General features: G+C 43.1%; 1 protein-coding gene across 1 annotated transcript; it reads right to left on the bottom strand.

The window, feature by feature from the left end:
- Positions 1-32,738: 32,738 nt before the first annotated feature.
- grxcr2 (glutaredoxin and cysteine rich domain containing 2) lies at positions 32,739-56,496 on the bottom strand (the record flags this gene model as incomplete). Its single annotated transcript, XM_083649196.1, has 5 exons — positions 32,739-32,912; positions 38,145-38,387; positions 41,218-41,327; positions 51,238-51,415; positions 56,440-56,496. 5 exons carry the CDS (start codon positions 56,494-56,496, stop codon positions 32,739-32,741), a joined length of 762 nt encoding a protein of 253 aa, XP_083505322.1.
- Between the last annotated feature and the right edge of the window lie 15,593 nt (positions 56,497-72,089).

Here is a 72,089-nt window from a genome sequence, read left to right as displayed (position 1 = left end):
GTGGATTCTTGAATAACTGCATTGAAGTATGTTTTGGAGTGATCTCTGGTGAAGTGTTTGATTTCGGACAGTTCGTGTATATATCCTTGGACTTTCACTTTTGCTGGCGATGCCATTTACTTAAATTGAGGTAAAAGGCATCATTATTTGTTACTGGATGACTGAAAGCACTAGTTGTAGTACTTGGCCTGCATGAGCACATAAGACAGAACTTTTAATTTAAAAAAATGAGCACACACACAAACAGTGTAAATTTCAATTTCCATTACGGCATACCAGTCAGAGCATTGAGTGAAAGCCAAATACAGCCGGCATCAAGCTCTCCAGTTTCCTTCTGTGGGCAAAGAGAGCGAATTTAAAACACAGCCACACATAACAGCATTAAAACATCAGCTATCAGAGCATAGCCTACCAGTTTACAGGAATGAGCAATGCCGTCAAAAGAGTCCCTGTCGTGCCTTGTGTGGGAGAGACACGACGTGCAACCAGACAGGTGAGCGTCTCCTTCTGTCTATGAGACAAGCAAGCCAGACCTACCCTAATGCTGCCTCCACCCCTGGTGTGGTGATTATGCAGCTGTGGAGAGTTGCAGTGCTTGATTGAATGATTGGCCCTATTGGGCCTCCAGAGTGTCCCAGGACATCACAGGTATAACAAGATTAATATTCAGGTTGTGTAAATCACCCTTTAAGTCAAACTGTTAGTGGCTTAATAGGTTATCAGTTAACAAGTTACTTGTCTGTTATTCAGATGTTTTAAAAAGGTAAGCTTGGGCACAGTGGACATCTACAAGTTGGCAATAAAAGTGTAAGCTTAAGGTTGACTAAAGGAGTTAGGATATAATGCATACAAAACTGGGACAAAAGACAGCAAAAGAGGCAGATATGATTCAAACAATAAGATTTTATTGTAAATAATAAGTTAGTATGAAATGAAAAAGTAAAAAGAAAAGTATTAATCAATTTTGATCTTGTCTTTGGCTGGGTTGGAGGTGCTGGGCTGTGTGAGGGGACAAGTCTTAGAGTCAGAGTCTGAGTCATGATCTACAGAGGTCTGCAGAGTTGGGGGGTGGTGGCGTTGCCTTTTCCCGCGGTGTGCCGCTTTGATGAAAACAATTAGGCTGCAGTAATATTTATTAGACGCTAGGTGGCAGCATATCACCTGAATCTGCTGAATCACCTGAGAAACGATACACTGTGTGACCACAACACGGTTAAAATGGCAGAGTGGCGCTGTCCACTATTTCTGTTCATTGACTCAACAGGAAGTGCCTGGAGTGAACCAAAGAAGAAGAAGGCTGTCTAACGTTAATACCGGTAAATAAATAAATAAATAAATAATAGTATGTTATGCCACCCAGCGCTGTGGAAATAGGCTACAGTGTGTACTCATCCATCAAATTTGTAACACAACAGTGAAGGTAAGACATCATTTCTGCTTATGGTAGTAGCCTAACAGAAATAAGATGATGTATGGGCTTGTTATTATTATCTCCGCCAGGAGATTATGAGATTGTCGCCTACAGCAGGCCTGTGTTAGCTAACGTTAGCATCATACGCTAACATTAGGGAGTTTGCTAAGGCTTGCCATGCCACCGTTAGATAACTGCAACTGAATGTGTAACATTAACAGTGATTAACCCCATGGTACCGCTAATCGTTTCCTCAAGGAACATGGTTCTGTGCTGTTGGTAGGCTATTTGGTAGCCTATCTGATGCCTGTAGTCTGCTTATGGAGGGTAGTAGCCATAAAGTGAAGTGGCTAGCGAACATGGCTAATGGGAGCTAAATCTAAGTCCCGTGTAAACCATAATATCTGTGTCGTTTTAACTTTGATTGCATTTTTTTTCCACCAGATTAAAGAAAACATTTAGGCCTATGTGATATTGACTGATGCGCGGTCATGCATCATGGTGTAGCTACAGTAACGCTAATCAATCTACAGTAGATAGCTCTGTTTTGGACTGGAGCTGCATATGGAGCTAGCTTGTCGTCTGAGCCATGCTGTTTTTCAATCACGGAATTAGGAAAACTAACGCGCACATTACATTAAAAAAACACATCAGTCAACATCACACAGGGTCTTTTCTTTAATCTGGTGGCAGCATTTTTCAGTAAAACGTGAAACGACGACAGATAATGGTTTATAGTGGGACTTATAGGTTCCATAAAGATCAGGTTGTTTGTAAACAAACTGCTTCGGTTGCTAACAGAAAGAAGATGATGTATGGGCTTGTTATTATTTTGTAGGTAGTAATAATAATAATAATTTAATTTCTTTTTCAGTAAATCACAGCATCGTACAGCTCCATGTTCAACTGAGCAGAAGCAGCTGAGTCAGACAGCATGACATGATTGCTACAGACATCCATCAAGAACCTACTTCATGAACATGACGGAGGAAAAGTATGAAGACCTCAAATTCAAGTTGCCATTCTTGTCATCAGCTCAATCCATTCCTTAAAACCACATGGGCTCAATGGAGAGAATTTTCATGGAAGAACCTTATCAGATTTTTTTATTACTCCAATAAGAAAATATTTACAGAACGATAGACCAGAATCCGGTAATTGCTGGAGAAAATGCAATAATTCAATGGCTGACCACTATCACATATTTTGGAAATGCCCAGCAATCCAAGATTACTGGTTAAAAATAATCTCAGAGATCAAATTAATACTGGGTTTTGAATAGCTGAAAGTGAAGCCAGAAAGGCACCTTTTCAAGTATTTTCAACTTAGAAGTTTTATTTTGACACGACTTAACAATTCTGTACAACAACCTCCTATGTCCACACTAGAAATATTAAGTAGAAAGTCAGGTTGCAAGCACACTCGAAAATATTTAAAAACTCACTGGGTGCAGGGCAAGCATGAGATATGAACAAGAGAAAAGCCAGCACTCCAAATGTCTTTTTGTTGATTTATTTCCTCATGTACCTGGGCAGCAGCAACGAACGTTTCAGTCAAAGACCAACGCTGAGGAAGGCCCATGTGTATTTTCACATTGAATGTATTATATATTATACATGCATGTCTCATTCCATTTTTTCTCTCTATTTTTCACTCTATTCTTCTCTCTCTCTCTGAAGCTGATTGGAACAAGTAACCGAACAACATAACTTAACACAAAGCTAACTATTAAAAAACTAAGAATTGATCTGTAACACCCATCATGATGACCTGAATGTTTTTGTTTTTTTGTGAGTTTGCATTTGTAAAACTGTCACTCATGTGGAGAAATGTTGGAAAATGATGCACTCTGTTCTAAAACAAAAACCTTAAAAATGAAGTTACAAAAAAAACACATGGGCTACATTATTTCCAGTGTCAATATTACACCCTGTTGTGGCCAACCAGCCTCTTCTGTTCAATAAAATCATGTTTCACTGATGGAATGCCATGCAGATTAGTCACCGTTTGTTCAAATTGTCCTACTGTAGCCTATATCTTATTGTTAGGCTATTTTACTTATATGGGAAACAGGGGAAATCCAGTTTGTGTATAGAAAACGCGTCACGTTGAAAACCTGTTCTAAAACAAAAACCTTCTCAGTGTCTGCAGGGTGGCAGGGTGAATTAGCAAAACAAAGGACTGGGGGGAAGGGCATTGCTATTCACAATGTTCAAAGCAGCTATCAGCTGAAGCTCACCGGATAAAAAAGCTTTCCATAGGGCAGCAGAGAGAAGGATCTAGCACTCAAAAAATGTCCTTTGAGGGTTTTATTCCTGTTTCAAACACTGCAACAACGTACGCGTTTCAGCAAGAACCACTATAGACTGTTAATTAACAGCATACATATTAACAGAGGTTATGTGTAATGTACAGTGGCTGCAATTTAATTTAGCAGCAGTACCTGTTTTATATTTCATTCATTCACACTGTTGAGCCTTTCTTTAAGCTCAGTGATATGATATTGCAGTGTTTCAGATCAAATGATTGCCTTCTGTTCTGTCAATGAGTATTGTTTGTTTCAACTTTTATTCTTGAAAATGCTCTCGTCTGGTCCCAGCACGGCAAGTAGGCTACAGTACAGTAGCTTGGAGGGTGGAGCACTTTGTCTCACTGAAGGCTCGTCAGCAAGGGAGGGTTGTCCTGAAAAACAACAACAAAATAATATATGTGATTAGGGTTGCGAGGGTGCGATGTCAACCAAATAGCCATTGCGGTGGTATTTATGAATTCATTAATTGGTTTATGAAGTAGCTGCGATAGGCTACTGTTTGGCTGCGACGCTGCACGTTCACAACCTGACAGCTGATCTCTGCATGAGAGACACCACTGGATAGGCTACTAATAAGTACAGTCAAGCGGCTGAACTAAGCACTATATCACTACCAGTAATATTGAAAGGCCAAAACAAATAACGTTAACGATACAGATCCTGACCAACAACGTGTGTGTTGCTGGCAGAAAACAGGGAGAATTACTGGCGGATAACGTTAGTTATCGTGTGGCTTTGAACCTAACGCTATTGGAGAGAGATAAACACAGCAGCAGCATGGATGTAATGGAAGCGACTTCATGCAAATAGGCGAGTTGAATTCACAGTTGAAGACCTGTTCATTACTCACATTGGGTTTAAAACAGGAAAGAATGTGAAAAACATTTTCCACAACACAAATGACTTCTGCTGAATCTGCTAGTCCGCCTCCCCAGTCTGAACTGCACTGACACTGTAGGCTACTTAGGGCGCGCTTGTTCAACAACACTTGCACCTCCCACGAGCGTTACGTTGAGTGGAATTGGCCTTTTTTACGATTAAATCTGCAAATTTGTAATTCAAACAGGTAATTAATCACGATGGTCCGATGAGGAAGGCTCAGAGGTCCGCCTCCCCTCCGCTATACTGCTTCTCTAACATACTTGGGTGCGTTCGTTTAATGCCGCCCGCACGTCCCCCTCGCGTCACGTTGACCAGTTTGCCTTTTTTATTATTCAATCTGCAATGCAGAGCATTTTGGTAAAGAAACCGCGTGCAATGTTGTTATGGTCAAACTTCCCCCACTTCACTATATCATGCAGTATTTGCGAGGGGTTTATATACACCCCATGGCTGTATGTGTAAAAAGTTATAGCTTTCTGGGAAATATCCAAACAGCTGGTGTTTGAACATTAACCTTAACATGAATTGAAACTCACTCACCTTGAATTATTGTAACGTTACAAGTCACTCTGTCTTTGAGGTGCTTCAAAGATGGAAATGTTTGGAACGAACGCACAGGTGACTTCCGCCTGTAGAGACTGCTCACACGTGCCACCTGGCGGCTCTTTTGCGCACTGCAGCTGCTGGTGAAGAAAAATACTCCGGGAAGCCGCGGCAGGCCACGGGAGGCCACGGGAGGCCGCTGCAACGCCGCAGCGTTGGGCCCTCCCAGTTCTGCAGACCACTGTATACGGAGTCGGGGGCAGGGGGGTCAGTCTGAGTCAGGGGGGTCAGTCTGAGTCATGGCTATGATTTGATCGTCCATTATGTCCAGTTTGATGTGATTGAGCATGAGTATGGCTTCCTCTATTTCGTCTGTAGTCATTTGTCTTGGTGATTTTTTAAGTAGTGGTGTGATGATTGCAAGTGGGATCGTGTATGCTGTTTCCTGGTTATTGATGGACAGTGAAAATCGAATATGTGTTTTGCAGGTAAGTTTTTCTGTTTTGCGTCTTTGTTTGCATTTCTCACATTTGTATGTGAGTGAGTCCAGGTTTATAGTGGGGATGGGTGCCAAACAAAAACAGAAGTATTTGTTTGTGACTGTGGCAGAAGCGACTTCACCATAGATGGTTTGAGTGGTGGGTGGTGGTGGTTGTATGTATGATGTAAGTGCAGTGGTGGTTGTTGATATTGTGGTTGGGGTGGTAGTGAGATATTTTTTCTGTTTGTATGTATGTATAGATAGGTTGGTCAGGTTGTACCAGTTGTCAATGTTGGGTTTCCAGTCCCCCCACACAGCCAGATCAATGGTTCCAGTTGGGTCGGTGAGGAGGAATGTTGTTTTGTCCATGAGGGTGCCGGCTGAGGTTGTCATTTGTGTTGTGGGGGTTTTTTGATGGAGAATTTTGCCTGTGATGTTGATCTGTGGAAGAGCATGGCATAAACAGACAAATTAGTCATAGGAAGTAGTATGTTTAGCTTTTATAACAAGTAGTTCACATTGACATGACCCCATTTGCATACAAGTTGACTTTAGAAAATTTGGAGTTATGCAATTCAAATGTAAAGATTCAAAGAGATTATGGCCAATGTTCAGTAGGTGCAATTAGTGTTTTTGCATGATATTGTATGTTTTATCTAATGTCAATGCTGTGGCATAGGTTGCAAGAAAGGACAGTAGACTTACTTTTTGGAAGTGGCGTCCATCATCCAAAATGGTGGCGATGTCTGTAGTGGTGGCTTGTGAAGAGAATGATGAGTCGTACATGAAGGTGAGAGTTTTTAGGTGTGAGATTTGTGAGTAATATGTGAGTTTTATGTCCGGTGGTTTGTTGTTCCATGGTGCTGCGTATAGAATGTTGTCCAGTTGGATTGGGTTTCTAGAGACAAAAGTACAGGCATGATGAGAATAAGCAGTTGTGATGAGTCACTGTCTGGATGGGTAAATGCATTGAGTGGCAGACAGTAGTCTGGTTGTAGGAAAGCAGTAACACAAGTTAATGGTTACAAAAAATGGCTGGTTGTTTAAAGGGTAGATAGATGATGTAAAATGTAGACGGGGTAAAGCAATACAGAGAAGAAGGAAATTAAAATTGTTGCAGGTGTATAAGCTAGGAATGTAAAATATTTACTTCTTATCTTGTGCGGTTTTGAAGGCGGTGTGCAGGTGGGTGTTGAAGGAGACTAGTTTAGTGAATTGTGTGGATTCTTGAATAACGGCATTGAAGTATGTTTTGGAGTGATCTCTGGTGAAGTGTTTGATTTCTGTCAGTTCGTGTACATATCCTTGGACTTGGAATTTCGCTTGTTTTGCTGGCGATGCCATTTTCTGAAATGGAGGTAAAAGGCAACATCATTATTTGTTACTGGATGACTGAAAGCACTAGTTGTAGTACTTGGCCTGCATAAGCATATAAGACAGAACTTTTTTTTTTTACTTTTAATTAGTTGGAATTAAACACACAGGGATAAGAATACACACAGTGTAGGTGTGAACATATTCACACTGTCTCTTTAAAGTAAACAGAATTGGCATAATGAAACATTTTAAGGTAGTGTAAACTTTTCTTCAATTCAATGGAAACCAAACATCTAGTGGCCTATTGGTTACTGGCTAATAAGCATGTGAACACTGTCTTAATTGGTTTGACATTTACAAGTCAGCAATAATAGCACAAACTATTACACCTCATGTGTAAAGATTGTAAGCTTAAATTGGATATTAAAAAAAGCATTTCTTCTACCAACCTGTAGCAACTTTGTCTTTTTCCTGACTAGAATGATTGATTTTATCTGGTGTAGATATATACTGAGCCTGGCCACAGACTCCACTCTGATTGGTTGACAGTAGTGTTAATTGTGATTTACAACATCTGGTGCAGGTATAGACTAGACCACAGGTCTAGTTTTGATTGGTTGACAGTTCTGTTAATTGTGATTGTGATTGTGTCACAGCATCTGGTGTACACATGGAGCCTGACCACAGTCCAAACTTTGATTGGTTAATAGTGCCGTTTATTGCACTGCAGGATTACAAGTAGTAACTAGGTTACAATTAGCAAATCTTATAGTTTTGTTTTTACAATGGTCTATAAAATATACATATATCTGAATGTAGTACAAATCTATGAGTTTGGCTGCTGTGGGGCTTATGAGTATGTTCTCTGTCTGTCCGTCTGCCTGGTTCCCTGTCTCCATTGTCCTGTCTATTCATTTATTTTAATTTCTTATTTCCCCCAGGCTGTGCCTTGGACCAATGTAAAAGTTGGTTGAGGGGCGCAATATAAATGAAAATATCATATATCATACAGATGTAGATACAGCACAGTTTTTCTTAATATACACATATATAGGCAAATGCACATTAAGTTAAGTATATAAACAAAAATTGCAGATGTTATACTGCTCATCCTTAACTTTTTGTTGCCTGTGTCATCACATTGATCTTCAACTGTGTCCACACATGCATTTTTCTTTTGCAGGACATGGAGTGGGAGGCTCATATGCACTGTGTGATTCACAGTTGAAAAAACATTGAATAACATTTGTAGATCCCGCCTTAATTAAGCCTCAGGTTGGTCAGATGATAGACATTTTGTTTGGCAGAAACTTCTTAATTATACAGACCAAACTAACCACATTACCACACATTAGTCAACACTGACTAATGAGAATAGATTACATATAACAGGATTATCATGACTATGGTTCATAGACATAAATGTGTGTTCCACAAGGCCCCATACTGGCCTACAGATGCAAATAATTTGGTCCAACAGCAGCATGGGACAACTGACAACTAGACAGAATATTACTTTGAAATTGTATAAGTTATGTTGACAAGAAATTACTGTCATCTTAGGTCTGTTTAACCAAAATTGATATTTTCTCATAAAATTGTATTTCTATACATGGTCTGTAGTACATGTGAATGGTTTTGTCAGGGAAAATATTTAAGAAAAGTCATGAACAGGTAGGGTTATATCTTTTATTAAAATAGTTACATGCATTGAAAATATCAAAACGGTCCCACAGATCACAGTGGTGGTTGTAGTCTTAAATTGGTGTATGGTATGGGGCGAAGATAATGTTAAGATAATGCTTGTTGGTGAACTAGCTGTGCTTGGGGGATATTTGGGGGGAGGTTGTGGTAGAGTCCTTAGTAGCATGGGCTTTTCAGTCTTCTGTTCTTGATGAGGCTGATGGCAGTTGGGAAGAAGTTAGTAATGAGGAGTATTGTTGGGGAAGAGCTGGACTGGAAGTCTCTTATCTCATGGAGAGCCAGGATGACGTGGATAGGGGTGTCTTTGCTGCTAATTCAAGGACAAAAACGTGTAATAAACTGAATTGTAATATTGTAGAGGGTAGTTAACACAACTGTAAAGAATGGTTTATGTCAATACTCACCCATGAAGATAAATCACACATTAGCAAACAGTCAGATGTATTATTATGACCACAGTCCATGGACATGGATATTTGTCACAAGCCTCTAGTGGCCTCCACATACAAATATGTTTGATCACCCAACAGTATGGGGCAACTCACAAACATACAGCATATTACTTTGAAATAGTATACATTATTTTGACCCTTAAATAACTGCTATCTCGGGTCTATTTAGCTCTATAAACACCATGTACAGCACAATAGCCTCTTTTAAAGAAAAGTAATTGATGAACTTGTTAGTGATAAAGTTTGACTTCTGGATGAGTTCTCATTCAATGCTTATGAGTGATAGTACACAATTTAATTGGATAAAACAGCATCTAAACAATTAAAAAATAATCAGCAAAGGGCCTATTTTCTTATTTTTATTAACCCTTCCACCACCCCCCCACTTCGGAGGACATGCTTTGTTTTTACATCATTTGAATTTTACAACAATTATTTTACACATTATGTTCTTTGGTACATTTTGAGCTGAAGCAGTACATGTAGATATAGGACTTATAGTCTCTTAATTTATACATATATAGCCAAATATATATTACATAGACAATACAATCATCTCAGTTTCTGTCCAGAAAACTGCCACCAGGGGGCAGTACCAAAAGAGTGCCGTCAATGGTTAATGGTCCTCATTGGTTTAGGGCTCTCTGGACACTTGCCCACTTTGCTAATGTGGTAATGAGACCATGTCCAATCTGGGAACTTAGTCTATTTTGGCACATAGAGTGGAACATCTGTATCTTTTTTTAGGCTTCCTGTACAGGTAGATCTTCTGCTTGGGATGTCCACTTCCATGCAGTGGTGCCTTATAAAAAACATCCATTGTGTTGCTTTTATTTTGAATGCTAAACATGCAAATTCTAATATATTAAATAGTATTGAGGACCAGAATAACAACAGAGTGGCACTGTGTAGAGGTGAATGTTCTGGGTGGAAGATGTGTGTTGTATAGGAAGCCTAAAAAAGGTATGGCTGTTCCAGAGTCTATTTGGGTTCCCAGATTGGTCTAAGTCAACACTATGACCATCAGCTTCTATGGTAGGTTGTTGGTGGCAACTGGTTGATTTCTGGGAGGATCAAAACAATATAAATTAGTTTGTTTACAAACAAAAGCGCAATGTGACATGTGCTTATATATTCATCAGGTCTAAGAACTTATGTAAGGGAGAAATGAAGAGTGCCACTGTACCTTGTTGATGGTGCTCACTGCAGTGATGCCAAGGATGGTCTGGGAAAATTACAGAAGAGCTGCAGTACTGCTGAAAAAGACATTCACAATGAGAGTAAGACAAAGTGATTAATATGGTCAGGATAGTTAGACTTCAATGAAAAGATCAGGGAAGTTATGGTTGGGAAGGCTAATTATTCAATACCAAAACTAATGAAATATATAACCTACACCTACTACTTTCTCTAATCGTTAACTTCTTGTAAATGAAATTATGCCAATGCTGAATAATGCCCTCTCAGGACCCCTGATGGTCCCTGGACCTCGCTTTGAGAACCACCTATCTAGTTCTTCAGTATTCATATAAAATGGCACAAATTGTGTTGGAAAACCAGAACATAATATATTTTTTGGGGTGGGGGGTTGGGCAAACAGAGGGATGAAGAGAGGGATGAGAGGGAGAGGGAGAGAGAACAGTGGGAGAACAGAGGGAGAGAAACAACAGGGAGGAGAGATAGATGAGAGGGACAGAGAGACAGAATAGATAGAGAGGGAGAGAACAGAGAGGGGAGAGGGGAGCCCCCCCCGCAATATCAAAAAAGACCACCAGAGGTCAGGGCTGTCATCAGGGGCATCTCTAGGGTCAGCAGACATTTGGGGCTTAGCCCATGCAGGGAGGTGGGGGTGGAGGAAAAATGGACTGGTTTTCCAACACAATTTGTGCCATTTTAGATGAATACTTAAGAACTAGTTCGGTGGTTCTCAAAGTGAGGTCCAGGGACCATCAGGGGTCCTGAGAGGGCAGTATTCAGCATTGGCATCATTTAATTTACAAGAAGTTAACAATTAGAGAATGTAGAAGAACGGTTGTATTGATGTAGTTTCACTGTTACATTACAGATACGCTATGACGAGAGTGATGTCTCCTCCTTTATTTCACTTACACACAGAGAGGATGAGACTGAGGAATTCTGATCACCAATACCATTATTATTATTTTAAGGGCTTTATTTTAAGGGCTTTAAAGCATTAAGGGGAGGGCAGCTATTCTTATTTGTAAAATAAATAAATAAGATAAATAAATATTTTTCATATTCTGGCCTTTTCATAAAAGATCCGGTGCTATAGTCCCGAAAGCCCAGGCCAAACCATGCCACTGGCTGTCATATAGTGAGATAATGCTTTTTGGCCCCTTCTCCTCAACAGGTGTCACAATTGTCTACCTGTGTGATTATATTCTGTGTAAACTGCCTCATTCAACACTGCCCTGATGAAGGCCAAGTGTGGCTTTTTATTTTGTTCTGAAATGAACTAAGGCTTTAAATAAAGGGTTTTATCTGAGAAGACTGCCTTGGTAAAGTCATTTTAATATAGCTTTTACACTGGAATGCTAGTTTGGACACTGACTCTACAAACACACAAGTCAGCTCATTAAATACCTCGAAATCCATACTTCAACCAATCCAAAACTCAATTTTACCCCATCACTACATAATATCAAAGCAGATGATCCTACCAAAACAGCCAGGTATAAATTACATATTTCTGAAACTACAACAGTTGATTCCTTGGTGAGCCACAAACACTTCATACTCTAGCCATGCTTACCTCTGCAAGTGTGGTGGTAACGATGTCACATGACATTATGTCTTCCCCTTCTTTCAGCTAGCTTTCGGGTGCAGTACTGCCACCTACTGATCTGGAGTATGATATTAAGCTCAGTATGACATTAAAGTATTAACCATAACATACGTTGTCTTTTGGTGGTGGGAGGAAACCCAAGTGAGGACAGGGAGAACATGCAAATACAACACAGAAGGAAGCTGTGGACAGAGAGGGAAGCTGAAAGATTTGAACCCATGACCTTCTTGCTGTGAAGCAACATCACTGACCACTAGGCCATCGTGCTGCCGAAAATGTATAACTCAAGGCTGTAAAATAAACAAAATAGCTGGTACTAAATACATTTCTGAACAAGAACATTTAAAGAACCAGATTGGCAATATCTGAAGATTTTGAGGCCCACTGTTCAAACCTTACCTAGGGATCAACATTTTTCAACCTTAGAGACCTCAAGACTTCCAATCTCCATTTTCTTGTTCACCTCATTAGTATGAGCAGAAATAAACATCAGAATATACCTTTAAAATGATAGTACTTGATCAGACAGTAGTATTTGGGTTGAATACACCTTTAAAACCATAAGTACTTGTGACTTGAAGTAGTACTTGGACAGAAAGCAGTTTTTGTGTACAATATCCCTTTAAGTATCTGGACAGAAAGTGGTATTTGGGTAGAACATACTGTCAATACTACAAGCACTTCTCTGGCTCTGCAGATACCGGTACATATAGTATGGTGTACAAAGTTAAATACAACATTCTGGATAGCTCACTTGGTAAAGCTCATGACTTATGCTAACTAAAGACTATTGCGGCTCAAAGTTCAAACCCCATGTGGGATGAGCAAGTTTCAACTTCAGACAGTTAAGTCAGTAACAGTAATTAAAACTCAACATGTTGCCTCCTTATTTTGTGGTGTCTCATCAACTTGTTCAATATCTTGGAAATGTTAGCTGGAGATTGCGTGGCTGTGTTAAAGAACATGTTTTGCAACAGGAGAGGTTAGTTCTTGTCTCATGATGGAGCTTTTGTGTTCTGAAATCAGAATTTTCAGTTGTCATTGAGTCTTTCCCACACACACATCAAACCATAGGGCGTAGTAGCGTCCACTACAGAAAGTTGATGGTGTTATCCCTGAAATTGCTTTTGATGACTATAGCCAGCACCCTGCATGGCAGCTTGTCATGCAGTCCATTTACCATTAAGGACATTTTTGTATTACACACATAATGCACCACTTTACATTAAAAGTCTGCCCTGAATGGAGGTGTTTGAACTAATTGGTGTGGGTTGTGCTGTTACAATGAGCACATGAGTGACAAGGATAATTCAGATTGAATTCTCTTTTTGGACCTTTCACATCTGAAGACACAATAATGTATTGGAATGTTTTTCCTCTCATATATCTGAAAGAAGGCTCCCAGCAAACACAATTACATCATGATGATGTTCTGATATCATCTTTCAGTGACGTCCAGGACTAGGCCAAATCACAGCCGATTTGAGGATCATTTAGACATTGGTTGGCCATTTTGCTGCTGCATCTTGGGAAGTGTAGTTTTTTGTGAGAGTAATCCCATTCCCTGGCTCATCTCTTGCACCAGGGGCTGTGTGTGTGTGTGTGTGTGTGTGTGTGTGTGTGTGTGTGTGTGTGTGTGTGTGTGTGTGTGTGTGTGTATGTGTGTGTGTGCATGTGTGTGTGTGTGTGTGTGTGTGTGTGTATATATATATATATAAATGTGTGTGTGTGTGTGTGTGTGTGTCTGTGTGTGTATGTGTGTCTGTGTGTGTGTGTGTGTGTGTGTGTATATATTTATGTGTGTGTGTGTATGTGTGTGTGTGTGTGTGTGTGCATGTGTGTGTGTGTGTGTGTGTGTGTGTGTGTGTGTGTGTGTGTGTGTGTGTGCATGCGTGCGTGCGTATGTGTGTATGACACCTGTGTGTGGAGTGAAGCACTCTGGGAGATGAAGTACAGCCGTGGTGGCCATTTTAGTATGTGTGTGTGTGTGTGTGTGTCTGTGTGTGTGTGTTTGTGTTTGTTTGTTTGTTTGTTTGTTTGTTTGTGTGTGTGTGTGTGTGTGTGTGTGTGTGTATGTGTGTGTGTGTGTGTGTGTGTGTGTGTGTGTGTGTGTGTGTGTGTGTGTGTGTGTTTGTGTGTGTTTAGTGTCAGGGCATGTGTCATCAAAAGTTTAAACATTTATCATTTCAAGACAGTTACACGTATCCAAAATCCTTTAATAACTTTAGGTCGGGTTAGTCCATAGATGTCCCCAAATAATTGCCGTGTGATTTGGCCAAACGGTGTAGGAGGAGTTCGCAAAAGTAGGTTATTGAGAAAGTCCAAGATGGCGGAAAATCTAGCAGACTTAAATGGGCGTGGTCTATATGGATAGATGCGTATTGATCCAGGGAATCCAGCAGATGTGGAATTTTGATTCTACGCCTCACGGTTCAGCAGTTATGGGCCAATACGTGCAGTCAGCTGTTATAGCGCCACCATCTGGCAATATGGCTCATTTTTTGTCTCTGAGTAGTGGGGCACATTTCCAACCTATGTGCAAAGTCTGGCTACTGTACCCCTTACGGTTTTTGACGTGCATACTGTTTTAGCGGAGAATAATAACAATAAATATAGCCGCAAGCGGCGATGCGGGGTCCAAGCTTCCGGTGACTTGGGGGGTATATGTCAGATAGTGCACATTTATTCAGACTTGGTATATGCACAAGTAAACAAAGTTTGGTTGAGATCCGGTGACCTGACGGTTTCCAAGCAGTACTAGTAGTAGTAGTAGTAGCAGTAGTAGTAATAGTGTTGGTAGTAGTGGGAGTGGTAGCAGTAGTAGCAGCAGAAGTACTAAGAATAGTAAATGGTAAATGGTAAATGGACTGCATTTATATAGCGCTTTACAATGTGCCTACATTCACCCATTCACACACCGAAGGCGGCCAGCTGCCACGCAGGGTGCTGGCACAGCCATCGGGAGCAATTTGGGGTTCAGTGTCTTGCCCAAGGACACTTCGACGTGCAGACTGGAGGAGCCGGGGAACGAACCACCAACCTTCTAATTAGTGGACAACCCACTCTACCTCCTGAGCCACAGCCGCCACTAGTAGCCAATAGTAGTAGTAGTAGTAGCAGCAGCAGCAGTAGTAGTGGTGGTTGGCTGTTATAGCGCCACCATCTGGTAGATTGGTGTAATTTTTTCCTCTGAGTAGTGGGTGATGTCTTGAAACTTGAAGTAATACTTGGATAGAAAGCAGTTTTTGTGTACAATATCCCTTTAAGTATCTGGACAGAAAGTGGTATTTGGGTAGAACATACTGTCAATACGACAAGTACTTCTCTGGCTCTGCAGATACATATAATATGGTCTACAAAGTTAAATACAACAGTCTGGATAGCTCACTTGGTAAAGCACGTGACTTATGCTAACTAAAGACCATTGCCGCTCAAAGTTCAAACCCCACGTGGGATGAAAAACTTTCAACTTCAGACAGGTAAGTCAGTAACAGCAATTAAAAGCCCACATTCTGCCTCCTTATTTTGCGGTGTTTCATGAACTTTTTCAATATCTTGGAAATGTTAGCTGGAGATTGCGTGGCTGTGTTCAAGAACGTGTTTTGCAACAGGAGAGGTTAGTTCTTGTCTCATGATGGAGCTTTTGTGTTCTAAAATCAGAATTTTCAGTTGTCATTGTGTCTTTCCCACACACACATCAAACCATAGGGCGTAGTGGCGTCCACTACAGAAGGTTGATGGGGTTTATCCCTGAAATTGCTTTTGGTGACTATAGCCAGCACCCTGCATGGCAGCTTGTCATGCAGTCCATTTACCATTAAGGACATTTTTGTATTACACACATAATGCACCACTTTACATTAAAAGTATGCCCTGAATGGAGGTGTTTGAACTAATTGGTGTGGGTTGTGCTGTTACAATGGAAGTAAAGTAAAGGTAAAGTCCCACTATGTGTGAAATTTGTTCTCCGCATTTGACCCATCCCCTGGGGGAGCGGTAGCGTGTGCCACGCTCGGGAATCATATGGTGATCTAACCCCCCAATTCCAACCCTTTGATGCTGAGTGCTAAGCAGGGAGGCAAATGGGTCTCATTTTTATAGTCTTTGCTATGACTCGGCCGGGGATCGAACTCACAACCTCCCAGTCTCAGGGCGGACATTCAGACCACAAGGCCACTGAGCTGGACACATGAGTGACAAGGATAATTCAGATTTAATTCTCTTTTTGGACCTTTCACATCTGAAGACACAATAATGTATTGGAATGTTTTTCCTTTCATATATCTGAAAGAAGGCTCCCAGCAAACACAATTACATCATGATGATGTTCTGATATCATCTTTCAGTGACGTCCAGGACTAGGCCAAATCACAGCCGATTTGGGGATCATTTAGACATCTACACAGGAATGTCAAGAGGACGTCGAAATATGACGTTACCATAAATAGGCATATTCAGTTATTCTGCTATGTACACAGTGTGTATTCAGCAGCGTTATACATAATTATATCCAGATTAACCTTTATTCTACATTTTCAAAAAATAAAACAGTTACCTGGCCGTGGTTTGAACCCAGGACCTCCAGCTTTGGTGTCTGCTACTTTACCCCTACACCATCCTTCCACAGCAATGACAAGGCACGGATATAACCTTATTATGGCATAAACTTGTTTTTATTCAAACGTGGGTGTCAAGTCTTTGTGGATCGGGCATTACTGTGTGACATCTAAACCAACTATGTATTATGCTACAGCAGATGCAGAACCCCAAAACACATTAACCCCACCCAAAATGCTACATTCCAACTTCCAGTAGTAGTAGTAGTAGTAGTAGTAGTAATAGTAGCAGAAGTAGTAATAGTAGTAGTAGTAGTGTTGGTAGTAGTGGGAGTGGTAGCAGTAGTAGCAGCAGTAGTTGTAATTGACCGGTTAATGAGTTGTGGGCAATTTAGTGTTGGCGTGTGTTTCATTAAAAGTTTCGAGATTTATCATTTCAAAACGGTTTCACGTATCCAAAATCCTTTACTAACCTTAGGTCAGGGTAGTCCATAGATGACCCAGAAAAAGTTTTGTGTGATTTGGCCAAACAGTCTAGGAGGAGCTCGCAAAAGTAGGTTTTTGATCAAATTCAAAATGGCGGAAAATCTACCACACAGAAATGGGCGTGGCCTAGTGGGTTAGATACATGATGCTCCAGGGAAACCAGTAGATGTGGAATTTTGATTCTACAGCTCGCAGTTCAGAAGTTATGGACAGACAAATGTGAAATTGGCTGTTATAGCGCCACCATCTGGTGGATTGGTGTAATTTTTTTACTCTGAGTAGTGGGTGATGTCGTGAACCTGTGTGGAAAGTTTGGGTGATGGGGGGTGTATGGTTTCTGAGATCCACACACTTTTAGGGCAGGAAAAGAACAAAAGTAAATACACAAAAGTTTAAACATTTATAATTTCAAAACGGTTTCACGTATCCAAAATCCTTTAATAACTTTGGGTCGGGGTAGTCCATAGATGACCCAGAATAATTCCTATGTGATTTGGCCAAACGGTCTAGGAGGAGTTCGCAAAAGTAGGTTTTTGATAAAATTCAAAATGGCGGAAAATCTAGGCACACGCAAATGGGCGTGGCCTATATGGATAGATGCGTATTGATCCAGGGAATCCAGCAGATGTGGAATTTTGATTCTACGCCTCACGGTTCAGCAGTTATGGGTCAATACGCAAAAGGGTCTGTTATAGCGCCACCATCTGGCCAATATGGCTAATTTTTTGTCTCTGAGTAGTGGGGCACATTTCCAACCTATGTGCAAAGTCTGGCTACTGTACCCCTTACGGTTTTTGCCGTGCATACTGTTTTAGCGGAGAATAAAAAGAATAATAATAAACGGAACAGATACAATAGGGATCCACGCACTTCGTGCTTGGACCCCTAATAAACGGAACAGATACAATAGGGATCCACGCACTTCGTGCTTGGACCCCTAATAATAAAAAAAAAAAAAGGCACTTTTTACAGGCTGAAAAAAAGGCAGGGGCTCAAGCCCCCTTTCATGTCTATGTGTGCACGTGCCTGCCCGAAATATGTTGGGGATGCAATTCTCAGCCGGGATGCGAAAAGGTTCACGGCAGGTGTCGCAAGCGCAAATTAGAGCCGTGCCAAAATCATCTGCACCCCAAAATGCCTGCGCAAACGGGATTTGAGCGGTCTTAACTACCAGAATTATTCACAGGTGTGGCCAGTCAAGGCTGGGCCTTTCGTCAATCAAAACCAATCAGATTCCCGTCTCGCAATGGTTGTTTACGTGAGGCATGCAATATGCTGTAATTCTCTCCATGCGTAATAGTGTACTCACTTGTGCGAAGACAGAGAGAGCTTATTGACAGATCGTCTGTGGTGTCAACGACCCTCCGGCTTATGAAGGTAATAGCCTATGTCCATTGCCCAACAAGTTTTCTCAATTAATTTCCCTCTTTGCGATGTGATAAAAGTTTCTCAGTGAGTTATAGTTGATTGCCTCACTGAATTGTCTGCTAATACCCAATTTTAGCAGCATCATCTTATGTCTTGGCGTGGCAAGGCTGTGCGTAATGACATATCCAAAAGGAATTCCACTTTCCACTGCGCAAATACCTCTCTGCGCTGGGAGCGCAGCCGTAATCTCCGTGCAGCGCACCCAGCGCAGAGAGGTATTTGCGCATAAGAGGTCCTTTCAGGGTTCGAGTTATAGTCAGATAGCTATGGGGTCCCCCTAAATCGGTGGCCCCCGGAGGGGGCCGCCGAAAAAAAATTGGGACGTTTTTTCCTCAAATTGTGGCCGTTTGAAGCCAGATTTAGAGGAATATCTAATTTTAAATTAACATTCGGTTTAGACTGTTGTATGATGTTATTATTCAGTCTTACACTTGCATCTGATAAAATACAACAATTTAATTTTACAAATGAGACAAAATTGCTGAACTTAAATTAACATTTATTTAACTCTGTCTCTGCACTTATAAATCAAAAACTACAAAAATAAATACATACTCATACAATTTGCTTTCCGAGCAGTTCTCTGCACTCAGCAAGAAACGCTATCTAAAAACAACAACAAGAAGAAAACAGATGAATGGGGCAGCCATCCCCTACGCTACCGTTGCATAGCAACAACAGACCGGAAGTTACCAGAGTAGGCTAACCTTACGAACAAACCCCTTGTGCACAGGTAATCAAGAACTTGTGAATGAAAAACAAATTGCAACAAACAGCAGCATATTTCAGCAGATACAGTAGCAGCATCTTGTTAGAACAAAAACAACTGTAGGCGTAATACTACATCATCAGACCATAACGTTAGCTTACCTACTAGCTAGTAGCAACCTAGCTGTTGCACTAACAGGTCGTTGTCCCTTGTCTGAAGCCGTTCTTTGTTTCTTTCTGAAACCGAAGCTATCCAGGCTTGTACACCCCGTTGGCAGCTTCAGCCTTTTCTTCAGTGGCATGGTAACGCTATACTAAAGATTAATAAGATCTTGTTGGCTCAGGCGGCTGTTTACATCACGTGATGGTTGCATGTTGTGGCTTCTTCTCCCTGCAACTCGGTTGTAGCAGTAGAACACGCGCTCATGGGCGGCACATGGTGGCTTGGAGGTGAAATGCAGCCTATTTCACACAACAATTCAAACGGTTGTTTTGGGAAAACTGAAAACATGTTTCTTATTTAGCCTATTTATCTAGTTAACATAAATAATAATAATTCTTCCATCGAAAAATGTGTTATTTGGAACACAAAAAAGGAAAAAATAAATAAAAATAAAAAAGTTATATTTGTGGGGGTCCCACAGGTGTTCTGGACTATGGGGTCCCAGACTCTATCTATGGGGTCCAAGACCCCATAGGTCCCCCCATAACTCGAACCCTGGGTCCTTTTCAAAGCTCTTAGGGACTGTTCGTTATTTATGAGAGGGGGGGTATGGTGCAGAAAGGGGGAGGGGTATCAAATATTTTTTTGAGTACTGGGGAGGGACTTAATTGTGTTTTTTATTTTGGCTTTAGGGAGGGTTATACAAGTTTCATTTTTTGTATTTTGTATATATTTTAAATGCGTTTTTTCGTTCCAAAATTCGTGTTTACTCCCCTATTTACTGTATATCTATGGTTTGTATGGTGACTGGAATCCGCTCCAGACCGCTCGCCGCTCGATACAGATTTCACCCGCTCGCACTCACCGCTACGCTCAAAAGAATAAAAGAGATAAAAAGGCCAGGGTGTTTTAATTTCCGTTTAAACGCCTGGGCAATGGGCATTGCTCACTACAAATAACATGAGCTCAGCAGAGTTGGCTGCATGCTTGTTTCTCATTACATTACATTACGTCATTTGGCAGACGCTTTTATCCAAAGCGACTTACAATAACACATTTTTGTCAGCAATAGAGCAATCAACTATGGAGTACAGTCTATGACAACTACAACTTCTGAAGGAACAGTGGTACAAGTTTAGGTTAATGGTACAAGTTTAGGTTAGTATTTTTTATTTTTATTTTTTTAAGAAAGAGAGAGAGAGAACGAAGTTAGATCAAGAAGGGCCCAGATGGAGCCTGAAAAGGTGAGTCTTTAGTCTTTTCCGAAAGATCGGCAGTGATTCAGCCGTCCTGACCGAAGGTGGAAGCTCGTTCCACCATTGAGGTGCCAGGGACGAAGCGGTCGGATGTCGGTGGCAGGTGGGCCGGCCAGGAGGACGTTGCAGTAGTCCAGGCGAGAGATGACAAGAGACTGGACCAGGAGTTGAGTCGCTTCTCTTGTGAGAAAGGGATGGATTTTGCGGATGTTGTAGAGAGCGAACCTACAGGAGCGTGCTGTAGCAGCTATGTTGGCTGAGCAAGACAGCTGGTTGTCAAGGATCACCCCAAGGTTCTTAGCTGTTTGGGAGGGAAGTACAGTGGTGTTGTCAATGGAGATGGAGAGATCTGCGAGAGGGCAGTCTTTCCCTGGGAGGAAGAGTAGCTCTGTCTTACCAAGGTTGAGCTTGAGGTGGTGGGCAGACATCCAGTCGCCAATGTCTTTGAGGCATGCAGAGATGCGAGCCTCGATTTGAGTGTCGGAGGGGGGGAAGGAAAGGAAAAGCTGGGTGTCATCAGCATAGCAGTGATAAGAAAAGCCATGAGAAGAGATCACATAGGCAAGAGATCTGATATAGAGAAGGAAAAGTAAGGGGCCCAGGACTGAGCCCTGGGGTTTACTGGGGTTGGATACAGAGGACTGGATTTCAAAGATGAAGAAGGAGGTTTTAGCTTTGGAGACAGCAGAGGTAAAGTTGGAGTGGATAAGGTGGTAGGAAGAGAGATGTTCAGGGAGATGTGATTTTCTCCATTTTCTCTCAGCTGCCCGAAGCTCAGTTCGATAAGTTCGCAGAGATTCAGTCAGCCAAGGAGAAGGGGGAGAAGATCGGGCAGGCTTAGTGGTGAGTGGGCAAAGAGAATCAAGAGCGGAGGAGAGAGAGGAGAGAAGAGTGGTGGAAGCCTCGTCATTGGACAGGAGAGCAAATTGCTCGGCAGGGGGAAGCAGGGAGAGGACGGTAGAAGAGAGGGAGTCGGGTGAGAGAGTTTTTAGGTTGCGTCGGGTGGTGGTAGAGTGAGGGGGAGATGGGTGGGAGGAGGGGAGGGGGATGGGAAGGGAGAAGGTGATAAAGTCGTGGTCGGATACAGGAAGAGGAGTCACAGTGAGATTAGAGGTGGAGCAGGATCTGGTGAAGACCAGGTCAAGCACATTCCCTGCTTTGTGAGTAGGAGGAGATTGAGAGAGGTAAAGGTCAAAGGATGAGTAGAAGTTAAGGAAAGGCAGAGATTGTAAGGTTACTGGCTGGATGTTGAAGTCTCCCAGAAGGATGAGTGGAGTACCATCCTCAGGAAAGACGGAGAGGAGGGTGTCCAGCTCGTCCAGAAAGTCACCAAGCAGACCAGGCGGGCGGTAGATTACCACAATGTTCTGGGGGTGTGCGAGAAGGAATAAGCAGCAGAGAGAGCTGCAGGAGTAGCAGTGTTTTCAGGAATGATCCAGGTCTCTGTGAGAGCTAGGAAGTGGAGGGTTTGAGATAGAGCATGAGCCGAGATGGTCTCAGTTTTCTTAACAGCCGACTGACAGTTCCAGAGACCTCCGGCAATAGTAAAAGGACTGTTAGCGCGCTTAGGGTAGGAAAGATTACCGGGGTTACTACACCTGAAGCTGCCGTGTCTACGGCGTCTGTGGGCTGAGGTTACAACAGGGATGGGGAGAAAACACATAGTTAGGTAGATAAGTAGGTAGAATAAGAGAGGTAGCAAAAAACCCTATTCTCTGGCCTCCCCTTGATGGACTCCCGCAGAAAGACCCTCGTCTTTGTGCCTGAGTCTTCGTGCCGCGAGGGTACGTGCCGCTTACCGCTGCCGCTGTAGACTGACAGTGTTCAGAAATACTGCTTCAACAGGGCTATAAGCCACGCCTATCCAATCAGCCCCCGTCGTTCACAGGGGGGTGATTGGCCTGGTATCAGCTGAGAGTTATCAACCAGCTGAGCCACAGGTTCACTCAGAGACAAAAACTAGCCTAAAAGCAACTACTTTTAGAATAAGTAGAGAAAAGAAACAAATAACACAGCCTAAGCACTTACCCACTGGAGCTAAAGTTAAATCACAGAGAGAGGTATCCACAGAAGAGCAGCTCTATGTCAGACAACTAAAATGTGCAAACTCTTCTTCTCTTCCTTCTCTCTCGCAGCAGCTGGCAAGAAAATAGTGGACATGAAGTAAGCCAAGTCTTATTGGAGGCTGGAGTGGACATCACAGTGCATCAGTGTCACTCATCCAAATAGTTAAATCTGCAAGGGATATATATAGCACCTGGATTACATACATGTTTCACATAGGGTTGTGTTTTGATTTTTATTGTTTTATTTTGTCCAATATTGAAATGTTCTACAATTGCATGTTGTGCTAACATAAACAGTATTTATATCTACCACTTAGCCTATTTAGGCTGATTTGGTTGCTATTTCTTGTCAATGTATTACCCTCAATGCATGCTGGGAGATTTCACATGTGGCTCAATTAGCCACGCACCGATGCATTCTGTTTCGAACATGTTGTGATTGAAACTGGAGCGGGACTGAGCGGTACTGAGCGGGTGATCGGCTTTATAACTAGGAGATGAGGCCGTTATTGGGCTGGGTACTAAACGTTATATGCCCCCCGCCCCCTCTCTCCCCCGATCTCATAGGGCGCTATCAAACGTAGCCAAATCATCGGAAAAGGTCATATTTTCTTCAGTAGCCTACTACCTTTGGTGTGAATATGATAAAGTGTGGTTATTTATGGTGGAGGGAGGGTCATGCATTTATCTCCAGTCACTCAGGGAGGGACATGGAAAAATATTTATAGATCTGGGGAGGGTGAAGGAAAAAAACGAAAACAAAGTCGCCCCTGCATCTACCCCCCCTCTCATAAATAACGGACTGTCCCTTAGCGCAAAGTAATTGCGCGCTGCTGACGATAGCATAATGCCATCTATCACCACATTTTAGCGCTGAAATGCCTGCTTTGGCTTGTGGCAGCCAATGCCCAGTACAATTATCACAGGCATGCGCTTGTGTCCGCCCCCAATTTGCATTGCGCACGGCGTTAAACGAGCGCAAACACTAAATTAGCGCTTTTGGGAAGATAGAGCCCTGAATCTTTCAGGAATTGTAATTAAAGAGCACCCCTGCGGGTGACCTAACGGGCTGGATTTTTAATTAGGTAATTAGGGACGATTAATTGCCCTAATTACCGAATGATAGCCCTAATTATGTAGTGATGACGTCATCTGGTGACACTGATGATGACATCACTCACTGATGACATCATCATTGAGTGCTCGTGTGACTCACTGGTGACATCAGGAATTCTATAGGCCTACATAAGTGATATGACCAGTGTTCCCATGGACTCCCATGGGTCCATTAGTAAGATTATTTTTCTCCTGCACCATAAAATATGCTGTGTAGATGTTTTTTTAATTCAGTTCTGACTGGAATTAGTTGGGACACATTCTAACTCCCCCGAGGAGCTGCTTCATTCATTCACTTGGTTCAGTTTGAGAGTTTTCTGGGCTTGCTTTTCCATAAACAAGCCACGGAGTCTAATAATGGTGTGACTTTGACACTCGAGTGTCATCACTGACGACATCATCACTGATGACATTATCACCGATGACATCACAATTGCTTGATGATGTCACTTATGCATATACATTGCGACATTAGTCATTAAACAGTGACATGGGCAAGGAGGTGGGGCAAAACACCTGGTAAACAGGAATGACAGCAACACATACAGTAGGTGAGTAGCATAACCACATAGTAAAAGACGTGAACTGAAATACTCTCAACCACTTAGACAATTGCAATAAGGAGGGAAGTACAGTAGAGTAGAGTGGATGGCTTGCACTGATTGGCTATTGAGAGCGTGGGAAACTGTGTATATAACTGTGATTGGATAGAGACAAGTATGAATGAAACTGGGCGTGAGCCAAGTAATCTTCCTGATTGAAATTACGTAGAGAACTTCACATCTCCCTGTCTGTCTGTTTGACTTTTTATCCCCTTCTCATTGAAATGAACACTGAATTTGTCAGGTTACGCCCCCAGAATGAAAATTAGAAACAGTTAGTAAAAAGAACTAGCTTTTACTGAAGTTTTAAAGCAATTTAGAGACTTTAAATTGTTCTTTAACTTTCCGGAATCTCTCTGTCTCTCAGCATGAGAGGATGTGCAGACTGCCAACAGATAGATTCATTAGAGGTTTCTCCAAACTCTGGGGTGGAATTCAGCCATGTAATTCCAGGGATCTGTCACAGTTTTGGTCTCTTCTCCCCTTTGATGCCTTATAAGCCTGATCTTGGTATTCTTTCCAGACAGGCTCATCATGACTGTCTGTGGTGGCCCCAGTGCAGCTGACAGGTGGCATGCTCATTTGACATGACTCCCAACTTTGTGAGATAGAATTACAAATGAGGCATTCAGCTGACACCCTCATCCAGAGAGTGCAGGAAGGGTTCTGTGTTTCTCAAGGAGACTTCCACAGGACATGTTGTCAAAGTGTCGATGTTCTGACATGAGATAGTGCAATCTGATCTTCGACTACAAGGTGTGATCCCCAACATCCATAATGCATGCAATATGTTTATAGTATATGGTAGGATACTTGATGCACCAGAGAAAGAGGATATACTCGAGATATCTGCACATTCCCTCTCCACAAATTACTAAAGAACTCACATGTGTCCATCGCATCACATTGTCAGAATCAGAATCAGCGTTATTGGCCAAGTATGTACATATACAAGGAATTTGACTCCGGTTTGCTTTGCTCTCAAAGTACTCACATACCAAAAAAAAAGAAAAGAAAAGTATGCACATGTTAAAAACAGGCAGGGCAAAAGAGTGCTCGCTCTGCTGCCTGAGACATGTACCTAACTGCAAGTTTCAAGCCCAATTCACTTACAGTAGCAGAGCAAAAACGGACTTTGCCAGAAAACCGCAACAACAGCCATCTTCTACAGTCCTCCAAATTGGCTGTTCTGCCTCTGCTGCCAGAGGTGGAACTGTATCAGCAGCTCCTGAGGGAGTTTGTACTTCTGTGTGGAAGCACCTCTCTCTCTGTACAAGCCAAAGGTTGTGTACGCAAAAAGATGAGTATACAGACGCTTTGAGCACGTTTATAGTCATCTTTTAGGGCCGTGCTTCCCCCTCAGACAGGTCAAATGTCAGCCTCGGCTACAGAGCAGCAGCCCTGGTGCTGCAGGGAACTTTGCTCAAAATCCACAAATGTTGTCGTTTTTCCTGTGAGGATGGCCTGTTCTCGGCAGCTTGGAAACATCTCTGAAACAGCAACAACGACTAGATTGTTTTAGGTAGGGTGCAGTGGGAGAAATCCATCCATGTCAATGATAGGGTACTTGAGGTGAAGAATGGAAGAAACGTGATCGAGGCAAAGACATATAGAAATGGGCAGACAGAATGATCACTTTTAACCAAATCGAGAAAATTCCACCGCTTGCAGATTAGATGCGGTAGTCTGGTATGAGAGTTTATGATTGATGTACACAGTCTGCTACAGTCTGGTTCCTGTGTATCGTATTATGAATGGCTTATATGATATTACAGATGTATCTATAATGTACCATAAATGATGGTGCTGTCGCCTTTGTAAGCCTGCAAGCTGCTGTGATTAAGAAGGGCAGTATATTTAATAATGGAAATCTCTAATAAATGATGATTTTATGTAATGCTTGCCAATTAATCACAAGAACAACAGATGTAGAGGCTTTGTGTGTGTGTGTGTGTGTGTGTGTGTGTGTGTGTGTGTGTGTGTGTGTGTGTGTGTGTGTGTGCGTGTGTGTGTGTGTGTGTGTGAGTGAGTGTGTGAGAGTGACTGTAGTTGGGTTTCCATCCACTTTTTTATGCAAATTTTCAATTTGAGCATAAAAAACCTGAAATGAAATGCTGCAAAATTTGAAAAACCTCCAAAAATTGCAAAAACGTTGGTGGAAAAGTTGGTGTATCAATAAAAGGTAAATGCGATAAATACAGTGGAAACAGATGAAGCGAATCTTCCATCGTCTCTCCATAAAAAAAAACATGCAGTTTCATGTTGACATGTCGGCGTATCCTACACAGTAAATAGGACTAAAACTTGTAAGGTAAATAATGGTAAAAAAGCTGCACAATTTTGAGACCGCTATGGTGTGTTTAAAACAGAAGAAGACTGGGATTAATGTTAATGCGATCACTTCTAGAATTTAGATTTTATTCACTTATTACTAACTGCTCCGGGGATTAGAACGTCATTGCTGAGTTGTGGCACCTGGTAATCCAGAAAGTGCATGGTCTACCTTTTAGATCATCAAGAAACCTAAAATTAATTACGTAGATGTGCTTAATAGAGCTTGCTCGCTGCCTGCCTGCAAGACAACGCATGTATCGGGTCTAGCAGCTGATCAGCAGAGGCAGACAACCTCAAACATGAGGTGATTGACAGCTCTATAATTTGCATAATAGCAAATTAACCAGCTCAGTGGCCTTGTGGTCTGAGTGTCCGCCCTGAGACTGGGAGGTCGTGAGTTCGATCCCTTGCCGAGTCATACCAAAGACTATAAAAATGGGACCCATTTGCCTCCCTGCTTGGCACTCAGCATCAAAGGGTTGGAATTGGGGGGTTAAATCACCATGTGATTCCCGAGCGTGGCGCACGCTGCCGCTCACCGCTCCCCCAGGGGATGGATCAAATGCAGAGAACAAATTTCACACATTGTGTGACAATCAGTGGGACTTTACCTTTACCTAATAGCAGTGGATGGAAACACGCATTATTTGGCATTTTCTTTTGCTGATTTTCTGAAAATTCGGTTAAAATGTACGATACATTTGGTTGGAAACCCGGTCCATGTCCAGTGTGAAGCTACAGTAAACAAAACAAAAACTGTGAATTAAAGATAAATAAAAATCTGAAGCAAAGGGAGACAATACTGCTTTGATATCAATCATTTGTCTAATGATAATGATGTTCTTCCCCAAATGGCTGATTTCCACTGACGTAAATCAAAACTATGAACTCATCAGTAAAAGCCAGTTAAGTATTTTGTTCCAGAGAACTGGTGAAATTGTAGGAGGAATAAAAGCTGTTAGTGGGATGTAATGTGGAGCGTGGGTTGGATTTATGTGATTATTACAGCACAAACAGACAGACATTTCAATGCTCCTGCAGCTTCAGAAGAATCAAGACGTCACATTGAAAAGTTGATCTACTTGTCGAGTCAAATGTATCGATAAAGCTTTTCAAACAAACCCAAGGACACAAATACAGACACAAACAGAACGAAACAAAAAGAAGAAGCACAAGTATTAAGACATGCGGCAAGAAGGCACTGGGGAAAGGTCTCCAGGTTAGGGTTAGGTCAGGCACAGGGGAGTACGGGGTGTTGGGCTAAGGCACTGGTAGCCACTTGTTTGGGTTAGGGTTTGGATAAGGTGGGGGCTCCAGGGGAAGTGTCACGTATTACTAAAGAACCCAAATGCAGGGAGAGACAACCAGGTTAGTGCCAAAGTCAATGATATTTATTGTAGAATTAGCAGGGAGGCTCTGGATGGCTTGCTGGCAGGCAGGCAGGCAGGGAATCCTGAGAACACAGGGGAAAAAGGCGTCAGGCAGGCAGGCAAGCAGACGAGCAAAAAAGGCAACGGACAGCTAATAGTTCCACCTAGAGACTGGCTGGTTTACAAACCGTTCTATGGCAACGTTCCAGCAAGGACTGGTAGACAAAGAAGGATTCTTATAGTGGTGGTGATGATGATTGGTGATGACCAGCAGGTTTGAAGATTACCATGCTCAGCAGGTGTAGCAGATTCTCCTGATTAGCAGGCATCATGGATGTGGAGTTGTGACAGGAAGGGCTAGGGTTAGGGTCTCCAGGGGAAGACCCGTTTCGGGGGTTGGAGACCCCCTTTCCAATCCCATAAAGGGGGTCAAGGGAAGGGCTTTGCTTCGAAACCCCCCCGGGACCTAATGCCCCAGACCAGTTGCGACCCCCCTGGAGAGACCAACCAGCCTCCAACCAGGTGCGCAGTGCTTGATTAACGGTGTGTCTGTGTGCGGATCATACTTGCACCATGCTTGTTTGTGCACGCTAAATCGTGGTGTTGTTTTTGGTTTTTAATGTTTAATGGGGTACCGTGTGCGTTAACGCACAGGGTGCATTACAAAGTGGCATTATATTACACCATCGAAGTGAGCATGGTGTGTGTGTGTGACAAAGTCAAAAGGGCAGGATTTAAAGGTCAGTATGGGTGGTAGAAAGGTAAATAGGGAGAGAGAGAGAGAGAAAGGGAGAGAGACAGACAGAGAGGTTGCAGTGGATAAGTAGAACGAAAAAGAGAGAGAGTGGAGAGCCAGATTTACCTCATTATCCCACAGAATAGAAGGGATTTGATTGCTGATGGGGCTTTTGGGCCGTGCCAATAAGCCCCGTAGTCTGCCCTGCTCTTTAACTGAGTGTGAGGCTGTCACCCAAGACCAAATAATGGAAATGCCAGCAGTGCAAAGACTTCCAGGGACAGAGGCCAGTAATGGGCTGGGATGCTTAGTTCTTGGCATGACTTTTTGGCCACCCGTCTCCTCGGGGAGCTGGGCAGTGCTTACTGCTTACCGCTGCTAACGTTGATTTTGATTGATTATCTGCAGGGCCTTCCAGCATTAGGATGCTGGTGAAGAATGCCGTTGCAGCCACTACTGCAGATATGCATAAAAAATCATAAATCATATCCCATGTATGTATGTATGTATGTATGTATGTATGTGGATGGATGGATGGATGGATGGATGTGTAGATGGGCGTATACATGCATTCTCTGGGGGGTCATGTCCTCACCTGAGAAAGTATCAATCTGTCCCTCCCACGTTCTTGCCCAAAACTGCATGAGATGAGCATACATTTGGCATGTCTGTACAGGGAAGGCTTGTGGGTACCCATATAACCAATTTCCATTCAGATATATTGAGGTGACAGGTCAAGGGACCATTTTGAAAATGGTGATGGCCGTTTTTCCCTCGCCCAAAATTTTGCCTAACTTTGAATCATTCGTTATTTAGCCCCCTTCCCGACAAGCTAGCATGACAAGCTTGGTCCCATTGGAAACCTTAGGTTGTCTAGTTTCAAATATATCCGCGGTGCGGTCATTCTAGTTTTAGACAAAATGTTGCATACATTTATGGATTAGTTGGTTATTGTGCGTTTGCCTTTGAGTGTTCAAGTGATTGTGGTGTAAATCCTGTTGAGAGGCAGGTGAATGTATGAATTAGTTATTATTCTGGCTTTAAAGGATGGCTTTACTGGTAATCAACCCACTTTGTACCATTAATACAATTTATACCATGGTCTGAGTGAATACTCGATTCTGATTGGCTGCAAGGTGTCCATTAAAAAGTGATATTGTACAGTGATAATGGACACCTAGCTAAATGGTCTGTTCACCGTTCATATCAATGCGCCATAGTTTCATCAGTGTTATCAGGAGAGCAGTTTGAGCTCTATACCCCCGTTAAGGGTTAATATGACAATTTTGGATGTTGAGAAAAAAATTGACTCGGTCAAAGTAAGTATTTAAATCACCCCTGTGTGCTCAGTTTATCAAAAATAACTCTTATTTACAATTTTGATTTTCGTTTCGGAGATTTTTAACCTCGCGTCACCAGGCTCTTCTCGGCGAGAAAGAGAAGATTTCCCTCGTGCACGAGAGAGAGAGAGAGAGAGAGAGAGAGAGAGAGAGAGAGAGAGAGAGAGAGAGAGAGAGAGAGAGAGAGAGAGAGAGAGAGAGAGAGAGACAACTCTCTCTGCATTTCACCACATCAGCAGCACACGCAGGGCGCTGCTCTCTCACTCTCACTTCCTGAAAGTCTTCGCTCTTAAATGTTAATATACTTGGCCAATACGTATCTATCATACAAAATAAAGCAAGCTGCCAAACGGTAATGTCTTCATTTAATGTAGAACGCAAAACATCGTTAAACCTGCATTCCTGTAATAAAGTTAACGTTTGAGTCGGCTTTAAAACGGAGCGGGTGGTGGAGGTGGGAGGGACTATTTTATTTCGTGGAAGACTGATTTACAGTATGAATAACAGACATTTAGCCATTTAGATTGCTTTATTTATTACACATGGAAATATAAATGACTGGTCTTATTGTTTTGTTGGCAAGTGACCATGGTATAAGCGGGTTAATGCACTTCGAGGTGTCCATTATCACTTTTTAAGGGACTTCGCGGAGGCAACCGTCCTCGGCTTCGCCTCGGACGGTTCACGCCTCCACGTCGTCCCTTAAAAAGTGATAATGGACACCTCGTCGTACATTAACCCTTACATAACCTTCTCTCTCTGTTTTGCTCACGGAGATCCCATTTCCTCCTCTGCCAAAGCGCTCCAGCTCCATTGTGATGTGCTTTACGCCACAAGTTCTGCTGGATAGGCGCATAGAAAGCCTTAACAAGCCTTAATGACTTGCAGCTGGTGGGGGCGGAGTTTCTGCAGGCAACAGCAGGAGCATTTTTCTCAATGAGATAAACAGAGAGAGAAGTTAAAACACTGCCCATGTGCTTACATTACCAAGATTATATATGATACAAAGTGGGTTGATTACTTATAAAGCCATCCTTTAATTGTGTGTATGTGTGCTGTGAGGGGGGCCCTTTATGCATCCAGGCCCAGGGGCCCATCATGTCATAATCCACCTATGGCGAGGTTGACTATGCTGAAGCTTTGAGAAGATCTCATACTCATATCAGAGAAACACATCACACATCAGTCAAAAACATTAATTGGAATTGTTTGGTCGTTACTAAATGGCAGAAGGAGAATGCCACACTGAACATGTGAAATAGCAGTCGCTAAATAAAAGGCGAGGCACTGAAAATTAAGCAGGTGTCTGTTTTATTGCAAAACTGTGTGGATAACAACAACTTAGAATGGCAATCACCTGATAATTACACTGTTAATAAAAACATCTTAATCTTAATGGCCTAGAGTGACCTAATGTCCCACTGTTACCATTTATTTAAACGTGGCCATTGATTTCTCTGCATCTCTCTCTCTCCATCTCCATCTCATCTCCATCATTATAAAGTATTTTTTCCCCACTGCCATTTTCTCCCCAATTGTTCTTGGCTAATTCCCCCTGCTGCCCTGGTCGTTTCTCCACCCCCTCTGCCGATCTGGGGAGTTGTAGCACATGCTTCCTCCGATACATGTGCAGTCTCCAGCCGCTTCTTTTCACCTGATAGTGAGGTGTTTCACCGGCAGGATGTAGCGTGTGAGAGGATCACGCTATTCCCCACAGTTCCCCTCCCCCCCGAACAGCCGCCCCGACTGACCAGAGGAGGCACTAGTGCAGCGACCAGGACTCATACCCCATTGGCTTCCCACCTGCAGACACGGCCAATTGTGTCTGTAGGAATGTCTGACCAAGCCGGGAGTAGCCTACCACTACCAGGGATTTGAACCCGGATCTCCGTGGTGGTAGGTGAGTGCTTTTACCATACACTATCCAGAAGCCCTATATTTCTCTCTGAAAAACAAAAAATGTCATTATAATCTCCTGAGTTGACCTATGTCGCCATGTTACCTATTAAACTGTTTCTCTCCTCTCTCCCCTCTCTCCCCTCTCTCTCTCCATTTTGCCAAAATCATTACACTTCCTTTGATTACACATGATCAAACTTTGAATAAATGAAAGCATCAGTTACCCTCAGACATCATGTTCGGAGATAAAAAGGTTGCTTCTCTCTGTGAGCAGAGAGGGGGGATAGGGACAGGGCTGAGCAGAGAGGGGAGATAGGGACAGGGCTGAGCAGAGAGGGGAGATAGGGACAGGACAGCATCCCAATGGATGAAATAAAATGCAAAATGTTTGCATAATTTTAATTAAAATGATAACTCTGTCCTCGAAGCCAGTGTTATTGCGGAACAGGGCGCAGATGCAAAAATACTCGACAACAAAAGTGATTATGTGTTTTTCTTATCGTAAGCCATGTTCACTGCACACAGTAAAATTGTACTTTTATAATTTCTCGCCCACTGCACAGTTACAATTCCCCTTTCCAATGATGGCTTATGCTTCCTAGTAGTGCTTTTAAACGCCCCACCAAGAACATTTTAGATTGGGGCAATATCGCCACGGGACAATTCTGACAAACCGATAGGACGTCTGTCACACACACACACACACACAGATACACTCATTCACTCGCTCACTCTCTCTATGCCAGACATGGGCATGTGAGCCAAAGTGTGCTATTTGCTGGAGCAGGACGGGCATTTCTCCAGGCCGTGGGGGTAGCAGGCTTGGCAGCGCAAATCACTAATGGACTCGTTGAAGCGGTTGGCCAGCATGGACAGCTTGCTGCCATGACACAGAGAGCAGGGAGTGCTGCCCGAGCCACCGCAATGCTGGCAACTGGCTTCTTCCTGGAGACACAAGAAACACAATGGGGAAGAGAGGGGGTGGGGTGGGGGGGAAGTAGGACAAAGAGTTGAATGATGAGCGAGGGGGCAGATTTCTACTTCTGCTTTGATGGTTTGTCGCAAAAACTGCAATTTATGAAATGCGGATTTGGCATTCGGCGGATTTGGCAACGTTGAAAGTGAGGGGATAGTTTTATGTTAACCATACCTATTAGCTACTACTACAGTATATAAAGATGTCATTACTGATCAAGAGTGGATACTGTAGTAACATAATACTTGTAATACCATTATAACTAAGCATGTAAACACACACACACATGTGCACGCACACAGACACACGTACACAAAGAAGGAAAGAAAAAAAACATGTATTCCATTACATTTCCTTAAGAAAAAGGAATACTATTATGATTTATTCTTCTTTCTAAAGGATTTCTTCTAATACTTCTAAAGTGAAAGCCAGACATTCTGACGAGTGTTTAAATATGTTGTTTGTCTCTAGAAAATGTGGCACAGAAGAAAATGTGAGTGTGTGTGTGTGTGTGTGTGTGTGTGTGTGTGTGTGTGCGCGTGTGCACAGACCAGAGATGCTCACAAGTCAATTTTTGCAAGTCTAAGTCAAGTCTCAAGTCTTTGAGCTCAAGTCCAAGTCAAGTCTCAAGTCTTTGAAGGGCAAGTCCAAGTCAAGTCTCAAGTCTTTGGTCACAAGTCCAAGTCAAGTCTCAAGTCTCTTATGGATGAGCGTTCTATCATCTGCTGCATGCCATCCAGTCTGCTTAGAACACTGCATAGCTAAAACTAAGGAATTCAAAGCATGTAGTATTATCCTCCTCACTCCTTTATCTATTAGCATACAGTATCAGCATTGATTGGATGACATCAGTATAGAGTTCCTTAATGTTAATGCATCAAAAAAATAAAAAATAAAAATAAAGATTGTTCACAAGTCCCTAAACTCAAGTCCAAGTCAAGTCTCAAGTCTTTGAGGACGAGTCTCAAGTCAAGTCTCAAGTCACTGTGAGTGAGACTTAAGTGCGACTCAAGTCCAAGTCTCAAGTCCAAGTCCCCATCTCTGGCACAGACACACAAAATTCCAGACTTTGAAACAAGATTAAACATCCTTCCATTCCGGGGCAAAACACGGTTTTGGTCTATATAGCTAATTTCACCTTTTCATAACAACTATAGGGGGGTACATTTTTATATAACTTGCCCGTTTTGAGTAAAATAGATGATAGAAAAAGGGGTGATTGACAGATCGCCTGTCCAATGATCGCGCACAGGCATGTGCACACATAGACATCAAAGGGGGCTTGAGCCCCTGGCTTTTTTTCAGTCTGTAAAAAGTGCCCTTTCCTGACCATGAATGCAACATTTCTTATGGTGCTTTGTAAGGAAATTACCCTTTCCATGCCGTCACTGAAGGCAGCATTCAAAGAGAATTGCATTTTCCGAGCTCTCTTGGCCTTGAATGCACCATTCCTAATAGGCCTCTACTTGGACCAGTGTTTTTTTGAGCCGCCCCTGAAGGCAGCAGCCACGTGGTGGCTTGCCCATTGACTGTTGAGAGCGAGACCGCCTGTCCTCTGCACATGCAGACTGAGCAACAGCAGCACAGGCACACTGACAGACAGGCGCGGACTGCATAATCGGGCACGTCGGGCAAATGCCCGGTGGCCTGGCCTGCAAAAAAAAAAAAAAAAAAAAAAAAAAATTGTGCCCCCAGTCAGGCCACTCACTGAACAGCAGGCCAGGCGCCGCCTACTGGTTTACTAGTGGTTTTATTACTTTATTCAGGGTTAAAGTGGGTGCATCTCATTGTAAAATTGGACTCGGCCCAAATCTGGCTTCAAACGGCCCAAATCTGGCTTCAAACGGCCCAAGTTTTTCGCCGCCGCGTCGGCCCGTATCGGCCTTGCCTGCTTGGTATCTAATGCCCGGCCTGAATTTGAATCCCAGTCCGCCCCTGCTGACAGATATCAGTCAACGTGAATCAGGTATTATGTATGTTTGTCAAAACAAAGAATTATACCGAGAGTTACCCCCCCCCCCCCCCCATTTCGGTTTCATGTAAAAATTTCGGGGGTGCAGACAGGCATGCAGCAGCCGGTAATGCCGTTCTACACCCCGCCAGCCCCGAGATGTCGAGATCACCTCTACCTGGATGTTAAGCACCAAACTCAGCCTTCATGTGCTAGGAGAGAGCCCCCAAAACATGGAAGTCACCTCGATGCTTTTTTATGCTTTAGTTTAAAGTCTGTGTTTATGTGCCAGGGCACTGAGGGCAGGTCTGGAGGGGATGCAAATCACATCTTATGGTGGTCTATGTAGCAAAAACGGAGTTAAATAACTGCAACTGTAATTCGGCTTTGTCTGATATCGATACAGTATGTATTCCGTAGCCAGTAGCCAGTGATGACTGAGTGAGCCTCATTTATGGCTACTGGCCTGGGTAGTTGTTGTGGCTCTTGTTCGACTTAAATGAATGATTGAATGAATAAATACATAAATACATGAATAAATAAATAAATAAATAAATATAATATATGTTATTATTATTATTATATTATATATACACACATTATAGTATTACTTATTATATTAATTAACTATTCATATTCATATTATATTAATTAATTAAATAACCAATTAAGTAATTAATTAACAGATGAATATATAATAACAATAATGATAGTAATAACGAATTATTAATTATTATAAGACAATATACTAATATTCATGCTGATGGTGAACAATGTATACCGTTTTATTTGAACTGTAGACACAGAGTAATGCAATGCTTGTAGGCTACTTGCAGTTAGTATATTGTAGTTTTGTTAGGATGTTGTAGTGTACAACAACCTAAAGGGAGAAAAGGAGCAAATAAATATTGATGCTTAAATTATTTCACAACAGTATTACAACAGCATGCAACTTTTATATACTAATATTATTCAGTTTGTGGAGTTATTTTTCCGTGACAAGTCTCATCCTAAAATGAGATATTCCTCTAAATCTGGTTAAAATCGGAATATTTAAAATGAGTTATACCCCTAAATTGAATTGAATTGAATTGAATTAGCCTTTATTGTCTCCCTTGGGAGAAATTCTTTTTGGCCTTCAAATTGCCTCAAATTAGTGCCCTTTTATGAATTTGAGCCCCTGCCCCTCTAATGATCTCTGCACGTCCCTGATCGCGCAGTTTGCGCAGTTTGCGCGATCCAAACCGGATCACAGACCAATAGCAGGCAGAGCTGCGGCTCTGGGAAATCCCCATCTCACGTGAGCTGTGCAAAGACTCAACCCATTCACTCCCACTCTGCTGACAAAAAATCAAGATGGCGACGGCCAACACTAATGGGATAGCTCTGTCCATATTTTTTAGGTCAGTGGTGCAAACTTGAAATACATAACTTTGTAATTTTATCTTTTTTGTACTTTTATACCTAAACATCAAGTAACTGAAAGCAAACGGAGTAAATGACTGAGTTTGGGGAATGCCTTGGATCTCATTGCTGATTAGATGAGGCAACCAGTAAGTAATGCCATACATTTTTTAAGTAACCCACCCAACCCTGTTGATGTATCTATTTAATATCTTATGAGGGTGCAGCCTGGTATCACGCCAAAGCGTGAAATACACACGCCCTGTCCAGTGTGTCAGTGTCATGTTTTTTGGTGTGAAAAGTGCACACGTGTATGAAGGTGCAGTACCAGCAGGGGGCGATATAGGCACTAGGTGCCTGAAATAAAACTGTGAGGGCACTGTGGTCGGGGTGGTGGACTGGCATAAGCCACATTTAAATGTTTAGCGTTGTTCTTATTTAACCATGACCAAACCCTAACCTTAGCCAAGTTGTTTTACTTGCCTAAACATTACCCTAACAAGTTAACCAACCTTATTTAACCATGACCAAACCCTAACCTTAACCAAGTTGTTTTACTTGCCTAAACATTACCCTAACAACCAACCTTATTTAACCATGACCAACCCCTAACCTTAACCAAGTTGTTTTACTTGCCTAAAGGAGGCGGCCATTACTGTTTTGCTAGCGACGTTCCTGATTGGCCGGTTACGATGTCAACTACGAGGCGGGTCGCTGATTGGCTCGTCTGCTTTGCAGTTTCTGCAGAAAGCCCTCCCAGAGTTGAGGCCAGGCGGTCTGGTAGAACGAAATGAAATGTGACTTCACTTGACCGACTGGTTTACCAGGCTATAGGCCTCATAGTAACGTAAATAAATGTGGTCCGCATTTATCTAGCTACAAAAATAAAATGAACACCATATAAAACCATCCTTCAATGGGGGACAAAGCGGAAAAACCACCAGAACATCCGGGTCTTAGGGCAGATGATCATTCCCTGTAGTACCAGGCTCTCTCTCTCCTTTGAGAGAGCCTGGTGACGCGAGGTTACTTTCATCCAAAGCAATTAGTGGAGGACCCCCGCTCTACCTCCTGAGCTACAGCCACATAAGAAGGAAGGAACAAACAAACAAACAAACACAAAGGGCAAGAGTTTCAGCAAAGGCAAGGCCAAGAAATGTAGAGTAAACAAAGGAGAGGAAAGTAATACAGAAGAGAGAGAAAACCAAATAATGAAAAAGAAGCTGAGGAGGAAACTTTTTGTGTGCATTTTTTTCCTGGAGGCAGAAAATGAGAAAATCCAGAGAGAGGTGAGGGAAAGATAGAAACGCAGCGAGGGGAAGAGAACAGTAATCAGCCGAGGAGGTGAGAGGAGAGGAGCCGCGGGTCTCCTTGCAGGCTGGGAAGTGGCAGCCAAATGCCGCAAGGACAGAATAAAACTGTGGACTCATCAGTATCTGTTCACAGTTGACAGATAACACGAGGACAATGGAGTGGGGGGTGGGGGGGAGGGAGAGAGAGCAGGTACGAATGACACAGCGAAACAGACGAGGTGGGGGAGTAATGATAAACACCCCTCCATGGAACAGTTTGGGTTACAGCAATATGGCTAGAACACACACGCACACACATGCATGCACGCGTATACGCATGCACGTGCGCGCGCGCACACACACACACACACACACAATCATTCTCTCGAGAGGCAAGAAACTGGTCAAGAGAGGAAGGTTGAGGACAGAGAGAGAGAGAGAGGCAGAGGTGGAAAAGGACACAGTGAGATTGAGAATACGGTGAAACAGAAACAGGCGAATGAAAACCGGACAGAGAATAATGCAGTTGAGGTGATCTGGCCAGGGACCATTACCTTGTCCTCTGTGTCACTGATCTGTTTCTCCTCCTCCGCCTCCCCCTCCCGGGTACAGATGAGAGATTTAGCCCTCCTCCTGCTCCCCCTATCTCTCTCCCTCTCCCTGGGCTGTGGGCGGTCCTCCAACCCCACGGGGGGCACTGTGTGGGGTCGCGGCATTTCAGGCTTCCTCGGCGGCGCTCTGATGATGCGCAGATTGCTGGTGTAGATGATGATCTTGCCAAAGTCCAACACTGAGGACTGGGGGAGAGAAAGAAGATAAGTCGTGGTGAAGCGCTGCTTCGGAAAGACTTTTTAGATTTTTAAGTCAGAGACTGTCAATGAACTGGTTCACATAATTGTGTAGGTTTTGTAATTTATTTGTTACACAGGTATTGCTTTTATTTTGTTATTTCCCATGAACACAGAAGTGCTTTTATTTTTAAAAGACAGTAGACATAGGTAGGTAGGTAGGTAGGTAGGTTAGACCCAACTTGACTGAAGATAAACAGAGCAGCAACAGTAATGTTAACACGGAGAACAAGGAGATAAAAAGTCATAAGAACGGGGAGAGTATAACTGGAGTTTAGCTCAACACAGCATAACTGCATTTATTCGTGTCCTGTTTTGGTGCTGGAGAGAGCAAAGATTAAAGACTTACGATAATGTTAACATGTTTGATTTGGTCAAAATAAGTATATAATCAAATTAATAAAATAAACAAGTTAAATTGCCATTTCACTGGGTCTTTAAGCCTCCTAGAGTAAAGCTGCTACTTAACCATTGTGCAATAATTTCAATAATGCCCGAAGAGGATAAACTAATCCAGATTGCAGGCCTCCTCTGATAAATGTGACAGACATTGGCCCTGGTCATTGGTGGCACACATGCCTTTGTTTGGAGGATAAAAGAATGAAAGTGACACCAAGCCAAGCAGGCAATTACCTGACCTCTCAGTCTGCAGCCTAATGAAGCCACCGCCACAGCAGCTCAGGGAAAGTGTCTTCTCGTGTCAGATGAACAATTTCACCGCTGTTGTTGTTCCCATTTAATTGCTCTACCATTTTCACTCAGCGGAAGTTGATGCTTCAATTACCCAAAGGATTCGTTTCATCGTGTATTTTTAGCCCTTATCGCGTGTTCCCATTCTGAGAATGCATGAATTAATCATTAAATTACTTTGCGTTTCTCATGGTTTTATTTTGGTGCGTCTGTTTTAGTCTTCAGCCGACAGACTACTTGCACTGCTCTGTGGGGTTTAAATGTCACCAACCCGTTGACTCGTGGGGAGTTATTATGATACTTTTCTCATTAGTTTTCTCATTATATACGTAAATGGAGATATATAATCATGTGCCAGAATGAGATGTTTAACATTAAAAAAAAGTACCACTCGCTTTAACAAAGTGTTGATAACACGAAATGAAAACATGTTATGGGAAGTTTCCGAATCATATGTCCCTGACCATTTTTCTAAGAAAACATTCGAGATTATTGTAATAGCCATAGTAAGTAATGTTACAAACAAGGAACTTGTGTCACGGGGTGACTGTGTGTGGGTGTGGGTCATCTCTCCTTCACTGCACTCTGTATGAATGCACCCATCCAATTCCCTCCCTCACCTGGTGATTAGTGTGAATGTTTCCACCTGGGGTGATTGGCGCACCTGGGGTGAGCTGTGGGTTTTCCTGGGCACAAGCTGCCATATATACAGGTGGAGAGTGGAGAGAAGCGAGAGCAAACCGGCATGAGCAAGTGACAGACTAGGCTGAGACGGCACAGAGGGACGGAGACAGGACAGCCAGGGCTACAAGTGGTACGAGAGCGGGTGACAAGGCGGGGGGTGGGACAGCACACCGGACCGGATTGGGGAAAAAGAGAGAGGACACCCTGTGGGAATTGTGGAGGAGTGAAGTTCGCTTCACCCTCCTCTCTCTTTTACATACAGCCGTATATCAATTGTCCAAGGCTACAGGATCAGTTGCTTGGGTCTTTAGCTTATAGGTTATTTGATTTGTTTTGCTATAGTTTGGCGTGCCGTGGCCCCTCTAAAGCCGCTGGCTGTGCGAATCCCCAGTAACTGCCGTTTTTCCTCCTAGGTGCCCCACAGCCTATTCGGGGGATCGAAAGAGCCGGGACGTCGTCACGTCGGACATCTGCCACTGTTGGACTCTTAAAAAGACTTTTAGCCGGGACTCTTTTTATCCTTTTTAACTGTCAAAATAAATGCCTTTTGTGAACTTTGAACCTGTGACTGTGTGCTGGCTTGGACAGAGTGCTCCCCAGTAAAGAGGAATAGTGAACAACTGAGGGGTTTCTTCGCCTGGTTACACTTGTCTTTGTGCAGTATGCAGCACAGCAATAGCAGAATATGGAGCAGACAGAAAGAGAATCTTCAAATTATAAATTGCAAAATAAAAGTCCTTTAAAGCGACATAAAGTGGGGTCCATGTCCACGTGAGATGTCCAGTAAGTCCTTAAAGTGATCTATAATGGGGAGGGGGGTGCATTTGAGGGATGTTGAATGAGAGATAGACCGCTAATGTTTAAGAAATGAACTGTATAAGTTTCTCTCTCTCTGAGCATGTTGTTTTGTAGGGTCAAATTACAGTATATGTTGCCATTACAACACAGACACCGCAATTGACACACAGCACCAACATTTTGGGTTTGATGGTTTTGGGTGCAGGTTTTATTCAAGAAGCTTTTGGTTTTAGAAATTCAAGAGAAAAGGTATGCTCTACCTTTGGCATAATAATTATCCAAAATTATTTTTGGATAGGCTAGTAAAACGTTAACAGTTAGATAATAATAATGTATACTGCGGTCCAAAAAAACTAGGTTTCAAATTTTGACATACAAAAAGACATTCACAGTTTCATAAAAAATATATAGCTCTCCATTATTTGCCAGCGTATCAAACCCATAGAGAATACTTTGGCACAATTCATTTTTGATGGATAGAAAACCTCTCTCTAGCTGGCACTGACTGACTAGATACTCATTACTAGATACTCATTACTCATCTAATTTGTCCGTCTTACTGCCCCATTTCCAAGGTACTGCTCCGCTGCTCAGTCTCATTGCTTACTTTGGGGTCTCCGTCTGCTCCCTCAGTCTGGCCGGCAGCAGCTCTGTAGCCTCCCATCCCTCTGTACACGTTTATCCTCTGTGCAATGAGCCCTGTAGGAGGGTACACACCTAGATAAACAACACAACAAGGTGTCAAGGTGTGTAGCAAGGGAAGCTAGCTAAACAACAACACAAGGTAGCAAGGGAAGCTAGGTAAACAACAACACAAGGTGTAAAGGCGTGTAGCAAGAGAAGCTAGCTAAACAACACAATGTGTGTAGCAAGGGAAGCTAGCTAAACAACACAAGGGGCCCTATCTTCCCAAAAGCTCTAATTTAAATGGTAAATGGTAAATGGCCTGCATTTATATAGCGCTTTTATCCAAAGCGCTTTACAATCAGTAGATATTCTACATTCACCCATTCATACACCAATGGCGGCAGGCTGCCACGCAGGGTGCCTACACACCATCGGGAGCAAGGAGGGTTAAGTGTCTTGCCCAAGGACACAACAACAGCAGCTGGGAGGGAGCGGGGATCGAACCGCCAACCCTTGCGTCATTGGCCAACCCGCTCTACCTCCTGAGCTAAAGCCGCCCCGAATTTAGTGTTTGCACTCATTTAACGCCATACGCAATGCAAATTGGGGGCGGGCACAAGCGCATGCCTGTTATAATTGTACTGGGCATAGGCATGCCACATGCCAAAGCAGGCGTTTCAGCGCTAAAATGTGGGGATAAATGGCATTATCCTATCATCAGCAGCTAAGAGCTTTGAAAAGGACCTCTTACATGCTAAATACCTCGCTGCGCTGGAGCGCACCATAATCTCCGCGCAGCGCAGAAACGTCATTATGCACGGACGTGCCACCCCAGGACATCAAATTCTGCTGCTAAAATTGGGTAACCAGCAGATAATTCGGTGAGGCAATCAACGATAATTCAATGAGAAACTTTTATCACAATGAAAGGAGGGGTTATGCAGGGTGGCTAAACGCACGTAAACGCCGTTTAGGTACCTTTTTCAATGCTCTGCAGCGTTTAGGCACCTTTTAAGATAGTTTACTCACATTTTTAAATCGTTTATGCAGTTATTATTGCACGAGTTTTAAAAAGTTTGAGTAAACTCCATTGATGCGGAGACCACGCCAAGCACGTCACACACCAAAAGAAAAGAAGGTAACGCTTTAGAATACAGCCCGCAAATAAGCATGTAGTTATAGTATAACTACGGGGTACAAGGAGTGTAGTTATAGTATACTGTACCTACGGGGTACAAGGAGTGAATTAATACTTTAACTAGAGGGTAACAAGATCTGTACGTATAGTATAACTACGGGGTACAAGGAGTGTAGTTATACTATAACTACGGGGTACAAGGAGTGAATTTATACTTTAACTAGAGGGTAACAAGATCTGTACTTATAGTATAATTACGGGGTACAAGGAGTGTAGTTATAGTATAACTACGGGGTACAAGGAGTGAATTTATACTTTAACTAGAGGGTAACAAGATCTGTACTTATAGTATAAGTACAAGGAGTGTAGTTATAGTATAACTACAGGGTACAAGGAGTGTAGTTATAGTATAACTACGGGTACAAGGAGTTATAGTATAACTATGGGGTACAAGGAGTGTAGTTATAGTATAACTACAGGGTACAAGGAGTGAATTTAGACTTTAACTAGAGGCTAACAAGATTTGTACTTATAGTATAACTACGCAACCCGTTCTCACTCTGAGCGCATCGCATATTGACGCTTTGTCCTGTCCCTTGTGCGTCGCTTGTTACTAACATGGTACCCTTGAGCGACACATGAAACGACTTGGGCTTTCCGACTAAACTCAATGCAAACCCATGGAAGTCATCTTTGACGCTTATGGCAACTGCTCCCCTATTAGCCTAACTGCTCCACCATTAGTCAACTGCTCGCCCATTAGGGTCTGGAGGAGCTAACCTCTCCCAGACCCTAACCCTAAACCTAACCTCTCCCACCCCATGCCTAAACCTAACCTCTCCCAGACCCTAACCCTAACCCTAACCTCTCCCACCCCATGCCTAAACCTAACCTCCCCCAGACCCTAAACCTAACCTCTCCCACCTCCCACGCCTAAACCTAACCTCCCCCCAGATGCTAATGGTGAGCAGTTGACTAATGGGCGAGCAGTTAGGCTGATGGGGGAGCAGTTGCCATAAGCGTCAAAGTTGACTTCTATGGGTTTGCATTGAGTTTAGTCGGAAAGCCCAAGTCGTTTCATGGGTCGCTCAAGGGTACCATGTTAGTAACAAGTGGCGCATAAGGGACGGGACAAAGCGTCAATATGCTACGTGGTCGGAGTGAGAACGTGTTGAACTACGGGGTACCACACTGTACTTACAGGGTAACTACGGGGTCGTGGGCTGTATTCTAAAGCAGGGGACCAATTTTGTACTTATAGGCTAATTACGGGCTACCACACTGTACTTACAGGGTAACTACGGGGTTGTCGGCTGTATTCTAAAGCAGGGGACCAATTCTGTACTTATAGGCTAATTACGGGGTACCACACTGTACTTATAGTGTAACTACGGGATACAAGGAGTGTACTTATAGTATAACTACGGGGTACAAGGAGTGTAGTTATAGTATAACTACGGGGTACAATGAGTGTAGTTATAGTATAACTACAGTCCTTGTACCCCGTAGTTATACTATAACTACACTCCTTGTACCCCGTAGTTATACTATAACTACACTCCTTGTACCCCGTAGTTATACTATAACGACACTCCTTGTACCCCGTAGTTATACTATAACTACACTCCTTCTACCCCGTAGTTATACTATAACTACATGCTTATTTGCGGGCTGTATTCTAAAGCGTTACCAAAAAGAAAAAAGATGACACATGGCACTGACCAGCAGCTCCGGGAACCGTAGCTTACTACTTGTGGTGCGCTCCGCGGGAAAGGTACACGGCCCCGGTCATGTTGGTGCCTTTCTCGAGCTGCGCTTGCCTGCCCAGACAGCGTTCCACTCAAACAACTTGACGGTGCCATTGTGCCAGCGATGCGCAATGCTCATTTGGAGACGCGCATTTGTAGACCAGCTCATGGTGAGCTGAACGCAGGTTGGTTAAAAATGTGTGTCAGGAGTGGGGAAAATCATAGGCCTACCGTTATACAACTGAAGAGTGAATCACTGGTGTAAGAAACATGATTGATTTCCCTCTGATCAAGTAAAGTTTGTAACATTAGGTGCGACTTGAATAGTGCAGGTGCTACTGTATAAAGCCAATACAACCATGTTGAAAACTATCTAGAAACATACTGGTGTTTGTTATGCCGAGATCTGTACCCCTGCCCTGGCTGCCGGCAAATTCACAAAATGTTTTATTATTCGCGAAACGCCAGAGGGCGACCTACGACATGCAGGTGATTGATTTTCTTCTTCATGCAATTAAGACAATGTGACCATTTCTGACGCAGAAGAAGCAGAATGTTCAGTTTTTCACAAATAACCAGAAAAAACGAAGAATAGAGGTTGCAAATGCTAAATTGCTTGTTAAATCAGTTAGTCAGATTATGCCTGACATTGTTGTCGAGTAGCAATGATTGAAGCTTGATGTGCTGAGCTCAATCAAGCTAAGCTTATTAATTTGCACTGCTCTGGCTAACGTCATTAGGCATTGATTAACTGAATGCAATTGCTAACTGTTACTTTGAGCATCCATTTGCAATGATTCTGGCTGAATGCACTTTGTGTACAATGTGTAAATACATTTTATATTGATTGTTTATTAGAGATGTGTGTAGTTCTTCATAGATTTAGCCTCTTCATGTTGCTCTCAAATGCACCAAGTTGATTGAATTTTACTTTAAAATGTACAAAATGTTCTTCCGGGGAATCCCCCGGACCCCCCTTGAGGGTCCAAGGCCCATCCCATAGCCAGCTACTTTTCCTATCTGGCTGGCTACTCAGAAATGTGGGGACCCCCCTGATATACCTTATAGGGCTATATGATTCAGATTAAGTTGTTCTACTCTCATATTTTGTCTTATATATCGGTCATGGAAGCTCATAGTTTATCCACCATTATAAAACGGCTCTCTCAAATCAAGCAATCTGATTGGTTCACAGCCATTGTATAAATCCAATAACCGAGTCCAATAACCCATGGCCATGGGTTATTGGACTCGGTTATTGGTTGCCATGGCAACTCTCTTACTAAAAGCCTTTGGTTTAAAAAAAAAACAAATGGCGGAGACAGCTGTCAGATCCTTGTGAATCGATCTTCGCTTATAACTTTACTAATACTTTGCAGAAAATTATGTTTTGTACAAGAATAGATGCGGGCTAATGTCTTCTTTGCAAAAGAAAGGCTGTTAACCCCGCATTTAACCCCGCATTTAACCCCGTAACGTTAGTTGGTGTTGGGCTTTGCAGAAAGCACTCAGCTTCTCAGTAAGCGCTGAGAATGCAACGCTGCGCTCGAGCTGCCTGTCGGGGTTTCCAGAAAGCTCTCAGCTTCTCAGCAAGCGCCAGGATTGGCCAATGTCAACTTCAGTCTCCAGAACGATCCAATCAAATCACCCGCACGTTCTTGCGGTCCCGCCTTACAGTAGTGTTTCAACTGACTCTATCAGAATGACATGCCAGTCGGAGTCGGACTTATAGTATTATTATTATTATTATATTATCATACTTGGAAACTGTTTTATAAAAGCAATATAGCACTCGAGCTGCGTGTGTTGTGGCATATATCCCCCTGCTCAGCAGTTATCCCACGAGGCCGCAGGCTGATCAGGGGGATATATTTGGCACAACACACTGGCTCTCATGCTATATTGCTTAATTATAACACTGCCGGTGCCGTGTGAGAAAGCTGCCTCAAAAGTATAGTTTACCCACCTTTTTTTTTACCACTACAGCACAGCACTGGGGTTACCTACAAAGCAGGGTAGCCGTGATCTATCTCGGTAAGAACTTAACTAGTGTCGTGGTAGGGCAAACCTAGGGTTAAACCTGAAGTTACCTCGCTAAGCCACTAATCTTGCTTCGTGGTACAGGCCAAAGGTGTCAAGGTGTGTAGCAAGGGAAGCTAGGAAACAACAACACAAGGTGTGTACAGTATCAAGGCAAGATGTGCACTGTAGGAGGGTACACGCCTAGGTAAACAACACAACAAGGTGTCAAGTTGTGTAGCAAGAGAAGAAGTGCACTTATAGGCTACAGCTTTTTACTTGGACTTGTTATCTGCACCCAGCAGGGGTTTCACAGACAGCAACATGCAGGGCCAGGGGGGCTTCTATCTTTTTTGCCCCCATGGTCAACTCTGAGGCTGCAGCCTGGGAGGCTTGTCCCGCCCCTCATTGTTCAGCCAATCACAAGTAGTCGCTAGCTTCTTCCCTAGCCAAGTAGCCTAACTGTGTGTTAGCCATTGTAGCATTCTTGCTTAGGGCTAGGGTTAACAAACTATATCACCAATTTAAAGGCAAATAATTCTCCATGTTTTTCAGGATCTTTGGAAATGTCTTAAGGGACATGTATATAGGCATACTCACCTCTCTGCTTCGCGGCACTGTCACTCCTGGGTTAAACACAATTCAGCTCTAGCTGAGTGGGAGGCGAATTTTCAAAATGCAGGTTGGCAGGGCCTACTTTACCTCTGATTGGCAATCATCACCCCTCATGCCTAAACCCAACCAATCATCACTCCTCATGCTTAAACCCAACCAATCATCACTCTCCATGCCTAAACCCAACCCAAATAGAGACAGAGGGTGGGTGGGTCCTGGGTGCACGGACGCAACTTTTCCAGGTGAGCAAGCCCGCGTCCCGCTCCGCCTACAGTCAACGGCGTTGGAAGCACGGTGCGGTGGGCGCTGCAGCACCCCCTGGTGGCAAGAGATGTAAAAAAAAAAAAAAAAAAAAAAATTTTTTTACAGTGCACCTGAACGCAACATGCAAAATACCCGCTGAATAAGTGTCCAAATGTTCATGTAATTCTGGCCAATACTCCACTTCTGTTATAACATTTCAGTCTGGAAGATATAATCTTTATGACTACCTTAAAAGGCTAAATGAATAGCTTAGAAAATGAATAGCACCGGGGGCCCATGGTACTATTAATCCGGCCCTGGATATATCGGAGGAATAGCAGGTAGGCTATCACTGTCCCTGAGTCCTGAGGGTAAATTGAGTAATGCTGCAGAGAAGAGGAGAAGACACTGAATAATGACATCACAACAGTATAATCCTAATGTTAATTTAAAATTTAATATTCCTCTAAATATGGCTAAAAGTCCAAAAAGGGTGGGAGAGAGAATGAGGATTCCAACACAGCAGTGGGAGCAAGTGGTGACATGGAGGTGAGTGAGAAAAGGTGACTGAATAATGACACAACAGTCTAATCTTAATATTAATATTCCTCTAATCTGGCGACAAAGTGGCCAAATTTTTTGGCGCCCTGTGGGCGCCGTCAGCCGTCCCCCCCAATGTTGAATCGGTGACAGCACCCCCTACCTAAAAGTACTTCCAACGCCACTGCCTACAGTACCAATCCGCCCCCTCCTCCGCGTCTCCCCAGGCACCTCTCATTGAACATGAATAAGGACCAGGGGCCGCTGCACAAAGCACCTTAACTTAAGATTTTCCTTAGGGTCCAAGTTGAGGTGTCCATAAAATAAAATTGGTTGCACAAAACACCGTTAAATCTTGTCCTTAAGGTTAAACATTAAAAAAAACATAAGCACAAGATGTAAGGGTGTTTTGTGCAGCCAATTCTATTTTATGGATAACTCTAGTTTCCTGTTAGCTTACCAACTTAATTCAATTCATTTAAATTGGATCCTCAAACAAAGCACGTAGACTATTACAGGAAGAGAGGGCAGAGATTGTTTGTTATATTTGTCAAATTACAATATGCTGCCTCCAATGTTGTTTCAATGTGTCCATGTTTTCCAGGCTCTCTACAGGCTGATTAACGGTTTAGTGAAGAAGGGATATACATGTACAAGCGTACGCACGCACCACGCACGCACACACACACACACACACACACACATCCAACACACTCATGAGACAGTATGGCCTCTATCTTCCGACAGGCGCTTTGCGCACTGTTTGCGCATGCCTTAAGGCATGGAAGATTGCATTCCGCCTTGCGCCGTCCGCCATGTGTTCTGCCGAGTTTTGCTCCCCCGCCGAGCAGCAAAAAAAAAACATCCCCACCTCACGGGAGCTACTTGTAATGATTTATACAGAAATGCAACTGTTTCAAAGTTATATAATTGTCTGGTAGACGTGACCTCCCTGATTTCTAAGTTAAAACAGCCCCGGAATATGTTGGGGATGCAGTTCTCGGCGGGCATGCGGAAACGTTCACGGCACCTGTCGCAAGCGCAAATTAGAGCCGTGCCAATTCTGCCAAAAATCATCTGCGCCCCAAAATGCCTGCGCAAACGGGATTTGGGCCGTCTTAACTACCAGAATTATTCAGAGGCGTGGCCAGGCAAGGCTGGGCATTGCGTCAATCAAAACCAATCCGATTCCCGTCTCGCAATGGTTGTTTGCGCGAGGTTGCCTGCGAGGGGACCAAATTTTAAGGGGGACAAAATGTCCCCATGTCCCCCTTATTCCGGCGCCAGTGCACACCATGCATAAAAGAATGTGCACTGACTTATACTAACTTTCACTTACCAGTAATATTACAGTGAAACAGAAAGTGCATTTTCATATCCATCAATATATTTCAACAAAATATACACAACATTCAGCCTATTACAACTTTCTGTTCTATAGTATTCTTCCTTTTCTGGTTTTCTGCATGCATCCAAACATCTTCACATTCATCAGTAAGCCCACCAGTCCAAATATAGCTACATTACTTTGTTTTCTTTCTGTTCTATAGAATGCCTCATTTTAAATTTTCTCATTTCTGCATGCATCCAAAATAGGGGTGTAACAATGCATGTAACATGTACACATGCATGTAACTGGACAGGACACTTTTCTCTAGCATCTTCTTGCTCGTGTTTTGCAGGTTAGCAGCTGTAATGTAAAATGATACTCTGCTGGTTCACACAGTTTAACGTTATAAGATAAGATATTACTTTATTGTCAGACAGAGTCCGAAATTTGTCTTGCATCCTCAGACACTTGTTTCTCATCGATACATACAACAGTGCAAAACGACAACCAACACCATCCTCAAAGTGCATAGTAGACAAAACAATAACAATAACAAAAGACAAGAATAAGAAAAGGCTGCAGCGCTTCCTAAGTCCCTATCTAGAGCCTCTAGCCTGATTCAACAGTTTGACAGCCTGGGGCACAAATGTGACGCGTGATGCGCGTCGGACTTTCAGTAATAAAATTAGTGGTGTGTTCCTCCACCTCCACCAACAATGACGTCTCGTTTTGCTACCCTAACGCAACAACGTTACTTACAGTTGCTGCAGGGGGACCCCTCTTTTTCCGAGCGGGAGGAGGAGGAGGAGGCGGCGGTGGCATGTCGGCGTGTCAGTAGTGTGTGTCAGAGCCATGTGCAGTGGCGGACTGCATAATCGGGCACGTCGGGCAAATGCCCGGTGGCCTGGCCTGGCCTGGCCTGCCAAAAAAAAAAAAAAAAAAAAAAAAAAAAAATTTTTTTTTTTTTTTTTTTTTGCAAGCCAGGCCAGGCCACTCACTGAACAGCAGGCCAGGCGCCGCCTACTGGTTTACTAGTGGTTTTATTACTTTATTCAGGTTTAAAGTGGGTGCATCTCATTGTAAAATTGGACTTGGCCCAAATTGGGCTTCAAACGGCCCAAATTGGGCTTCAAACGGCCCAAATCGGGCTTCAAACGGCCCAAATCTGGCTTTAAACGACCCAAATCTGGCTTCAAACGGCCCAAATTGGGCTTCAAACGGCCCAAATTGGGCTTCAAACGGCCCAAATTGAGCTTCAAACGCCCCAAATTTTCCGCCGCCGCCCTTCGGACGCCGGCACGCGCGTCGGCCCGTATCGGCCTGGCCTGCTTGGTATCTAATGCCCGGCCTGAATTATGATCCCAGTCCGCCCCTGGCCATGTGTGTGGGTGGGCGTTTGTTTGGTCATCAGCCAAATGAGCCAATCAAACGTGAGTTTGGGGGGGAAAAATTGGACTGGCCCATTCAGTTGTGAAAAACAGGGGTAAATGTAACTTTGAACATATTGCAAACTAATTTCACTCAATAATGGTCGGGTCAATTCTATCCTTGCAAAATATGGGAAGACAATCTAAATGACCTATATAACTGCACTCCAAAGATAATGCAAATAAGGTTGCTTAAAAGTTGGTAGGGACAATTGGACACCCTGAAATGTTGCTTGTGACTTGTCCCAACCAACCCTACCCAAATCGACGCGCTTGGGTGCAATGACCCTTCGGGTTATGAAGGTAAATAGCCTATGTCCATTGTCCCACAAGTGTTCTCAATTCATTTCCCTCTTTGCGAGTTTCTCAGTGAGTTATAGTTGATTGCCTCACTGAATTATCTGCTAATACCCAATTTTAGCAGCATAATTTGATGTATTGGCGTGGCACGGCTGTGCTTAATGACATGTCCAAAAGGAATTCCACTTTCCGCAAATACCTCTCTGCGCTCTCAGAGCGCCCAGCGCAGAGAGGTATTTGCGCTTAGTAGCCTGTCGCCGAGGGTCTCGTCGGGGGCAGTGGGGGGTGACTCCCACTGCACCGGCCTGGCTCGAGGCCGCGTCCGTCCGTCACGTCTCTCTCTCCCCCCGGGGAGAGGCTGCGTGGCGGCGGGCGCGCGTTGAGAGGTCCTTTTCAAAGCTCTTAGCGCTAAGTAATTGCACGCTGCTGACGATAGGGTAACGCCATCTATCCCACATTTTAGCGCTCAAACGCCTGCTTTGGCATGGGGCAGCCAATGCCCAGTACAATTATCACAGGCATGCGCTTGTGTCCGCCCCCAATTTGCATTGCGCACGGCGTTAAACGAGCGCAAACGCAAAATTAGCGCTTTTGGGAAGATAGAGGCCATAGTATATGTTACACAATGCCTAGTACCCACCCTGTTCTCCTGTTTCCTGGAACCCACACAGCTGCTCCATCTCCAGGTGGCTGGGGGGGATCTTGCGGTGTATGAAGCTGTGAGGATACTTTTCCTCTGGACTGTCCAGCTCCTGACCGTCCTCATACACGTGCTTCAGCACCCGCCCGCTGTAGGACGACGCCAGCTTGAACCTCACCTGTGGTTTGGGTTGCAGAGATGAGTTTTTTGATTGCACGTTTTAAAAATGCATAGCATAGTGACCAATTTGCATGGAGGATTTTTGAGTTTTTGTTGTTTTCTTTCCCATAAAAAAGGGACAAGGCGGATGATGCATGCCAATATGTTGTAGCATGCCAACAAACAGGTTGTCATCCCATTCTTCATCCCTTCTCAGTAGAGTACCGCAGGGATGATGTATTTTTGTAGACCAACCCAGAAGTCATGCACTTGCTGGTTCCATCGTCATGAAGTCAGTGGGATTTTTGTATGGTTTTTGTATGGGGATTTTGGTTATATACTAGCAATCTTGCGAGCTACGTCTGCTAGATTTCTAGGGTGGAGATGATGCGCCATGGCTGCAACATGTTGTGGGATTTATGACATCCCTGATGATGTCAATGATGCTCACTAATGATGTCACTGATGATGTCACAATTTGTAACACCGCCCGCTCACAAAATCATGACTAACACTGCCCGCCCTCCCGCCTTATAGGCAATCTATAATAAAATTGAGTAAGTGGGTCTCTCCTGTCTGTCCGATTTGTGACGGAAGTAAATGGTAAATGGCCTGCATTTATATAGCGCTTTTATCCAAAGCGCTTTACAGTCAGTAGGTACATTCACCCATTCACACACCGATGGCGGCAGGTTACCACGCAGGGTGCTGGCACACCAACGGGAGCAATTTGGGGTTCATTATCTTGTCCAAGGACACTTCGACATGCAGACTGGAGGATCCTGGAATCGAACCACCGACCTCTTTTATCCAAAGTGATTAGTGGACGACCTGCTCTGCCTCCTGTGATGTCACTCGGGCATCAGAGAGGCCTCCAGATGGCTGGACTACCTAAGAGAAGGGCCAAACAGCTAGCAAGGTATATTGCTCAGTCTCTGCTATTATTGGTAGCCGCTCAATATGGAGAAGGCACTGCTTGTATATATACCAATATCTTGTATTACAGTGTAACTGTATTTGTCAATTTGCCACTGCCATCACCCTGTGTGGTGTTCCTTTTTTTTTGTACACATCATTGTGGTTGCCCAACCCGTTCTCACTCCGAGCACGTAGCATATTGACGCTTTGTCCCGTCCCTTGTGCGTCACTTGTTACTAACATGGTACCCTTGAGCGACCCATGAAACGACTTGGGCTTTCCGACTAAACTCAATGCAAACCCATGGAAGTCATCTTTGACGCTTATGGCAACTGCTCCCCCATTAGCCTAACTGCTCCCCCATTAGTCAACTGCTCCCCCATTAACTCATTGAGTGCCAAGGACGTCGATCGACGTCAAAGTAAATAGTGACGTAGAGTGCCAAGGACGTCGATCGACGTCAAATGCGTTTTTTGACGGTGGGACGTGGATCAAAGCCTTCTGCATCTCCTGTACAAATATTGTAGCTATTGGATGTGTATAACCTATTTTACAGACCCATTAGGTGGCGACAGTGCTCTCCAGATTAGAGAAAGGTCCGGAAAACTGCAGGAAAAAGCCCCGTGATGAAAAAGAAACCGCTCATGCTGCAGCCAGAGCCATATAGATTGCTCTGGCTGCAATCTGACATTGGCTGCGAAAAGCAGTCAATCCGCGCCCACAACTCAGCCCCTCTGTCTCTGCTGTATAGTTTCTCCACACGATTAGCCGCCAGAAAGGCAGCACCCGACGCCGAAGGGCCAAACCTTTCCCTGCAGTCCGGTTTGGCATTTCCATGTCGCGCTGGGAACCGCCGCACAAAAACGGAGCGCTCCGAAAATAGACTGGGTGCGTGTTAGGCTGTGTGTTAGTGTGGGGAGGAGTTTGCAGCTGAGGGGGAGAGAGGGGGGTGGGGCACGCAGTGCACCACACAACTACACCACGTCACTACATCAGAAAATATTATCTTCAGACTCAGTGAATGTGCTTGAAATGCTGCTCTGAAACTCTGGCACTGGGAGCGTCCGTTCTCCAAAAGTGGCTGGCACTCAATGAGTTAAGGTCTGGAGGGAGGTTAGGTTTAGGCGTGGGGGGTGGGAGAAGTTAGGTGTAGGGTTAGGGTCTGGGGGAGGTTAGGTTTAGGCATGGGGGGTGGGAGAGGTTAGGGTTAGGGTCTGGGGGAGGTTAGGTTTAGCATGGGGGGTGGGAGAGGTTAGGTTTAGGGTTAGGGTCTGGGAGAGGTTAGCCCCTCCAGACCCTAATGGGGGAGCAGTTGACTAATGGGGGAGCAGTTAGGCTAATGGGGGAGCAGTTGCCATAAGCGTCAAAGATGACTTCCATAGGTTTACATTGAGTTTAGTCGGAAAGCCCAAGTCGTTTCATGGGTCGCTCAAGGGTACCATGTTAGTAACAAGCGACGCACAAGGGACGGGACAAAGCGGCAATATGCTACGCGCTCGGAGTGAGAACGGGTTGGGTTGCCAACTAGGCATTTTTGTAACTAACTGTCTCCCAGCATCTGACTGCATTATTAGTGTTTATGTCCTTTGTACTCTGTATCTATGTGGACATAAATAAATAATTTAAATGTATGTGTGTGTGTGTGTGTGTGTGTGTGTGTGTGTGTGTGTGTGTGTGTGTGTGTGTGTGTGTGTGTGTGTTGAATGCATTTGCAATTGCACAACTGTGAAATTGGCTAAGTAGGTCCCGGATCCTGTTGTCTGTGCCTGGTGCGATGTCAGTTACGATTTGTGACGGAAGTGATGTCACTCGGGCAGGCCACCTTAGGTAAATATAATTACTCTGGAGAAGATGTGCCAAGGGCGCAACATCAAGGTTCAAGGTTCAAGGATATTTATTGTCATTCCAAAACATGAAACATGAGAGGGAACGAAATATGAACTCAAGGTCCTGGTGGATAGATCAACTAGATTAACTAGGATATCATAAATCATAAAATATCATAAAAACAACTGAGTACTAAGAAAGAAAAACAATATAAAAACATAAATTAGAGACATCATAAAAACAACATAATACCTGGTGTAAGAGCAGAGAAAACAGTTTAAAGTGCATGTTTCGCTCAACACGGAGCCACTCAAAGTCCATTTTGTTTTGCTCACAGCTGGCGGCATTAAAGTGCGAGGAGTGTGGCATCATTCACTACAGGAGCAGCAGATTTTAAATATATACATATATAGATATAATACATACTATGTACTATATATATAAAAAAATACGTAAGAAAAGTAATAATAAGGTAAACGTTATGAGAAATAGCAGCAGTATATTGCACGAGCAGCATTTTGATATATACATATATAGATATAATACATGCTATGTACTATATATAAAAGATATTAATATATATGTATATAATTAGATATGAGAAAACTAAAGAATATAACGTTAGAGTGATTATGCATTGTTCATAATTCTCACAGCCACCGGGAAGAAGCTGTTCTTGAGCCTGGTGGTTCTGGCTTTGATGCTGCGTAGCCTCCTACCAGAGGGGAGAGGGGCAAACAGTCCATTGGCAGGGTGGGTGCAGTCCTTCATGATTTTCGCAGCTTTACTCCTGCATCTGTCCTGGAAGATGTCACTGATGGTTGGCAGGCTGCAGCCAATGATCTTCTGTGCGGTTTTGACCACACGCTGCAGTGCGTGTTTGTCTGCGGCAGAGCAGCTGCCATACCACACAGTGATGCAGGAAGTGAGGACGCTCTCCACCACACACCTGTAGAAGGAGGTGAGGACTGAGGTGCCGAGGCCAGCACGCTTCAGTCTCCTCAGGAAGTAGAGGCGTTGGTTGGCCTTCTTCACTGTACTGGTTGTGTTCAGGCTCCATGTGAGGGTGTCGGAGATGTGCACTCCCAGATATTTAAAACATGGGACAACTTCGACAGCTGCTCCCCCGATGATGAGGGGAGGGGGGGTGGAGCTGGATTTCCTGAAGTCTATTATCATCTCCTTTGTCTTCTTCACATTGATGGAGAGGTTGTTTTTGTTGCACCATGCCTTTAATTTCTCCACTTCCTGTCTGTACGCAGACTCATCGTTGTTTGTGATGAGCCCTACCACTGCCGTGTCATCAGCGAACTTCACGATGTGATTGCTCAGGTTCCAGGCTGAGCAGTCGTATATTAGCAATATGTACATGTTGCGGGATTCATGACATCACTGATGATGTCACTGATGATGTCACGATATGCATCACAAATCACTGATGATGTCACTGATGATGTCACTGATGATATCACGATTTCCTAGCAACACCGCCCGCAAAATCGTGCCTAACACACACACGCACAACCCACAATTATGGTGATGATTATGCCTGAAATAAGGTCTGCGGTTAAGGAAAGTTTATGAAAAGTGCAAACTTTGTGTTCAGCAAGATAATCATCACAAATGAGGACCACTTTTATGATTTTTTCTGAAAATCGTGATTTTTAACAACACTTCCATTTTACCATTTACATCCATTTTAACAATCACATTTACACTTAAAAAATCATAAAAGTGGTCCTCATTTGTGAAGATTATCTTGCTGAAGACAAAGTTCGCAGTTCCATAAACTTTTGTCAACCATAGACCTTATTTCAGGCATTTAACCAAAATCAGCATACAAAAATGCCTCTGACTTTGAGACGAGGGAACTAGAAGTGCCTTAATATGCAGATCTTAGGACTCATTCCTGCGGTACTCTATTTGCACATTGACAAAATCACAAACAGGGATGGCAGCACCTCCAGCCACACCAAAGCCACTTTCAGCTTAAACTAGCGATGCACTCTATTGCAAAGCTATAGTTTACCACTGATTGCAAAGAATTTGCATTAAAAAAGCGACAACATAAAATACACAATACTGTGCTATCGTCGTACTGGACAATAGTTCTACAAGAAGCCTAGAAATATAGGCCTATACAGCACAGTAAACAACATACAGCACATGCACCTTATATAGATAAAAGCTAGGAAGCTAAAATGCCATATCAGCTGTGTTTCTCTTTCTTCAATAAGGTAATGTAAATTTCTAAGACTACTTGAAAGTTGGGGGTGGGTAGGCCAGTAAGTAACTCACCTTTCTGGGCTTGGTGCCTTCATAGCGCTGATTCAGTTTTCTCTGGAGCTCCTCCATGATAACTGATTGAAGAGGGGAGGCTGAGGGAGTGTCAGTCCGTCCAAGGGGCTCTTGACCTGGGGCAAAATTACACCAGAGCGGGGCACGGTGGGGCCTGGAGTGAAGGGTGGATGAATGAATGGATTGATATGTGGCTAGATGGAGGTACAGAGTCCGACTGAGATAGCGGTGTCCTGCCTCCTGAGTTTGCGTGTGCCTGCTGCTGTTCCAAGGCAGGCCCACCTTGCTGGCAGCTAGTTTTAAATTATTCACGGCTAGATCGCGTTTACTAAAGGCTGCTTGGGAAACTGGAAGCTTCATCATCAAATAATCATGCTCACCAGAAGGTAGTTCAAACTTGTTGCTGTCATACTGACAAAGAAACCTTTACCTTAGTCAAATATAAAATTACAAAGCTTGTAACTGTACCAGGGGGACCGCGTTCCATTCCGAAACACCCCCACTCAGAAACCCCCCCACTCAGAAATTGAAATTGATTTAACCCCCCCCCCCCCCCCCCCCCCCGAAATTGATTTTCAAGTCCATATTTCTCCGAGTTTCCTGCATTCGTGCAGCTTGAAATAAACGTTTCAACTCATTGTTTTTTTTATTAGGCTATATGTCACTGTCTTCATATAATTTCGCTATAGCAGTAAATAGGAGCCTGCTGCATTCAGATAGATACAGGAATGTGAACGTTGGATACATCCTAAAATCAGCTGTGGATCACAGACATGTTTTGTTAGGATGACGTCATCATTCCTACTTTGACGTCGTCATTCCTACTATGATGTCATCGATCACTGATGATGTCATGATTCATAAGTGTCTCAATCATGCCTTCCGATGGCCTCGCTGGTGATGTCATAACACATGTGATGTCATAACACATGTGATGTCATAACACATGTGATGTCATATTCTTTTATGCTATAAAGGTCCGTTCCGGCAGGCTCTCGCCAGTGATTCATAAATTCACATCAAGGATCATACCAATCTCTGCAACGTCTGCAACCTGCAACTTCTGCAACCAGCAACTTCTGCAATCTCTGCAACCGTTCCCAAAACCTCGAACAGTGCAGCCCCAGCCATCAAGTTCCACAACACCCCAGCTTCATCAACTACCCGCGAATAGATCCACATGTCTAACACCGATCCTGACATGTTTGCAGTCTGTGTTGTTCAGAATCGCGCGAGCCGCTGCTCAGGGACTGGGCACAGCTGTCCCGCTTGCTTTCTCCCCCACTCCGCAAAGAAATAGGCTACACCTTGACAACGCACACTCTAGTTAAGCGCGTATCGGGCCCGGAGCAGTGTTTTTAATTTTATTTTTTGGCACACAGACTTTCCACTCTGCTGGTCTAAATACCAGGTGTGGTCTTGCACATTCCTGGCTCGCAGTTTTCTCCAGGTGCACAGAGATATCTCTCTACAATCACTAAACATTGTTCATTTATGTTGTCTTGCCATACAGTTTGTTAAATTTGTCAAATGCGTAATGCGAGAGCGCAAGGATCTGTTCCACAGCAGCATATTCAACTGATTATTTATATCTCCTGACACGCCGACAGGATCTAATCATAAATTATGTTTTCTACACATCTAAAGGTGAGCTGTTACACACGCCCACATTCATACCGTGAAAAGTGTTTGAATTTTTTTTATTGTAACTTTGAGTCAAATGCTCACAGTTGAATAAGGTTCATTGAGTCATATTAGCAAGATGAGGACATTCTTATTTGTGAATGCCAGTCGGGTTGAACTTTAGCTTCCCTATTCCCGATGGTCTAGCGCCGCCTATGCATATTTTCAATAAAAAACAATGAGTTGCAGTGTTTGATGCAGGAAACTCTGAGAAATATGGACTTGAAAATCTATTTCGGAGTGGGGGGGTTTCGGAATGGAGGGGATGTCCCCATTCGGAATAGCGGTGCCTTTAAAAAAATGGGAAAACCCCTCCATTACGAAGAATGGAGGTCGATCTTCGGAGTGGGGGGGTTTCGAAAAGGCAGGGTGTAACCCTGTACCAGAATGAAATAAACAATACCTTGTCAGTTGTTCTTGTTGTTGATGTGGTGTGTGTGTGTGTGTGTGTGTGTGTGCGTGTGCGTGTGTGTGTGTGCGTGTGCGTGCGTGCGTGCATGTGGGGTGTGCGTGTCTGTGTGTGTGCGCGCGGGCATGTGTGTGTGTGTGTGTGCGTGCATGTGGGGTGTGCGTGTCTGTGTGTGTGTGTGTGCGCGTGCATGTGGGTGGTGTGTGTGTTAGTAACCTAGTGATGTCTTACACCTGTCTTGTTTGGTTGGGTTGAATAGAACTGGAGTTTGTTTTCCCCCTTGGTGCGGTTCGTTTGGGCAGTTGTGCCGCAAGCGCACTCGACTAAACAACCGAGACCGTTCCAAACAAACTCTCTGTTATCGTTCGTTTGTTCGTGATCCGACCTTGATCTGCAGGAAGCATTGCACATTTGTGGATCAAAGCAGCTCCCATAGCCAGCTGCTCTGTGCATAACGGGCTGAGGACGATTCTTGATATCTTGTTTTGGTGACTGCTGAAACTGTGGATCAACTTTTGGGGATTTTTGCATGAATCGTTTCATTCATCAAAAATTGGACTAGATCAAATCACCACACTGGTCTCATATGGCAAATGCTAAGTCACGGTCTCATCAGAGCCAGCCTTGTGATAAGACTATTGCAGCATTATTTATTATTATTATTTTATTCTTGAGTTGAGTTGGTTTTGTTTTATTTTTACCAAATTACCACCAAAGCCAAATTACCGCTTGACGCTTGTTATTGCCATATATTGACACAGTAGCCCGAACCTTGCATTCCAGGTTGTAGCCTTTGATTGACCAACCCATTCTCACTCTGAGCGTGCATATTGACGCTTTGTCACGTCCTTGTGCGTTGCTTGTTACTAACACGGTACCCTTGAGCGACCCATGAAACGACTTGGGCTTTCCGACTAAACTCCAATGTAAACCCATGGAAGACGCTCATGGCAACTGCTCCCCCGTTAGGGTCTGGGGGGAGGAGCTAACCTCTCCCAGCCCCCACGCCTAAACCTAACCTCCCCAAGCCCTAACTCTAAACCTAACCTCTCCCGCCCCCCATGCCTAAACCTAACCTCCCCCAGACCCTAACCCTAAACCTAACCTCTCCCACCCCCCATGCCTAAACCTAACCTCCCCCAGACCCTAACCCTAAACCTAACCTCTCCTACCCCCCTCGCCTAAACCTAACCTCCCCCCAGACCCTAACGGGGGAGCAGTTGCCATGAGTGTCAAAGATGACTTCCATGGGTTACATTGGAGTTTAGTCGGAAAGCCCAAGTCGTTTCATGGGTCGCTCAAGGGTACCGTGTTAGTAACAAGCGACGCACAAGGGACGGGACAAAGCGTCAATATGCTACGCGCTCGGAGTGAGAATGTGTTGGATTGACTGATGATAGAAGCCTGGTTGGCACAGGGAATTGACGTTCAGGACTTTGTGGATAGGGGAAATTTGATTGAGAGAAATCGGTTGAGAATTGGAGATTGCAGAGGAGTTTAATATCTGTTCAGATACGCATTCTGGTTCTCACTGCTGTGGCACGATATCTCTCTATCTCTCTCTCTCTCTCTCTCTCTCTCTCTCACACACACACACACACACACACACACACACACTTTTACGCCCCAAGTCTAGAGGTTAGGAATGTAACATGAAATACACAGAAACCAGTATCAAATTTGCAACAAAAATGTTTATTGCTCAAAAAGTAGAAAGAAGGAACGAGTACGCTCTTGCTGACAGGGAAATCTGGTCCAGCAGGCCGCCGCCTTCACTAATACCTGATGTTAACCCCGGCCGGCACTGCTGTTCCCTAACACAATAGGTAGTGCCTCATTCCTGCAACACACAAAGAAACAAACATGATTTAGAAACAAAGACCAAAATGCACAAAGAAAAATAATTGAATGAACAAGGTGTAAGTGCGCGGATGAGAGGGTACTGGTCTCACACTCCAGTACAACTCTGTCGCCATGTTGGAATGACGTCCCCTATGTAGGCAGACAGACAGGGCTGCTATCCAATCAGCAACTGTTGCATGTAATCAGTCCACTCAAATCTCCAACCAGCTGCACCTGGGAAAGACTGAGCCAAAGACACACTTTCGACAAGATAAACACCCACGACCAGGAAGTATGTCACGGAAATAGCTAATGTGCCCGTCCGACGAGGAAAATGGACCGGACTCTCAGGCCATTGACGAGTCTACATATAAACTATAGAATTCACAAAGAAAAGAAGAAAAACAAACGACACACACACACACACACACACACACACACACACACACACACACACACACACACACAGTCACCATTATGCCATTATGCACTGCCAAATTCGCACATGACGCACTCGGTCCCAGCCAGACTGTATTTGCTTTTTACCTGGTGTCAACCAAGGAACCAGACTAGCAGGTCTGAAAATGATCTTAGATCTCAGGTGTGGAAAACACAGAGAGAAGTTTTCACACATCTGACAATTTGTCACTGAGAAGAGACGTTTTGCTCAGGGACCTTTTCAGAGCCCAAGAGGATTCAGCAATAGATCAGACTTAAATCACAATGTAAGTCCTTCAGATACTGTAATGCTGAGGCTATGCAGGGAGGTTATTTGAATTCAGACAGTGTGCACCACAGTCAAACTGATCTCTAACTTAGGTTCCCAGGATTGAACAATGGAGCATTTTTGTGGAAGATGTTTTCAAAAAGCATTTTATGTAAATTTTGACACGTCTGGTATCTGCAGATGCAAACTGCTCAAAGAAAGGATTGGTAACCCTTCCTTTTACAGTTAGGTACCAATGTTATGGTGCAATCCATTTGTAAGCACATTTGTAAAACTATTTTTTTCAGCATTAAAACAATGTACTGTATATGGCTTTTGAGGTGTGTTGCTGAAGGATTTTGGGCAAAATCTCATATCTCAATCTCAAAACATTTTGAGACTAAACTGTTAGAATTCAACACACTGTATAATTTTCAGGCAGCGAGAGTGCCCTCTAGGGGTTCAAACTCGCTTTCGCACTTTGGCCTCCCAAGCCACTCGAAAGTGGCTGATTTCGTCTACTGTTATGTCACGACGAACGCCCCCTTTCCCAGCCCATTTGATCAGAGCCTCTGACTGGCATAGCCAGAACATTAGCTGTTAGCTGTGAGCTAACCTTAGTTAGCTCATGTTAGTTACATGGCAGTAAAACACCACTAAATGACCAGTTTGATATAACCATCCAGTTCGAGTCACACTATTTCCATAAAGCCCACCAGCTTTGATATCTGTTGACTGGTTGTTGATATTTATAACCATATTGGGTAACACTTTACAATAACGTACACAAATACTGTAGTAGTTACTAATAAACTAATCATTAACTAATAGTTAGTTAATGAGTAGCTAAGGAATAATTAGTCATTAGTCAATCACTAGTTAATCATAGTTAATGAGTAGTCATTAGTTAATGATTAGTATCTAAGTTCCTGAGTAGAGTAGTTAATCAATACTTAATGATTACTAAATGTCAGCTCGTGAATATAGTAGTTAATCATTAGTTACTGATTAGTTGGTCAGTTCCATGAGTAGAGTAGTTAATCGTTCGTTAATGATTAATAAATGTCAATGCGTGAATATATTAGTTAAAGCCCCAATCAGTAAGATTTTTGACATTTTTTACTGTAATATAAGAGCTTTTTAGTCTTAGGACATGGTAGATTGACTTGTAATAGGGAGAATCTCAACTTTATTTATCCCACACCGCCCTCCATTGGCTAGCCCTGGGACTAAGCAAGTTGTCTGCCACGTCCAAATACTTATAGTTTTAAAGGTATATTCCATCCAAATACTACTTCATGTCCAAGTACTTAGGTATGTTTCAGCCAAATACTACTTATGTCTAATTACTTGTGTTTTAAAGCACAGAATATACCTTCAAAACTATAAGTACTTGGACAGAAAGTAGTATTTGGGTGGAATATACCTTCAAAACTATAATACTTGTTCTCCGGCTGTACATATCGATACATATCCACAGGCTGGTTAGCTCAGATGGTAGAGAACCAGAATTACAATGTAACAATCTTGGGGCTGAGGGTTCAAATCTCACCTGGAGCAAGTGTTTATTTAATAAGGATATATTTCACTTTATATTAGGGTACACAAATGGACAGGTAATGATTCAGTACTCATAAACTACTGAGTATCATGCACCACTTTACAATAGGCTACACAAAAAGAGTAACTAATGGACAGGGAATAATTAAGTAATGAGTAACTAACAATTAACTATATACTCACAAACTGACCATTGACTAACCATTAACTAATGAGTAATTACTCTACTAAGGAACTAACAACTAATCATGAACTAATGATTAACTACTATAATCACAATGTGACCTTAACTAATGATTAACTAATATATTCACGCACTGACATTTATTAATCATTAACTAACGATTAACTACTCTACTCATGGAACTGACCGACTAATCAGTAACTAATGATTAACTACTATATTCACGAGCTGACATTTAGTAATCATTAAGTATTGATTAACTACTCTACTCAGGAACTTAGATACTAATCATTAACTAATGACTACCTACTCATTAACTATGATTAACTAGTGATTGACTAATGACAAATTATTCCTTAGCTACTAGGGGTGTCACAATATATCGTCCCACGAAATTTCGCGATAGTAAAACGTCACGATATGTATCGTTGAGATGAAATCTCATATCGTGGATTTTTTTTTTTTTTTTTTTTTTTTTTCAAAAATAGACAAAGAAACGTCTTTGTTTGTTGAAGTTCAATGTGTGGAAAGTAGTTCAGTTGAACAAGTCTCTGAAGAGACACATGAGAAGTTATACAGGAGAGAAACCATTCAATTGAGTTTCTGGCAAAACTGTTTACTTGACAGGAAAAACTGAAGATGCATAAAAAATAGACTAAGAAAAGTCTTGTTGTTTGAGTTTGAAGAAAAACTGAAGATGCATAATGAGAATTTATACTGCTGAGAAACCTTTTAGTTCAAAGTAAATCTAAGTGACGGTGTAACTCATTCTATTTCAAGATAAGCCTTATCTCCAATCTCATGTTTTTTCTAGTTGTTATTGTAATAACAATTTCCCACAACAGCATGTTTTGTATTTGTGCATTTCAAATAAAATACTACTTTTCCAGTCATATATTGTCATTATTCAAGTTTAAAAAAATATTGTTAAAATCGTATCGTATCGTATCGTTATCGTGAACCCAGTATCGTGATACGTATCGTATCGTGAACTGAGTGTATCGTGACACCCCTATTAGCTACTCATTAACTATTAGTTAATGATTAGTTTACTAGTAACTACTACAGTATTTGTGTACGTTATTGTAAAGTGTTACCCAATATGGTGACTTCTGGACAAACATTTTGCGGAGTTAGAGGCAGCCATATTGTGTTCCGGTCTATCGCCTGGAAGAGAGACAAAGATTGTATATTGAAGGCAGGAGCGAGGCTCATTATGCTTTTCTGCAGCCAAGGTATACGCCTTCCGTTCAATATACGATCTTGGCGAAAATGAACAGTCACGTCACGTCTCCTGCCCCGGAAGAGAGTTCCCCCATTCATTATGGAGAGATGGACTCTGCTGCTTTTTTTTTGTCAAGCAGCAGCCGTTTTGCCAGAATTCTGGGGATTTAGTCCCCCTTTAAGATTAGACGTCATTCAGGAACAGTCATTGATTAGCCTTGAGCATTCATTGGTTAGGTTAGCTGTCAATCTCGAGTCATATATTTGAATGAATGTGGGTGAATGTGGTTGGTTGACCGGCTAGGTAGGCAGGCCTACTCACCAATCAAGATAAACACTGTTCAGGTCTTCGTGAGTTTAGTGAGCCAGAGTGAGACAAGCTGAGTGCCATGTGGAGCTGCCAGAGAAAGCAACATGTACTCTGAACGCCATTCAGCCAGAAAGGCATGTTTTTGGGAGAAGTTTGGATCTCAGATGGAAAGACTTGGGTAAAAGCAGGAAGCCATATGATATGTGGCTAGCAGGCATGCTACGTGGAGAGAGGATGAACTTCAATGTCTAACCCCAGGAGAGAGACTCTTTTTGACCAGGAATAACCACAACCCAGTGAATTAGACCCCATTTACACCTGGCATTAAAATGTGTTTTGTGTGATCAGATTGCAATCGCATGCAGTGTCCACATTGAGATCTGACTGAGATCGGATTGTTCTGTCCAGCTGTTTCAAAACAGCGATGAATGTTGTATGTGGATGGCGAATACATTTGCATTTACCCTTGTGTTCAATGTAGTCACAATATGTCCCTGAACACCTCTGCAGGTGGTTTGGCCTATCATCACAATTTGTCCTCAATGTGTCTTGGGTGCATTTACACCTGTACTTTCATGTGGTCAAGCACTGTTCCAATGCAATCTGATCACCCAAAACACATTTTAATGCCAGTTGTAAAATTAATGGGGTCATTGTCAGTGTGCATCATTTTGTTCGTCATGTTCTCATCCTCATCGGACATTGGACACTGAACACAGATTCAGCAGTACCCTAGCGCGAGCTGTCTGGATGAGCAGACGTCCATCAGGCAGCATAGACCCACTGCAGTGATGAGCTGGCTGGATGATCAGCTGGAGGTGGTGGTGAAGCAGGTGAGGCTTCGCCTGTATGAGTATTACTACCGTTATGCTGGTTGCCATACAGTAAGTGCTGGCATTGACTCATTCATTCATTCATTCAAAAGTTTTCATGGCTGCATTGCCAGCGGAACGCATCTGAACTTGGGGGGGCCGGGGGGCGTGTCGGGGGGGCGCCCCCCCCACACACACACACACACACGTCTGTGAACCACCATCATTGATTATTATTATTATCATCATATAAAGATTTTGGTCGTTTGAAGCCAGATTCATATAGGAATATCTCATTTTAAATTAACATTAGGATTAGACGGTTGTGATGTCAGTATTCAGTCTTAACAATCATATATTTGCTCCTTTTCTCACTCACTCCTATGTCACCACCTGCTCTCCCTGCAGGGTTTGAGATTAAACTTTTTTTTTATCACCAGCCAATATGGCTGCTAGATTTTAAAGTTACGAGCCAATTAATTTCAACTAGCCAAAATGTTTTTCTTGAAATAAACCAGAATATGAGTGCCACTGGGTTAATATAAGCATACGTATCAGTACAAATAAGTTATAGCATAATTAATCTATAAATTACAGCAGGGCTATTCAACTAAATTGTTCAGGGGGCCACATTGTCAGAAACCTAAGGGACTGGGGGCCGGACCGTTCCCCGAGCCAGTACACTTGACACAATGCGCCACCACATTTTCGCAGCCGCGCTGGAACTATTATTAAAGGGGGACTAACCCCCCAGATATGTATCAGAACAGTGATTTGAAAATACCTATGGAAAAAACCAAGAAATGACATATGCTCTTGTCTATACTAGACTCTTTGGCTGTGTTCAAGTCAAGATTTTTTTTCGGAAATCGACGCCATTACAGTTTGCCTACCGCCTCAAAAATAATTTATTTGAGAGGGGCAATATCTTTATAAATATCAACAACTAGCCAACGCTGGTGGCATGTATGGAAACAGTGTTGCTCAAAATGGTTGAAAGTTATATCAATTTGGTAATTCAGTGGCGAACTAGAAATTTAATTATTTTAGTCCATGTATGTGTATGTGGGCGTCTGTAGCTATCGATAAGAGCGAGGCTCGTTACCGCAGCACACCGCACAATAGGACAAACCCCCCGCTCTGGGGTAACACAATGCGAGATTTCTCCACGCCATTCCCTCGTCTAACTAGTGATAAACCGCGCAATGAAATCCGTTTTTAATTTGCGTTTTGGGGCTTTTCGTGATTCTTGTTAAAAGTTACAGCACCTCTGATTTTTCCTCTCAGGGCGCAGGCAACGCAGGGCAGAGCTCTTCTCATCCTCAGTCAGCCCATTCAGTCTGTCCAAATTCAATACCGATATAATCTCAGTAGGAGGGATGCAGGGAAATATATTATATTAGCCAATGTGTTTAGAGCAGCGTTGTCACGTCGTAGTATAGCGTTATATTTTACATGTGCGCTAAACTGCGACGAGATTTGTTTGCGAAAATGTCAGACTGTTCCCATGCAAATCCCCCCGAGGAGCACACACACACAGACAGAGAGTGTGCTGCTCCAGTCCCCAGTCGCCAGTCGCTCTGCTCTGCTGACTTCATTTCCTGAAAAGTTGGCGTTGCTTGTACACAGTGACGATATTATAGTAGCCGATGTGTTTAGACCAGCTTTGTCACGTTGTCACGTCGTAGTATAGCGTTATGTTTTACATGTGCGCTAAACTGCGACGAGATTTGTTTGCGGAAATGTCAGACTGTGCTCTCTCGGCCAGAGGGAGCACAGCCTCATGCAGGAGCCCCAAGCTCCGGGGGCGCGCGCAGCAGCATACAGTACGACTCTCTCCCGCCTGACTGGCCTGGAGACAGTGCTTCCAACTCGGACTGATAATATAAACATCATCATTCGAGCTTATCCAGGTAAGATATTAATAAAGTAATGACACATTCAGCGGGAAACTAACTATAATTAAGACATGTGCCAACTTCGACGACGTTGGGTTCAGTATTTTAAGAGCAAACTTCCTGAAAAGTTGCTGTTTTGGAGATTTATAATGTCCTTCCTTTTATGATTATAGTGGCGTTTATTGATAGTATTGTGTTACATAGGAGTTGGTAGGAAAATAACAGGCGATTGTAATAAATTAACAGGTCAAGTGACATCATGGGAATAGGCTTGGAGTTCTGAGGACCCGAAACGGTACAGGGGGGGTAGGGGAGTAATTATCTTGAAATCCCATAGTCTTTGGGGACAAACTGACATCAGTTTGTACCAAATCTCCCATTCATTTGAGGAAAAAAAAAAGCAGTGTTCCACCCTTAGAGGGCGCTTATGCCAGGTATGCTGCTGAAAAATGATACAAATGGTAAAATGGCAACAGTTTGGTGTCAAATGTGGAAATTCTGACCAGAATTCTTCACACATCACCCCCAAAGTCATATATATTGGTTAAAAGCTGAAAAAAAGTGTTTTGGGGGTTAGTTACGCATTGAGTGCCAAGGACGTCTGTGGACGTCCTAAAAAAAAGTAACGAGAAGTGCCAAGGACGTCTGTGGACGTCCTAAAATCATAATTCATATTATTCCATAATTCTGCTGTTTAAGGTCGTACCCAGCCAGTGAGCATGAATCCCTTCAGGGGATCACACGGCGCCACCTTAAAAATCTACACGGGAGCTGCGCCACCCTAAAACCTTGACGCAGATCCTTTACTTTGTGCAGGAGAAAGCCGTGATCAAAGAGACACCGATGCATGCTGCAGCCAGAGCCATATAGATTGCTCTGTCTGCAGCTGACAGTTGGCTGCGATCCGCGCCCACAACTGAGCTCTTCTGCCTCTGTCTATCTGTCTGCATATAGTTTCTCCACACGATTACCTGCCAGAAAGGCAGCACCCGAAGCCGAACGGCCAAACCTTTTCCTGCAGTCCCGTTTGCCATTTCCTTGTCGCGCTGGGATCCGCCCGGGGCAAAAACGGAGGCTGCGAAAATAGACTGTGTGCGTGTGGGGAGGAGTTTGCAGCTCGGGGGGGGGGGGGGGGGGGGGGAGAGGGGGGTGGGGCACGCAGGCTGCACAGAACTACACCATGTCACTACATCAGAAAATATTAGCTAGAGTCAGTGAATGTGCTTGAAATTAGAGTGCAAAAAGTATTCATAAAAGTGACTTTATCTTGAAAAGTAAAAAAAGACAGCAGAAAACCCTTGAAAGTGCTCTTCTTTCAGAGGCTGTCATTTCATAATGGAACTGTCTAGAAACAAAATGTCTTCTTTGAAAGAAGCAGGAGTGTCCAATGTTTCATTAGAGTCCAGCCCTGTCCATATAGCCCTAATAGAAAAATTCGGTAACCCTTTATTTTACAGGTACTCTAGTTACATATGAACTATTTGTAATTACACATGAACACCAAATGTAATTACACAGTAATTACCAATAGTTATAAATAGGGGTGTCACAATATATCGTCCCACGAAATTTCGCGATAGTAAAACGTCACGATATGTATCGTTGAGATGAAATCTCATATCGTGAAAAAAAAAAAAAAAAAAAAAAAAAAAGATTTTTTTTTTTTTTCAAAAGTAGACAAAGAAACGTCTTTGTTTGTTGAAGTTCAATGTGTGGAAAGTAGTTCAGTTGAACAAGTCTCTGAAGAGACACATGAGAAGTTATACAGGAGAGAAACCATAGAGAGCCGCAGTAACGAGTCCGGAAATCATCGATGCTAACAGCCCTGGTTCAACACAGTTTTCGCCTATGGGAGTTTTGAATGGGTTTTTGGCGCGATGCTTCTAATAAGCTCTCTGGGCAACGCTGGCTTAATCAAACGCGAACCAGATGGTAGTAACATCATCTTCACACATGAAGACCACTGTTATGAGTTTTGAAGCTTTTATGTGCCGTTAAAAGGGCGGCTAGCTAGCAAACGGCTAAATGGGACTACACTGTTGAGTCGATGGGGATATATACGTCAATAACGTCATCACTCAAAGGACGAACACGGAAATTCTCTTTCCCTCACCTGGTTCAGCCCCGTTCAGCCCGGGGTAATCAGTGTGTGCATCAACAAAAGTCCAGGTTGAGTGCTGACGTGACGTGGAAGCCTATGCGACAGTGTGTAGTTCTGGATTAGCTTAGCACGAGCTTTTTACCTCTAGGGCTCGCATTTACGCTTCAAAACTCATGAAAGTGGTCCTCATGTGTGAAGATTATCCCGCTGAACCTTGGTTCGCGTTTGATTAAACTTGCGTTGCCCAGAGACCTTATTTGAAGCTTTGCGCCAAAAACCCATTCAAAAATCCCATAGACAGAAACAGTGTTGAACCAGGAAGTTCGGGACTTCCGCATTCAGCCTACAAAAATACGTCATCCCTGCGGCTCTCTATTCAATTGAGTTTCTGGCAAAACTGTTTACTTGACAGGAAAAACTGAAGATGCATAAAAAATAGACTAAGAAAAGTCTTGTTGTTTGAGTTTGAAGAAAAACTGAAGATGCATAATGAGAATTTATACTGCTGAGAAACCTTTTAGTTCAAAGTAAATCTAAGTGACGGTGTAACTCATTCTATTTCAAGATAAGCCTTATCTCCAATCTCATGTTTTTTCTAGTTGTTATTGTAATAACAATTTCCCACAACAGCATGTTTTGTATTTGTGCATTTCAAATAAAATACTACTTTTCCAGTCATATATTGTCATTATTCAAGTTTAAAAAAATATTGTTAAAATCGTATCGTATCGTATCGTTATCGTGAACCCAGTATCGTGATACGTATCGTATCGTGAACTGAGTGTATCGTGACACCCCTAGTTATAAATGATGTTCATATGTAGTTACATTGTAACAGACCTGTAAAATGGAGTGAGTCTGTTCAACTGTAGTTCATATGTAGTTACATTGTAACAGACCTGTAAAATGGAGTGAGTCTGTTCAACTGTAGTTCATATGTAGTTACATTGTAACGGACCTGTAAAATGGAGTGAGTCTGTTCAACTGTAGTTCATATGTAGTTACATGGTAACAGACCTGTAAAGTGGAGTGAGTCTATTCAACTGTAGTTCATATGTAGTTACATTGTAACGGACCTGTAAAGTGGAGTGAGTCTATTCAACTGTAGTTCATATGTAGTTACATGGTACCGGACCTGTAAGGTGGAGTGAGTCTATTCAACTGTAGTTCATATCTAGTTACATGGTAACATACCTGTAAAGTGGAGTGAGTCTATTCAACTGTAGTTCATATGTAGTTACATTGTAACGGACCTGTAAAGTGGAGTGAGTCTATTCAACTGTAGTTCATATGTAGTTACATGGTACCGGACCTGTAAAGTGGAGTGAGTCTATTTAACTGTAGGTCATATGTAGTTACATGGTACCGGACCTGTAAAGAAGCTCTGGCCTGGGACAGAGATTGCTAAAACCGAGTGGTGGATTCGAACCACTGAACTTCAGATTGCAAAGCAAGCGGCTTTAACCACTCAGCCACGAGGGCTTTCCAACTTTCTTAGTGGAGTTTGGGAGGATAACTGTATGTCAGTCACATGTAGTTTGTCACTTCCTAGCTTTATTATAAGCATAGACTTGGGGGGAAATGTTGATACTTTGTTAGTTGTAGCTTGAAAGACAGGCAATATTGATTAATGTGAATGCATTTCTGCAGTGTGACTGTGCCAGCCCCCCCCCCCATGAGCTGTAAATGGCTCGTGGGACTATTTACACCACAATTCAGAAAATTATTAGAATTAATTTTTTTATTTAAAATCTTTAAAGCAGCTACGAGCAACTTTTTCGATTGTTATTAAACAGTATAAATTTAATATCAATGCATCACATCTTACCTCTAATAGTCGACGAGACCAAAGCCGTGTGTATCTGAGATTGCTCCCTTAGGTGATTATTAAGTCTATAGTCTGTCTAAACTCGCGCCAACAGGGGGCTCTCTAGAGCGACCGGACCGGGTAACCCGGAAGTGAAACGCGGAAGTGAAACCAGGAAGTGAAACGCAGCTGCCTTTTTACGCCGTTTGCGCTGCCTAGCAACATAACATAAACAATGTGAACGCCACGCATACTCGCGGGAACATCTCTCGTTATATTCTAACAGGTTTTTTGGAAGTTATTTTGTGGTTATGGCCAAAGTGGCTGCTGCAAACCGTTTCATTTCAATTCCTGATCTGCCCTGGCTACAGACACACTAACACTGGCCGATTCACTCAGGGTTCAAGCGAGACTACTCTGCGTTGGTATCGTCGACTATTAGAGGTAAGATGTGATGCATTGATATTAAATTTATACTGTTTAATAACAATCGAAAAAGTTGCTCGTAGCTGCTTTAAATATAACTAAATGTTTCTAGAGCACAGTTCATACAATTTATTTAGCAAATAGGGGGGAGTTCCCCCCTTATGCGGATTAGGGGATTTATAGACTTTGGGGGGTGGGGGGGCTGGGCTGGGTATAGACTTTGGGGAGAGATGATCCGGGGGTCTGGTGACCAAAGGGGTCTTTGAGGGGCTTCGACTGGGTCCCCAACAAATTGAGAAATTGGGAAATTGATGGGGAAATGACTCATTTACAATAAGCTAACAATTAGGATGTAGAAGAATGGCTATTTTGATTATAGTTTCACTGTTACCTCTATATCTACAATACTTTTATTATAATTTTTGTGTGGGAATTCTGGACAAAATCATACCTACAACTAAATAAAGTATCAATATTTTCCCCCAAGTCTCTGTGTATAATAACAAAGCTATGAAGTGACAGCAACTACATCTGACTGACATACAGTTATCCTCTTAAACTCCACCATGAAATTTGGAAAGCCCTCGTGGCTGAGTGGTTAAAGCCGCCTGCTTTGCAATCAGAAGTTCAGTGGTTCGAATCCACCACTGGGTTTTAGCAATCTCTGTCCCAGCCAGGAGCTTATTTA

Source organism: Poromitra crassiceps (assembly GCF_964638095.1).
Source record: "Poromitra crassiceps genome assembly, chromosome: 1".
Lineage (NCBI taxonomy): Eukaryota > Metazoa > Chordata > Actinopteri > Beryciformes > Melamphaidae > Poromitra > Poromitra crassiceps.
Note: the sequence above shows the minus strand (reverse complement) of the source record. Positions and strands in the feature narration are given on the sequence as shown.